Source organism: Salminus brasiliensis, chromosome 8 (assembly GCF_030463535.1).
Source record: "Salminus brasiliensis chromosome 8, fSalBra1.hap2, whole genome shotgun sequence".
NCBI classification, from domain to species: domain Eukaryota; kingdom Metazoa; phylum Chordata; class Actinopteri; order Characiformes; family Bryconidae; genus Salminus; species Salminus brasiliensis.
The window spans coordinates 34,514,069-34,586,157 of NC_132885.1; the positions used below are offsets into that span (position 1 = coordinate 34,514,069).

A 72,089-nucleotide genomic window follows, 5' to 3' on the forward strand; every position below is an offset into this window, starting at 1 on the left:
CTGGTGTATAATTCCCAGGATGCTTCATCTGTTCTCACAGCACAGTCTCAAAACGCTGCCTATACGTCTCCTTGTTAATTTCGTACTTTCTGAGCACTGCGTTTTTTAGAGTCACACGCATCCTCAGCGCCCATTGCAACATAAGCTGCTCTTGCTTTGCCTTCTAGTAAAAGAATCAAGTGAAGTGCCCAGCTCTCTACAGGCCCCTATGCAGCTTGTGCTAAGTGTTCAAAATGTAGTTAAAAAATGTTCAACGTCATCATCCTCTTTTAAAGTGCGCATTCTAGGAGTTTGCCATACCAATTGCGCTGTAGGTCGTTCCCTCTCCATTGTCTCTTCGGTGCCGTCGTTCCAGTTGCCTTGCTCACTACTGCCAGTGTGAATCGCTGCAGCCGCTTCTCTGTTGCAACTCCTAGACCTCTGAAGAACCGTTGAAAGTTGAGGCTGCTGCTGCTATGCAGCGATGAGCTTTGTGGGAACCAGACACCACTGTCACTTCAATACAACAATCATGGAACCAAACACCATTGTCGCCACATTGTGATGATGCTCGCGAAGACACAAAGTTTGACTGAATGAAACGAGTGGGATGTCATGACAGGTTGGAATGGGACGACGCTATACAATTCTTTTACTGACAACGTGTTTTATTTACACAGTGAAGACAAACAAAAACAAAAAGTACAGATAATTAGAAAAAGTCTTAGGCCGCAACACCATAGGACATAGGACTGATTCTGAGCTCCACTTTTTTCAGTCTAGAAGCACTCTTAAGTGAGTATATGCGGGCCCCCTCCTGAACCATCTCCTTACCTCTTATAGGGTTAGCCCACCCCTGCATCACCTGAGCCAAACCCTCTGCAGGGGTGTTGCTGTCCTATAAGTGTGGATTAAAACAAGCATATATAAAATCAGTCACATACATCAGGCCTTAGACAGATGAACAAAAGAGCGCACTGTATTTAATATCGATCACGGTAATATTATATCACGGTAATATTATAATATTATAATATTACCGTGATCGATATTAAATACAGTGTGCTCTTTTGTTCATCTGTCTCATTCTGTAACAGTGTCTAATAAAAACCTTCAGCATGGTTCTTATTAGCATGCTCATGAGTGAGCTCCATCTGCTCTACCTCCCTTTTACTAATTGTACATGAGGCAAATGCGTTTGCCATTGTCTGTTCATCACAAATTGTCAGCAAACTTGGCAATGGTGGCAGTGGCCTGTGGGATTCTTTTAATCTAAATCCCCTAATAACTCAATAAAAACTCTTTAAAAATGATGGAAAAATCACTCCAGCTCTGAAGTCCATTGAAGGCAGGTACAAAACTTTATTCAAACATAAAGTTTCCATAGACAGTTTAAACACTAAGGCACTAAAGCATAATGCGTTAGCCTGACACGGTCAGTGGTCCCCAAGGCAGTCTAAATATGTCTGTTTCTGCACATGGTTTATATAGCTTCCTTATTTAGATTTCTGTACAAAGATTTCTGTATTTTTGTTGTTTCTGCAGTGTGGTCGATTTAGTTTCGCTTGTATCCAATCAAAAAGGTACTTTCAGATGATATCATGATGCTCATTTAGCTCATTTAGCTTGGGGACATCCCTTCCCTACTGCTCTCAGTTCCTCGCTACTTCAGACATGCTTCACCTCACATTCACTCCAGATTAAACATCCCACTTGACTCTAAAATCTACACACTTGTCATACAGGTTCTTGTATACTGGCAGATCAACTTTCATTTTCAATACACAGTTATGACAGATATAAAATATAATAATAACAAGGACAGTCTGTCATAGATTGATGAGGAAAAGTGAAAAGTCACAAATTGAGAGTAATGTCAATATGGTTAGATTAATAGTTAGGCAAGCTACAAAGAGTGAAGCAACAAGGAGGTGGATGATCATTGATCATAAAGGTTCTAGTGTTGTAACTGATGCAATGCAAATTACAGTGGGGGGGGAGGAGTATTTAGTCAGTCACCAATTGTGCAAGTTCTCCCACTTAAAAAATGAGAGAGGCCTGTAATTGACATCATAGGTAGACCTCAACTATGAGAGACAAAATGAGAAAAAAAAATCTGAAAATCACATTGTCTGATTTTTAAAGAATTTATTTGCAAATACTGGTGGAAAATAAGTATTTGGTCACCTACAAACACACAAGATTTCTGGCTGTCACAGACCTGTAACAACTTCTTTAAGAGGCTTCTCTGTCCTCCACTCATTACCTGTATTAATGGCACCTGTTTGAACTCGTTAACAGTATAAAAGACACCTGCCCACAACCTCAAACAGTCACACTCCAAACTCTACTATGGTGAAGACCAAAGAGCTGTCGAAGGACACCAGAAACAAAATTGTAGACCTGCACCAGGCTGAGTTGACTGAATCTGCAATAGGCAAGCAGCTCGGTGTGAACAAATCTACTGTGGGAGCAATAATCAGAAAATGGAAGACCTATAAGACCACTGCTAATCTCCCTTGATCAGGGGCTCCATGCAAGATCTCAGCCCGTGGGGTCAAAATGATCACAAGAACGGTGAGCAAAAATCCCAGAACCACACGGGGGGACCTAGTGAATGACCTGCAGAAAGCTGGCACCAACGTTACAAAGGCTACCGTCAGTAACACACTACGCCGCCAGGGACTCAGATCTTGCAGTGCCAGATGTGTTCCCCTGCTTAAGCCAGTACATATCCGGGCGCGTCTGAAGTTTGCTAGGGAGCATTTGTATGTTCCGGAAGAGTATTGGGAGAATGTGTTATGGTCAGATGAAACCAAAGTGGAACTGTTTGGTACAAACACAACTTGTTGTGTTTGGAGGAGAGTGAATGCTGAGTTGCATCCAAAGAACACCATACCAGCTGTGAAGCATGGGGGTGGCAACATCATGCTTTGGGGCTGTTTCTCTGCAAAGGGACTAGGACGACTGGTCCGTGTACATGAAAGAATGAATGGGGCCATGTATTGTGAGATTGAGTGCAAACCTCCTTCCATCAGCAAGGGCATTGAAGATGAAACGTGGCTGTGTCTTTCAGCATGACAATGATCCCAAGCACGCTTCGTAAGAAGCATTTCAAGGTCCTGGAGTGGCCTAGCCAATCTCCAGATCTCAACCCCATAGACAACCTTTGGAGGGAGTTGAAAGTCCATGTTGCACGCCGACAGCCCCAAAACATCACTGCTCTAGAGGAGATCTGCATGGAGGAATGGGCCAACATACCAGCAATAGTGTGTGCCAACCTTATGAAGACTTACAGAAAATGTTTGACCTCTGTCATTGCCAAAAAAAGGATATATAACAAAGTATTGAGATGAACTTTTGTTATTGACCAAATACTTATTTTCCAACATTATTCTTTAAAATGATTCTCTAATATTATTCTTTAAAAAAAAAATTAATCATTTTGTCTCTCATAGTTGAGGTCTACCTATGATGTCAATTACAGGCCTCTCTTATCTTTTTAAGTGGGAGATTTTGCACAATTGGTGACTGACTAAATACTTTTTTGTCTCCACTGTATATAATCATAAACAGAGTTACACATAGGCTATGTAATGTTTTTTTCCTCAATGTTTTTTCTCTTGTTTTTCCTTAATTTTCTTTTTAATTAAGTTAATTAAGCAGTGTTTGAGATTTATGGTGTCACTTTTGTACAAAATTTTATTTTTATTTTTCAACTATGCCAAGGTAAATACATTCTAGGGCACTGTAAGGTCACTACCTTTTCATCTGCCCTTAAAATACTGGTGTCATGTTTTGTCCAATTATCTCTAACGGTTCATAATAAACTGGATAGAAGGTTTTTGAATGATGTTACTGAAGTTTACTGATTATACAAATTAAAATGTTCCTTTATTGTCATTTCACAGCAGTACAACAGTATATAGCTGATGTGTTTAACCTGTCCTAGGCAGTGAACACAGTGTGAAGATTTGAGCCAGTTGGTCACCTCAGGCCTTAAGACAGAACATCCACTTCACACACAGTATGTTAGAGTCTCAGTGTGTTGGGGATGATATAACTACAGAAGACAGTCATCCACTGCCAGGACAAAAAATACCTGGCTGAATGATTTCTATTGCATGTTTAAGTTGGACAAATTCACACTGCTCAATCACTTCCCGCTGTCAGAGATCCATCCCATGAATAAGGTGTTCATTTCAGACTTTGAATTAAACTTAATTGAACTGGTCTTCTGATAATGCTGTATTCTATGTGTTTTAAATTATTTACATTTATAGCTATAACTAATAGGAAAATAACAGACAAATGCCTTTCTGTTTAGATTGAGAGACTTAAAGGACAACTTGAAGAGAAAAAAAAGAAGCACGACACAGACAATGTCTCCAGGCTCGAGGGAGAGATGATGGAAAATGGCACTGATGCCAACGTCATGGATTTGCAGAGTATGACACACACACACTATAAAGAACTTTAGCAAAATTAGAAGATAAGACAAAATAAAGAGTTCTTTTGTTATCTACACAGTGAGAAAATCATTAATGTATTATTAATAATTATTTGTGCCATAAAAGTATTTGTATTATTTTGCAGGAGACGCAAACAGGCAAATCAGTGATCTCAAATTTAAACTTGTCAAATCTGAACAGGAAGTCACAGCTTTGGAACAGAATGTGAGAATTTTCCCTGTTTTTTTTAACTATGCGTATCATTTGTGATATGGATTTTGAATTGGCCTGAATAGTCAAATATCTTTGAAATTTTCAATGCCAGGCCACACGTCTGGAAGGCCAAGTGAATCGGTACAAATCAGCAGCAGAGAATGCAGAGAAAGTGGAGGATGAACTTAAAACTGAGAAACGCAAGCTGCAAAGAGAGGTATGAGTAAACAAGTTTTTTATGACATGCTTTGTAATTACCTTATAATAACGTGGCATAATTTTTGGCTGTCTGCTTTGCAACCATATTGGCCACTTTACGGTTCATATTATATCTTATAGAAGTTCTAGTCCTCCGCATCATTCTAGATCAAACATCAGGGTTCCTGTTCTTTCCAGTTCCATGACAAATGTTACAATATAGCAAAGTAGGTCACTTGATAGCAGCACATGCAGCCTAATGTTAATTACTTATTATACTTTCATTATACAAAAATATTACAAACGCATTACTCTGTTAAGTGTACTGAAGTATACTGGGGTAGGCTTTAAACATATTACTGTATGTGTATTTAAATCTATATTTTTTACAACTTAGTAAAATCATACTTACCACATTTAATAAGTATTACAACTGCATCTAATACAGTGAGTGTATTAGAAATGTACCAATGTATACATTAAACATATTTATTAAAACAGTAAATCCAGGTTGTAGTTGTCAGGAGTGGCTAGGTCAGACAGAGAGGGTGAACACTCACAGGGGATGGACCAAAGCAAGAATGCTTTAATAGCAACAGAACAGGGGTAAACAAGAAAATGCAGCAATAATGCAGGGAATATAATGAATAACCAAAACAAACACATGACAAATGAACTCGGACAAAACAAAGGTGCATACCTGAGGCTGGTGAGATACAAGGGCTAGGCTAGCGTGCCAGGATTGAGCCAGAACAATAACACTAGCTAACCAAAACCTACAGGCCGTGCCTGGGTAAAACAGAGAAATACACAAGACCGCGCTAGTCAGGCGCTTCTGAACTTACTTGACTTAAAAGCTGAGGGAACAGCTGCCGAACCCAAACGACAGAACCGATACAGTTACGGGGCTCGCTACCATGAGTACATCCAGCCCGTACTTGAGCTCAAGACCGTGACTATGCTTCGTGAGCGAAGCTAAGTGAGTTAGGCTCACTCTCGTGAATCATCCCCAAAAGGTTCCTACGGTTCAGTCCGTTCCTCGCGTTAAGTGAGTCAGCTAGGTTCAGCGGGTTCACAGGATTCACTAAGCTCATACGGTTTGCTTCTACTCTCTGAGGCCGTCGATGAGCCCAACGGATTCGAAATGCTCAACCGATCCACTTCAATTCAGGGAGTCCGTCGATGAGTCCGACCGAACCACTTCTATTAACGGAGTCCGTCGATTAGTCCAACATAGCGCTAGCGCTAGCCCTCCTTAAATAGCCTAGCTTCAGGTGGAACGTATTAAACAATGACCAAACACATGAAGCAAGACAACATGAACATAAGTGTCAACATAAAAGTCTGTGTCAAAATAAGACCGTGGCTGTGAGACTTGAAAGTCCTCATGAACGCCTGCGGGCCGCGGCACAAGACGCAGGCGTGACAGTAGTCCTGTATTTTGTTCTCGCTGGGAGGGAAAAGTTAATGTAATTGCAATTGATTGGCCATATAGTCTCACACCTACCAAGGATTATAAGATTCTGATTCGAAGACATCTGTGAGACTTTACCTAACTAATAATTACCGTCTTTAACATAGCTAATGGCATAATTCTGCATTTGTGCATGAGTGGTTGCTATGGCATCCAGCCACACTCGGCAGCACAGAAAGTTGTAACTTGCTCTGACAGCCTTCAAACTTAAAGCCAGGAAGCCACAATGCTACCTTGATTTACAAGTTAACATGTGTAGCCTGAGGGGAATGACCACACAATGATGGTTGAGTGTAGGGAGAAAGACATGCCCAGTAGGCAAATAGGTGGTGCCAGGAGCCGTGGGTTTTACTCAAATAGGTTGCATTCCATACACAAATCCACTGTAGATGATTGAACCAGCCAAGCTGATTACAGTACTTGTTGAGAAAAGTAATATGGAGGAAATTATTAAATCAACAGCAGTGCATTTTTTTTGTGTGTGCACCATTTTTAAGCTCACAGGCTTCATCACTGTCCATTTGCCAATGGCAACTGAATTAACTTAATTATTGTAATTATCATAGTTGAATTATCTCAAAGATATAAAAGGCCCACAAATGTTAACGTAACTCAAAACAGTTGAATGATGTGTGAAATATATCATGTTTTATGTACGGGACTAAATCATTTTTAAAAGTTTTAAAAGTTTAAAAAGTTGTTTTTACCAAACAATAATTTTGAATTATTGTAGTAGTTGTTTTTACACTTTGCAATAATGTACAAACCTGTTTTACAAGTATATAAGAAATGTATTGAAATTAAATTAATTTTAACAATATTTTTTGTGTGATCAAAGTGTACTTGCAAGCATTGATGAAAGCATAATAGTAAAGTATTTAACATTTCATGAAAAGCATTGTATTAAAGAGCTTCAATTATTCATCTTAAGTAAAGTGATTTGACTATAAACAAGATTTCATTAGCAGAATAGCTAAAGTGGTACAGTGCAATGTCTGACAGCTAAGCATGATTAGGATGTAATAATAAAGGACATGGGCTAAACATTGTTGTACTGTTTTTGTAAATGACAGCTTCGGTCTGCTCTGGACAAGCTTGAGGAGTTGGAGGCAAGTAACAGCCACTTGACCAAACGACTGGAGAAGATGAAAGCAAACCGAGGCACTGCAGCATCTCCATAGTCTCTAATTGCATTTCATTATTCAGCAAACTCTGTTAAACAGAAATATTTACATGAAGCACAGACACTGAAAAATAGAATTGTACTCATCTTTATATTGTTTGTACTAATCTCTACATTGAAATGGAGTTGTTTAATGTCCCTAACTGCCTCTATAGCATTTGTTTATTAAAAAAAAATAACTTGAACATACACTATAGGTCCAAATGTTTGTGGTACCCCTTTTAAAGATTGCATTCAGTTACTTTAAGTTGCATCAATTGCTGACACAGATGTTCAAATGCATACACTTATCTAGTCACTATAAAGAAAGTGTTGCCAATAGAATACGACTCTCTGGAGCAGATAAACATCCACCATGTCTAATGCCAAGTGCAGGCTATAAAGCCCCCAAGCATTGAGCTGTGTAGCAGTGGGACTGTGTTCTTCGAAATGCTGCTCCATCCAGTACTATTGAGATGGGTTGGGGATGAGATGACGTGGTGATCATCCAACATCCTGACCTCACTAATGCCCTTGCTGCTGAATGCAATCAAATCCTCACAGCAGTGCTCCAAAATCTAGTAGAAAGCTAAGATAGTAGGGAAAAATGTGGCTGAGGACAGGTGTTAGGCTGTCTTACTTGGTGGAACCTCTGTTGAATATTTGCTTAACCTTAACTTTGTGAGTTCAGCTAAAATCAAAATTTTGTATCTTAAATGAAATGGTCTTACTGCCTTTAAGTGTAAATGTATATTTAAATTTTACTTAATTTTTTCAAGCTTCTCACTTTAATGTAAGTGAAACACTGTCTAATAAATGGTGTCCTTTAAAACCTATAGCTCTTGAACTTACCCAAATTATTTTGAACCTTATAATTACAATGTGTGTGTGTGTGCGTGTGTTTACTGCAGTAACAGTATTTACAGTCCCCCCCAGAAGCCAGAATTTTTGCCCATTTTATAGCAATGTTTTGGTAAATGCACCCTAAATAAATTCTTAGTGGGAGGTGGAAGGATTTACAACCCTTCTAAATTCAATTGCGATTCGCTTAACCTTAACCTAACAAGTTCAGCTTGTTTCTTAAAGGCAGTAAGACCATTTCATTATATTGTAAATGTTAATTTTCCTTTATCTTTTTTTTCAAAACAAGCCTCTCACTTCAATGTAAGTAAAACACTGTCTACTGGGTAATAAATGATGTCCTTTAAAACCTATAGCTCTTGAGCTCACCCAAAATTTTTTTAACCGTGTGTGTGTGTGTGTGCATGCATTTTCTGCAGTAACAGTATCTACAGTCCTCCAAGCCAGGATTTTTGCATTGGTTTTGGATTGTTTCATAGCAATGTTTTGGTGAATGCACCATGAATGGTATATTCTCAGTGGAAGCTGGGAGGTTTCACAAGTCTTCTAAATTCAATTGTGCTTTAGGCGAATACTATAAGCTATATACAGTGCCCTCCATAATTATTGGCACCCCTGGTTAAGATGTGTTCTTTAGCTTCTAATAAATTGAGTTTTTTTCTAAATAATATAGGACCACGATGGAAAAAATAGGAAAATCCAACCTTTAACTCAAGTGAATTGTAAGGGGGAAAAAAATCCCTGACTAAGAAATAATTATTCTTCATAAAATCACCTGTTCCACAATTATTGGCACCGCTAACATTTCTTAGAAAATAAATGTAATTAAAGTATTTCTGTCAATTCTACAGTAGTTTACGAAGTTGATCAGAGTATGTAGGAACATTTAATTAGTAATTCACAACGTCCTGTTTCCCTGGGGTATAAATATGATGTGACACAGAGGCCATTTCTCTTCAACATGGGAAAGACAAAGGAACATACCATTCAAGTAAGGCAGATGTGTGTTGACCTCCACAAGTCAGGCAATGGCTACAAGAAAATAGCCACTCACCTACACCTGTCCATATCTACTGTCAGATGAATTATTAAGAAGTTTAAAACAACTGGAACAGTGGTAAACAAGCCTGGACGAGGACGCAAGTTTACTTTGCCACCACGCACAGTGAGGAGGATGATAAGAGAAATAAAAAGGTCTCCAAAGCTCACTGTTACAGAATTGCAACAAATGGTAGCTTCTTGGGGTCAGGTGCTATTTGGATGCCAACAAGCTGTTTGGGAGGCATGCACAGAAAAAACCTTTTCTCACTCACAATCATTAACCAAATGTTTGGAGTTTGCTAAGCAGTACTGGAACTTCAACTGGGACCGTGTGCTTTGGTCAGATGAAACTAAGATAGAGCTTTTTGGCAACAAATGCTCTAAGTGGGTCTGGCGTAACATAAGAGCTGAGTATGCAGAAAAGCACCTCATGCCCACTGTGAAATATGGGGGAGGATCAGTGATGCTGTGGGCCTGTTTCTCTTCCAAAGGCCCTGGGAACCTTGTTAGGGTGCATGGCATCATGAATGCTTTGAAATACCAGGATATTTTAAAACAAAATCTGGTGGCTTCTGCCCAAAAGCTGAAGATGGGTCGTCACTGGGTCTTTCAGCAAGATAATGACCCAAAACATATGGCCAAATCTACACACAAATGGTTCACCACACACACAATCAAGCTCCTCCCATGGCCATCTCAGTCCCCAGACCTCAACCCCATTGAAAACCTGTGGGGTGAGCTGAAGAGGAGAGTGTAGAGGAGAGGACCCAGGTCGCTGGATGATTTAGAGAGATTGTGCAAAGAGGAATGGTCAAAGATCCCTCTATCTGTATTCTCCCATCTTGTGAAACATTATAACAGAAGATTAGGTGCTGTTTTGTTGGCAAAAGGGGGTTGTACAAAGTATTAACATCAGGGGTGCCAATAATTGTGGCACACATGATTTGATGTTAAACAATTATTTCTTAAAGATTTTTTTCCTACTGAATAAATTCACTTGAGTTAAAGGTTGGATTTTACTCTTTTTTCCATCGTGGTCCTATATTATTTAGAAAAAAACTCAATTTATTAGAAGCTAAAGAACACATCTTAACCAGGGGTGCCAATAATTATGGAGGGCACTGTATGAACAGAAAAACATTTTTGGGGGTACATTACAAACAGTCCTAAACTTACATTTTAGTGTATGCTTAATATTGTTACAACAATTGCTTTTAAAGGGTAGACTTTAACATGATTTTGAAAAACTTTATTTGCTCTTTCTATTATACCATAACACTTATTTTTTTCTTTACGGACCACAGAGTTGTAACTCCCTAATACTGGGACTTACAGTCAGGTCCTTCTTTTTGGACAGTGGCAGTTATTGTAATGCTGGTCAAAGATGCTCTGAAAGAGGTAGGCTTATCATTGTCAAAATACAGTATTATGTACATAAAGTGCAAAATAGAAGGTGGTGGTGTATAAAAATAAAATATAAATTACTATAAATGTATACAGTAAGGGAGAGAAATGCAAAGATTGCACAGAGCAGCGTATGTTGGAAAAATTGTAACTGTAAATGCAATAACTACAGATACGAATAGTGCAATATGAACAGAATTGCAAATATAAATAGAACTGTACAGGTATGAAATTACAAAAAATAAATGTTCAATATAAATAGTGCATTAATACTATAAAGTACAGTGCAGTGAAGTGAGTTCAATATTGAGGCTAATGTGACGGTGTGGAGTTCAGCAGGGTCACAGCCTCTGGGAAAAAGCTCTTCCTGAGTCTGTTGGTGCAGGGCTCCTGTAACACCTGCCTGATGGCAAGAGGGTAAAAAAAAGGGTGCAGTTAGGGTAAGAAGGATCCTTGATGATACTTCTCACCTTGCTCAGGCAGTGCTTTTGATAAATGGTCTCAATGGTGGGTAACTTGCATGCCTGTGATATGTTGGGCGTTTTCACAACCTACTGGAGCACTTTACAGTCAGATAAGGAGAAGCTGCTGTACCACACTGAGATGCAGTTTGTGAGTATGCTCTTAATGGTACAGTGGTAGAAGTCCACCAGTATTCTGGGACATATATCAGCATTCTTTACAAAGTAATGTAAATTAAATAAAAATCTATAATTTAAAATAAGTGATTACTATTTTAGCCAAATTAATAACATTAATCTGATGTAAGGATTTTTTCTATAATTTTATTTGTGCAAACACTAATATATATTATACACACATACACACACATACTATACAATCTATATTCAGAATATATAGTATATACGCACACACAGAAACATATACATTCACACATATTCACAAGGTCTTTTGCTTTTGTTCTTGAGTTGATCTGCACATTTCAGACCAAAGCACATTTATCTCTGGGACACAGTCTCCTTCCTGAACGGTATGATGGCTGGACATTACCATCTTGTTTGTACTTGCGTATAATTGTTTGCACAGATAAACAAGGCACGTCAAGTCAAGTCAAATTTATTTGTATAGCGTTTTTTACAACTGTTATCGTCACAAAGCAGATTTACATAATTAGTAAAAAACAGAGACAAAAAAAGAAATAACTTAAGACATGAAGGATCAAAGATGGGATGGTATGGGTGGTGGTGGGTAGGTGGCACTGGTCTGACGCAGGTACAGACATCAACAGGCAATCTTCCAGCATGTTGGCCTGGGTGGCCATTTACTTGGAGAAGGTAAAAATAGAGAGTTAGTTCTGAGAGGATTTTACAGACACGGGAGCACCCTAAAATGCTAGCGTCCATCTGCTCCACCGTCCACAAACCTGAGTGATCACGTGTAAGCAGCGAGATGACATCTCCAGCACTCCATCTTCACTAGGGCTGTCTCTGTGCTATGATTGTCTGTGATGTAATTTTTACTCAGATATAAGCAGAGTTGTTGGGCCACAGCTTTTTCCAATATCTTTGATATGAATGTTAAGTTGGAGATGGGTCTGTAATTAGATAATACACTAGGATCAAGATTTGGTTTCTTGATTAAGGGTTTTGGGTACATGCCCAGGCTAAGGGATGAATTTACAATTGTTAAAAGTATTATATTTGGGAGTATTTCTTTTAGCAATTTAGAGGGAATTGGTAATCGAGTGTACAGGTTGTACAATTTGCTGAGGCAATAATTTTTCTAGTTCTGGCTGTGGAAGTGGGTAGAAGGTTATGTTATGTTATGTTATGTTCTAAAGCAGCTCCACCAGGTGACGGCCATGTTTGATCTAATAAGCAGGGTTGGATTTCTTGTCTAATATTTTTTATGTTATTATTAAAATAGTCCATAAAAACATTACTGGTTAAAGATGTTGGAATCTGGACTTGAGAATCTGCTTGGCTTTTAGTAATTTTAGAGATCTCACTAAAAAGTATTCTGGGATTGTTTTTGTTTTTCCTCAATCAGCCAGGCCAAATATGCTGAGCGAGCTTTAATGAGGGCCTTTCTATATTGACTAAGGCTGTCCTTTTGCCTTGTCATTTTACTTTTAAACGGTGCTACTTTGTCTGAGGTTGTTTCTAGACGGTATTTTCTAGATCGTTTGTTAATTTAACTAGCTCCGTTTGGTCTGACAGAGTGTAAGCTAAGGTCGCTTAGTTCGCGGGTTATTGCGCTTTAGACAGTGTTGGGGGGACAAATTAACATTTTGCCCAAGATGTAGCTCAAAGGAGATTAGATAATGGTCTGATATTACTGAGCTTTGAGGTACAATATTTAGATGATCAATGCTAACACCCAGGGTCAAGACTAAATCTAGGGTATGATTACAGTAATGTGTTCCTAAATTCAGCCATGTCACTCCACTACTGTGTTCTCTTCACTGGCTTCCTGTAGCTGCCCGCATCAGATTCAAAACCCTGACGCTGGCCTACAAAGCCAAGAACGGACCAGCCCCTCCATACTTGATGGCAATGGTCAAAAGCCGATCCGCACCTAGAGCCCTTCGAGCTTCAAGCACGGCTCGGCTCGGCTCGACCCACCATCCCTCAAAACCCACGGAAGACAAGTGTCCAGGCTTTTTTCTGTCCTGGCACCAAAGTGGTGGAACGAGCTGCCCCTGGGTGTCCGAACGGCCGAGTCACTCGCTGTCTTCAAACGCAGACTGAAGACCCTCCTCTTCCGAGAATACTTGGACGAATAGAGCATTATAGTCACCTTATTGTCTTGTGTTTAGTAATGTCTAAGCTTAGAGGTATCCTTTGAATTATTAGTCTATTCTAACTAGTTAAGGTTTTTCTTGGGTAAATAGTAAGTTGCTCTGGATAAGAGCGTCTGGTAAATGCCATAAATGTAATGTAATGTAACGTGTGGGTCTAGTTACATTTTGTGTGATGCCGACAGAATCTAGGATTGATACAAACGCCTTTGTTAATGAACCGTCTGCTTTTTCAAAATGAATATTGAAGTCTCCTACTATTATAACTTTGTCACTGCACACTGCCAAGTCTGCAGGCAAAATCACTAAATTCTTTTTAAATTTCTATGATTGGCTTTAATTTGGGGCACAGACACAGTCTCAATACGGTAAAACCCGGGTGACGCCTCAAAGCAGCTCGCAGACGGTCGGTTTAGCCTGTCTGTCTACAGCCTGGTCACAGCTCTGGATTGTCAGCAGCCTTTTATACTACTCTGCCGACTAACTAGCAGACGAAATGCTGCACGAAAGTAGGGCAGCACCCTCCCACGTGGGTCTTGCCCTCAATCTTTAACCAATTATCTATGAAGCCCACATGATTTTCCAAACACCACTTGGACATCCAGCGATTTAGCGTGAGACAGCTGTAAGACTCAGCGGTGCGCCTCATTGGGATGGGACCAGAGCAAATTACAGCATCAGACATCGAAGCAGAAGGATCTGAGACACTTTGAAAAATTGTAATGACTAGGTATGGGTCAGCACATCTCCAAAACATTAGGCAGTTCGTATAAAGATTTTCTAGTAAGTAGTGGACAGTTTCTAGTGGTCCAATAAAAGCTAGAATTGGTCAAAACGTATAACTAGATTTCAACATTTAAATAATTTTAAAGTCTTACAAATCTGGGGGATATTCAACTTACAGTTCTGGTCAGGAGTTTACAACACTTATCATAAACAAAAATGCCATGGGAATATTGGACTTTCAATAACTGTTCTTCCAGTATTACGGTATAGTAGTATACAACAAACATTATTAAACAAAACTTATATAATATATAAATAATAACTAATATATTATATAAATCAATTCCGGGTCATAAACATACATACACTGATTTAGACCACAAATTCATTGGTGCTGAACAATCAAAAATGTATTTTCTTAACTTCTAGACAGATCTCACCTCATTCGTGTTCTTTGTAGCTGATCAAGTAGACGTGACAGAAATCCTTCTGTTACCAAAATTGAAAGGAAGTGAATATGATGAACACAGAAAGCAAAAAAAAAAAAAGTTAATTTAATATTCTGTGGACAAAAAAATATTCCTGGTTATTGTTTAGGGTTAAGCCCAGCATTTGTTTTTTAATTCCACAGTCCCATACACAGACAATCATGCATTTAATGCTGGTATAGTGTTTGTCTGGGGCTGGTGCCTTTTTATTATGCTGTTTTTGCTGGTGACCAGCTATGTGTGTCTATGCTATTTTATCAAGCAGGGCAATCACTTTTTTAAAGTGTTTTACAAACTTTTTTCTTTTGTTTTATGTAATAAAGATGGACACATAATACAAGTTTAAAATATGGTCTTCAGCACTGTTCTCATAGAGGGCATCGAACTTGCATCAAATTCCACTGTACGCACAAAAAAAAAAAAAAATTTCAGAGTTAGCATGGCCTGGGGTGGTGTTTTTTTTCCTCTAGAGAAATGGGTTCTAAAGTGGTCTATCTGATATTTAAATGCAATTAAGTCTGTGGGGTTTTTTTTTATTGCAATAATAATAAACAACAACATTTGGCATTTTTTAAGAAAGAGTACAAAAAAAAAATAGTACTATAGCACTATTGAAAAACAATTAAGGCATAAGAAAAGGTTTTCATATAAAAGAATATGTAAAAGATATAAAAATACATTGACCTCTGTCATCAAGCAATCTCTTGCTCAAACAGCTCAGTGGAGAGCAACTGCAGTGATTAGCTATTGTTAGAAATCCAGTGTACAGGAGGCAGATTCAGGAGACTGGATCTTCAGTGTTGAGGAGTTTATTGATACACACAGATGTACAACTCTATCGGTCACGGTCAACCCAGTCTGGTTAGGGGTATTTTGAGAGGGCCTTATATACATTGGAAATTGTGGGAGGGGAAAGGTTGATGAAGAGGAGTTTAAGGAGGGGTAGGAGGGGAATGAAGGACAGGTCACTTGGAGTATCAACAGTAGGGGGGACAGTTATATCTTTAAAGAGAGATAGGAGGTGGGTGAAGTTGAGGGCACTTGGAGTGTCAGCAGTAGGGGGTGATAGTTATCACTTTAAAGAGGGGTAGGAGGTGGGTGAAGTTGAAGGGGGTTGATGGTCATCACACATCAAAGGTCATCGATATGCTTGATCTTAGAATGGGGCATATTTTCTCTCACTCTGAAACCTGCAATTACCTGATACTTGCAAGACAATAACAGCATGTCTTTATGGCGCGCCAATTGGCTAAGTTGAACAAAAAAGATCCAACCTGCATGCACCATTCCGAGCTAGGCATTGATTGGTCTGCACAGCACCAGGTTAAGTCAATCAAGTATTTTTCTTTCTTTTTTTTGTATGTGTAAGTTAGTTTTTATTTTTGTTAATAGCTGCATTTCATTCCATAAGGTTCCATAAGCAATGCCCTTGTATTTTCTACACACATGATATTGGGTAAAGGAACTTCAGCTGGTTAAAGCCCTGCATTCGAAATGCTTTGCAACGTCATCACATAAAATCAAATCCTATATTTTAACCTCCAAGATGCGATGGCTAAACTTTACTGTCTTTCCTGTGTAATGATAATTCATTACTCTTTGCCGTTTGAAGTTCCTTTCGAACAGATTGTTTCCACTCCCATGGTCTGAAATCTCTTAAAATGACCAAATCCCTTGTGTAGTCCACTTCACAGGGAACTACTAGGGTAGGGTAACCTCATAAGAATTTTTGATATAAAATATTGCAACAGAAGTCACATAGATTTAATTGCATAGAGAGATTTTGCACTAGTGTGTTTCTAACATTTATGCAATTGAAGAATACTCTACCAACCCAAAGGTAAATTAAGTGTGATTGTTTATAACCTCAGACTAAAACTTGGGAGAAAAACACGGAACACTAGAATTCTTACGAATGAGAATTATACTAGATTTAGATGCCTAAAAGGAGAAACATGCCACCCAAAGAGAAACAGAAAGATGGGGAACTTTTGACAGTCTGAGAAGCCACAGAAGTGAAAGCTTCAAAAAATAAGAACTGCTCAAAAGAGAAGAATAAACAGATATCTAAAGCAGAGAAACACTAAATAAGGAATACGTCTTTGTTCATCCCTCACCAAAAACAGTAATTTTAGTGACTGATGGCAATGCGATTCTGATTAAATTATGGAAAACAAAGCACAATGCTCTTCTTGTTTCCAGACAAATTCAGAGACTGACAGCTTTTATTTTAAATCAGGTCAGGTCTAATACATCTTTGCATTACAATTATCTTTTTTTCAAAAGTCAATTTTATTTTAATACTATTTTTTACTCAGTATGCATGTTTGTTTACATGTAATATTCAAATAAAGTAATGAGTGCTTGCAGAAGCATCATTTGGCAAAAAGTATTCAAGTATCCCAAATAGATTTCCTAAATATGTTCCCACAAAAAGCTATACAAAGAACCAATACATGTGCCATTGTTTCAATGTACTCACCCTACATTAATTCCTAAAGGTGAATGAAATGGGCTAGCTGATTAAGCTCAAGACTGCATAAAAAATCTTCAAATCAGGACATACGGCTTTGATTGAGGTATCCGAAAATGAGAATCAAGTTCAACTATGCTGGCATTCCACAAGAGCAGTAAAGATGGAGAAAACCATCACAAATCTTTGTGCAAAGGGCATTATTGTCATATAGGATTCAATTATCTTTAACTTTAAAGTGAAAAAGAAAAATAAACAAAACCACCACCCATGAAACAGCAGCTAGCGGTCTAGAAATCTTTTTTGGATGGCTTCAAGAACAACATCTTTGAGGAGGGCAATTACAGAGCGAGGATCATCACTGCTCACTACAGCACTGCCCGATACAATCATGTTTGCCCCTGCCTGAGAGACACAAATCAGGTAAGTCCATTACATTGGGTTTACACACAGTCATATACTGTTATAGTTAAGAGTTTTCTTATCTTTAAAATAATGGAATTGTAATAAACGTATAAAAATGTTTACAAATATGCACATGCTATGATGACAATATAAAATCAGTTATACCTCAGCACATTTGTGAATAGTGTCTGGTCCAACTCCTCCATCTACCTCAATGTCTAGGGAAGGAAACTGACTCCTTAACCAGCTGACCTGTGTGGGATTGAAAAGTTTTAAGCACATTTACTAAACAAAAAACAAAAAAACAAACAAACAAAAACACATTAACATATGTTTCAGTCAGGGACATATTTAATCCCTTTAACTTATATAACCCTTTTTTGGAGTTGCTACAGGACTGTACAAATTCCAAGAATAAAAATTGTATTCTAGACCAGTCACTGCATTACATTTGAAATTGCTGAAGCTTATCTGATATGAAAGTGTATCAGTTCCAACATTAAAATGTATGCAAAATTACAGCGTAATCCTAAATTTTAAATGTTTCTCTCCTACATGCACATTTGAGCTTCAGATCCAAATGCAATAATTCCATTTGCCATTTGGTAGACTTCTATTGATATTGATAGCCAAATTCTCACACACTGACACAAGTGGTGTTGTCGCCAATATAAGCCATGGCAGCATAACACTGTGCCTCTACCCAGGTAATACTGCAGTCAAGCTATCGGCACCTAAATTACAGAATATTAATACAAGTGTTTCAGTTCCGACATAGATATTTTTTATTTGTCTAAAAGTGCTTTCACAGACTTTTAAAAGTTCTTAGAAAAGATTTAATACACCTCAATATTTACTGAATTATTTACACTATTATGAACACATGCTATTAGGGCTGTACGTGGGAGGTTAAACATTCCAACTTGATTATTCTAGGATATGTTATGAAGCAGATTTACTCTGGTGTAATGTTCATAATAATCCTCATTTCAATATCAAAGTAAACATTACATGCACACAATTTTATTAGTAAATTGTTTAAGAACATCCATCAGCTCTTTTTCAACATAGCAATCATCAGTATTGGGGTACTTGTTAACTGCATTGCCTAGGCCTACTATGCGATTCTTAATATAAGACCTGTTCTTAATATAATAACTGGAATGAAACCAGATCATTAAGAAAATATGGGCTTTGGAAATAACTATAAATAATAAATTTACTTCTAAAATATTTGCAACTTAATTTCTGTACAGAAAATATATTACAAATATTTAGAAAGTCAACTTAAATAATGCAGCAGTCACAATCTTAAATATTCTCCAATTTCAACAATTAACCGTTTACTACAAATGCTTAATAAAAATCCAAACAGAAAACAATCACCACACACACTCACACTCTCACTCAAATACCTTCGGCAACATATCCTCCATAAACTTCTGACCACCAAAACCAGGCTCAACCGTCATAACAAGAACCATATCAGTCTGTCCGGCCCACGGGGCCAGTTCTTCAACTGTGGTTTCAGGTTTAACAGCCAAGCCAACCTGCAAAAACAGTATTAAAATCAAAAACAAAAACACAAAACTGTAAATAAACCCTTAACTTCAGTTATGTAACTGTGGAACAGTGAACTCCTAAGCATCATAACTTTAATCCCTACAGTGTTTTAACGCAAGACGCATTGCAATCGTTTTTCATGTATTACATGTGTTTTTGTGGTCTAAATATGCTTCGTTTGTACCTTTTGTGTACCATGGACCACCATTTCGGTGCTAGCTTTGTTATTTGATTAGCCACGTTTATACCCTTTTCGGCTCCCTTAGGCTTTTATGTTCAGCAGTGGAGAGGCCATACCAGGCTGTAATTCACAAAGAAAGTACATCATCCAGTTAACACAGTGAGTGACTAATTCCAAAAGGGCCGAGTTTGGGGAGGATGACTGTTTTGAAGGCAGAGCTTAAGTGAATAAACAGCATTCTGACAGTGTACTGCTGCGCAGTTCAGTTAAATCCACTATTAAGAAACAGAAGTTTCTTAAATATACCTAGAGCAGACCGTCCTCACAAACTGATTGACCGCACAAGGAGACATAACTGACCGCTACAATAGGCGCTTGTCCTTGTCCAGGTGGTTAAGTGCAGGGTGTATGGAATAGGAAACCACATCTTCTGTATATCTGTTTGCTCAGTAAGCATTCTGTGCGAGCTGCTGTAGAATGAGGTTTAGATTAAAACAATAGTTTCTGGTTCGTCAATCTGTCAGGAGCTGGAGTCTTACATCATCCAGCTAGTCGAATCAAGAAGCAGTAGGCTAGTACATTGAATTTTAATGAATGAACTGGATGAATCTACTCACGATGAATTACCAAATCCGCTTCCGTGACATTTGTTTTTAACTCAAAAAGTCAAGGTTGGAACAAGACTGTACAATAAATCAAGGAACACTAAGCCAAAAAAATTTAAGAAGCCCAAAAAGCTATTACAGCAAGCTGAGTAGTATTATGTCACCCAATGACCCATCAGTGTGTGAAAAACACTTTTCACAGCACTTAAGACGAATAAGCAGTCACAGTGTCACGTCAGTCACAATGGGCAGCTCACTCACACACCAATTGAGAGAATGAGTGTGTCACCCCTTCTCTCCATTGCTCTCCAGTACTGTCTGTGCATGGAGGAGCTTTAGGACCAACCATTTTTGGACCAAAAGTTTGTTTGTGAACACAGGTCAATTAGCCAAACATATTGTAAAATGTTTTGGAAACTTACTTTCTGGCCAAAGGTTTGTAAACATTAGCCAACATGTTGGATGAGCATTTTGGCAAAGGTTTTGGCACCTACCACGCACCTATACAACAGCAACACATCAACAAGCAACTATATGGTTATCCAAACTATATTCTGTTCCCCGACTGCTGTAGTGTGAACAGTTTGGGGGCGCACTGGTGAATAGTCGGAGGACATGAACAATTAAGTATTCACAAGAAGTTTCCATATTATATTCATTATATCCACAGGGGGTTTATTTTTTGGTGTGTCTTATAGTGTATGCAAACTTCTGCTTCCAACTGTATAGGTAGCTCCTTCCCCTAGAACATACCAATATCAGCACAGGTAGAAACAAAGATACAAAGTCTACCAATAGGCAACATAACCGTACATAACATATGAAGTAATCATCAATGATGCGTACTGAATCATGACGTCAACAGTTAACATGTGTACATTGCCTTCCCCTTTACAGAGGCCTTACATCGTTTTCCCACTGCTATTCAGAGTTTCTAAATGTTTGCACAGTATTTTAAAAGGTAACAGAAGCATAGAACCAATACAATATTTACCAAAGACACAGGGTGTGTGGACTGTGGATAGACGTGGAGCGTGATGTAGAGTAGACTTCTTACGATACTGTACATTTTACACGATACATACATAGAACTACAAAGCATGAAAACTTGAATCTGAAACACCAAATGCTGCTGTAAAGTGACAAGCAAACAAAATTGTACTACGTGTTACCAAATCCAGACTTCAAGTTCTGTTAAATATTACAAGAAAAACATTTGTAAACAAATTACTCCATTTAAGTTCTGTCAAATACTGCACAATGATATAAAAAAAAAAATCTATAGCACTTTTAAACAACTTATTAGCTTCAGGCTCTGACTTGTCAGAAACTTGTCAAATTTGGGGGAAGAAAAAAAAAAAAGTAAAAACTACAATTACTATTGGTAAAATAGTAACTAAACTAAAGCAGTAATTATGATGGACACAGGAAACCACCTTTTAGAAGCTTGAATTTTCTCATGAACTAGGGATCTTTGGATTTACCTCAAATTGTGTCTACAGCATCTGGCTTCAGAGCTGCTTCCCTTGTATCATCACCTGCTCCAGCTTCTGCTGCCATTGTCTTAACTGAACTAGTTTATTTTAAAAACCTTATTCAAAAGCAGTATTAAAATAGCTTTACTACATGCTACCGCCATCAGTTTACATTAGTTTAACCATTATTTGCAGAACTAAGCCCTTTTTAGGGCGGTCTTAGAGGTCCCAAAACCATCACTACCTTAAATTCACTGCTGATCACAAGGTAGTAGTGAATTCAAGGTAACACTGGATTTAAGGTACTACAACTTTACCTGTACAGCAGTCAATCTATTTATTAACTTTATCTTTATAACATTATCGGCAGGCTTTTTCAAGCCAAAAACGTTTCTTTTTTTGGTTGCACCAAGTTATCTTAAAGCGTTCTCCGTGTGCTGCTGCTCCTGCTGGAGAAATTAAAGCCATGGCAATCTGTTAACACCTGTCAAATAAACTCATTTATTTAACTTCAACAACTTTACAAGTCAACAGCAAACCTGAAGAGCAGGGGATTTAAAAATAAATAAATAAATAAATAAATAAAAACACCTTTTTACAATCTTATTACATTTATATTGAAACTGAAGAATGTTATTTCATTTTCCTTTAAAGTTGCAATTTAGTAGGCCACAGAAGAACCACTTACCGTTCCTTAAAGACCCATTCTTGTGAAGAAGTTGTGACCATGAGGAACCTTTAAATTGGTTTAAGAACCCAGACATTGACATCTTGTGCACTTTTTATTCTTCAGTTAAAAATAAATCCGTTACTATGTGATCCTGGACGTTGTCAGCAGTTTTTGTTAATTTTAAAATGTAAAACACAATTTAGAACACACCTGGTAGACAAGACCATCATACATTGTTATTTGCAAACATCTGCAGGTTGTTTTTTGGAAAGGTGTGTGCAGAAAAATCATGGCCAATTGATACATAAAAGGCAAACAAAACTGAATCTTAAATTCCATTTTTATGCAGATGACACACAGCTCGATAAATTTAGATTACAGAAAATGGAGGACTGTGTAAAGGATATAAAACTCTGGATGTCACATAACTTCCTTCTCCTCAACAGTGACAAAACCGAGGTTCTCCTTTTAGGTCCAAAAGACACTAGAAATAAACTATCCGACTTAATGTTAGACTTGGCTGATGCTTCCATTATGTTGGCGTCATATTCAACTCAGATTTATCCTTTGATCAGCATATAGCCAATATAAGTAGGACAGCCTTTATGCAGCTTAGAAACATTGCCAAACTAAGAAACTCCTCATCCCTACAGGACACGGAAAAGCTAGTACACGCTTTTATTACCTCAAGGCTAGATTACTGTAATGCACTACTGTCAGGTTGTTCCAGTAGGAACCTCAATAAACTTCAGCTGGTTCAAAATGCTGCAGCCAGGGTCCTTACTAAAACTAGAAAATTTGACCATATCAGTCCAGTTCTATCAGCACTTCATTGGCTCCCAGTTAAATCCCGTATTGATTACAAAATTCTTCTATTAACATATAAAGCCCTACATGGCCTCGCTCCTGAGTACCTGCGGGATCTTATTACATATTACGAACCATCAAGACCACTTAGATCTCAGAGTGCTGGACTCTTACTCGTTCCCAAAATTCAGAAAACCTCATCAGGGGGAAGAGCCTTTTCTTATAAAGCCCCCCAACTCTGGAATAACCTTCCAGATAATGTTTGGGACTCAGACAAAGTTTCAATCTTTAAATTCAAGCTGAAAACTCATCTGTTTAGTTTAGCTTTTGGTAATTAATGTTTTTTAGATAAAGGTTGCAGGTCCAGGGGTTTGTGGACCCAGGGAATAGAAGTACACTGAGATGCTGGAGCTGTCGTCTCGCTGCTTACACGCGATCACTCAGGTTTGTTGACGGTGGAGCAGATAGATGCAGGCGTTTTCAGGGAGCTCCCATGTCCGTGTTACCTTCTGGCTCTCTCCTTTTAATTAGGCTGTTATAGTCAGACCTGCCGGAGTAGTCAGACACAATCTGATGCTGCCCAACATTCTCTACTCTCCATAAAATTCCTCTCAGAACTAACCCTCTCTTTTTACCTTCTCCGAGTAAATGGCCACCCGGCCCGACCTGTTGGAAGATTGCCCGCTAAGGTCCCCTCTACCTTCGTCAAACCAGCTACCACCTACCGGTCCAACCAGCAGGCCCCCGACCCACCACCACCCATAGCAGACCAGCGGCTCACACGCCTACCACTGCTTAGTGACCATGTTAAAACCATTTTTAACTATCTGTTGTATCTGGTTTGGTCATTTTTATCATTAATATTTAAATAGTTCTGACCAGAGGAGGATGGGTCCCCCTTGTGAGTCTTGGTTCCTCCCAAGGTTTCTTCCTCCAGCTCTGATGGAGTTTTTCTTTGCCACTGTCGCCGTTGGCTTGCTCACTGGGGGTCTTTGATTCATCATGTCTTACGTTATTTCTTCTTTCTTCTTTGTCTCTGTCTTTTATTAATCACTATTTATGTAAAGCTGCTTTGTGACAACAGTTGTAAAAAGCGCTATACAAATAAATCTGACTTGACTCGACTTGACTTGAATCTGAAGTTCGATTTCAAATGTGGTTTACTACAAACTATTTCTCATTTCAAATGCACAGACCTTCATTCCATTCTCTCGAATTTCCTTGATTAGGTTTCCAGGATTGGTGGTGGCCTCCAGATGGAATGTATACTGGTTGGCTCCTGCTGCTGCCATGGGTTTTACCCACTGCTCCGGTCTAGACACCATCATGTGCATGTCTATAACAAAACATTTGACAGCAATTACCATTAAGAGAAGTTAAATGTGGATATACTTTTATAAATGGAATCAGTTAATACAATTAGGCTTTTCTGACTAGAACTGACTAGAAATCTTCTACTCTGTAGGAATCAGTTTCACTTTGAAATTAAATGTCAATTAAATATAAAAGTAAGCTCAAATACGGCCACTACAGCACTACAACATTCACCCTCTTGTCTTTAAACCATTTCTTTGTAGCATTCATTATATGCTTCAGGTCACTGTCTTGCTGAAAAAAACCCACAGCACTGCCACTGCAATCACTATGCTTCACGGAATGAGGTGTTTGTGGTGATGTGCAGTGTTTAGTGTCCACCAAATGTAGCATCTAGTCTGATGGTCAAAAAGCTCCATATCAGACTCATTAGACCAAAGAAGTTTTTTTTGGCCAAACTATAGTCAAGTTTTGACTGGTGTAGAACCCAGGCAACAGTCCTATGCACACAACAAAGAACTCCTTCAGAGTAGTCATAGGTGTCTTGATGGCCTCTCACCAGTGTCTTTCTTGCACAGTCATTCAGTTTGTAAGGACGACCGGCTCAAAGAAGACTTGCCTGTTCTTTTATTTTTTAGTGATGACACTCACCAAGAACTCTATTAGGAAAACCTGTACACATACCCATGCAATTATGTGTTTAGCCAATTGTGTGGCAGCAGTGCAATGCATAAAAGCATGCTTCAGGTAATGTTCACATAAAACATCAGAATGGGGAACCCAAAAAATAAACAAAAACAAACAAACAAACTAACAAACATCAAATGAGAAGCAGTTTTGAGATTTGAGCGCTCAATGTTATCAATGTTTTTTTTTTCAGTTAACATGACACCTTCTATTTTGCAACTTGTAACTACGGCCAGTGTGAGTGTCCTTGTTTAAAGGTGCCCTAGAATGGAAAAGTGTATTTACCTTAGCTGAATAATGAAATTTGCTTAATTGAAGTGAATACTAAAATTGCCAACAATTACTACTTTAAGTAAATATTACTAGGTTTGATCAAGTTGATACCTAACCTGAATAATGAAATTTGATAAAGGAAACTGACAAACCGTGAACCTCAAAACTGTTCTCTTAATTAAAAAAAAAAATTCAGCATTACCAAACATGGTTGCAAAACCAGTCTGTTGTCTAACAGTCTTCACTCATTTATTTTTATTCAGCAAAAAAATACACATCCAGCCATGCTGAAAAGCTGTGCCAAGGGTGTGCATCAGTAACAGTTACACTGGAATGGGGCCATCAATAACTTCTAACTTCCTAACTTCTCTTACAGATGCCAGCAAAAGGGCAATTCCAGGATTATTATGTAAATGTCTTTTGCCACCATTATTAGCAGATGACTATACAACTACTAGCTTTCTAGTAATGCAATGTACACTCCCAAGCAACAATTTTTAAGGTAAGCATTTCTAAGATGAAATTATGATGACTTTACAGCAGCATTCGTAACACAAGCCAGTAAACAGGTGGTTTATGTTGGCCCACTGTATAAATGTACAAGGTTGGACTTACAATTTGTTACCCAATTTGTTACCGGAAGCTGAGAAAGGCCCGTCTCCCTCCACCCATCCTCACCCTCTTCTATAGAGGGACCAGAGAGAGCATCCTAAGCAGCTGCATCACTGCCTGGTTTGGGATCTGCACAGCCTCTGACCGCAAGACCCTCCAACGCATTGTGAGGACAGCTGAGAGGATCATCGGAGTCTCTCTCCCCTCCATCATGGACATTTACACTACCCGCTGCATCCGCAAAGTAACCAGCATTGTGGATGACTCCACCCACCCTTCACACAGACTGTTCTCCCTTCTGAACTGATGTCTCGATGTCTCGATGTCTCTCTCTCTCTCTCCCTCCCTCCCTCCCTCTCCCTCTCCCAGATAAAATGAAAAGCATTTTTGCACAAAGCATTTGCACTAATAACATTACTACCTCACTGGACTCAATATTTATTACACACTGCATAATTTGCACACTACCGCCAATTATTTATTATTCTCTGTCTGTCCTGTTTTGTGTTGTCTATCCACACTTGTATTGTGTTGCACTTGTGTTTTGTATACACTGTCTATGTTGCACCATGCTCCTGGAGGAATGTTGTTTCGTTTCACTGTGTACTCTGTATGTAGTTGGAATTACAATAAAACCCACTTGACTTGACTAATAATAAAAAAGTAACAACTTAACGTGTGGTAAATAGAAATATATGATAAAAAGATGAACTATAAATACAACCAGCAAACAAAAACCAACAGGGTTCAAGTATAGAATGCTTGAACAATAAATGTAAACACAGGTTCTCTTGACAAAGGGAAGTCTGTGATGGCTGAAACTTGCTTGCTCTGGCTAATTTTGATTCAAAACTTTCTCCAGCAGAATGCAAAATTACATACACAAGTATACCTAAATAGTGCAAATAATAATAATAATAATAATAATAATAATAATAATAATAACAACTTACCAAAGAAAGGAACTGGGCCCACAGCATTCCGTAGACATTCCACCATGGGATGGCCAAATGTAATGTTTGGAACAAAATGCCTTCAGATAAACATGACAAATCACACAATTGGTTAATTGCTTACTGTAATTGAAGACAGCACATTACACTGGATCTGTTCAACCCTTTTTTCTGTTAAACACTACATAGCACTAGTGACTAGGGATGCAAAATATATCAGCAGCAGATGCCTTTTTGGCCGACTGGTTCAATTTTGAATTTACAGCAGAATTACAGCATGCCTACATAATTCAACTAACCTAGATATGCTGTGGTGAAAAGTTCTTAGGTCATCACGTACTTATTTTCTATTACACTAGAATACACTTCCTATTGCAGCAAGAAGATTCTAGTGCCTTTAAAACACTGATGCTGCCCTAATAAAACAAACAGTAATATTGCAGGATTTTACACAAATATGACTTGGGAAGTTTTTACATTTTGATATTCAGATGTTAGATTTTTTTTTTCTTCCTTAGTTTCACCTCAGCTTAGCTCATCACACTTCAGTTCAGGTTAATAGCAACATAAGAAAGCATTTCAAATTGAGTGCAGACAAGGGGAAAAGGGTGCAAGTATGCGTCCTTTTTCAAACATGTGTTTAGTGATTCTATGTCAATAGCTGAACGTGTGCTTTTATTGTGTGATTTATGTGTGATTTATTAAACTATTATTCAAGGAATAAAATTTTTTATCTATCTATTTTAGCAGCAATACTCCTATTAGCTTGTTAAATAATTACATTTTGTATTAATGTATTTAAAAGTTATTTTTATTTGAACTGTTCAAGAAGTTTGTGTTGTGTTTAAGGTAAATATTTTTTGGTGTGCTCCTCTGCTATGACAGGTGCTACTACTGTTCCATTGTGAAATTTCTTACAGTTGGCATTTCTCTCATTTGTTTGTTCATTTTCTTGTCCTTTAATTTTATTAATATGTTTGTTAAAAATTACAGTATAGTACAGTACAATAAATACAGAATGAGAATATTCGCTACCAATCAGTGCCCGAAATCCAGATCTCAAAAAAAAAAAAAAAAAAGTTTTCGGGCCAACCCTACATTATGGTCAGTAGTGCAGTGGGGTGTCAAAACAATGCCTTGTTTTGTATTGTTATTCATTTTAAATAAACCTTGCATAAAATATCACCACTTATGTAACAGCATGTTCAGTTTAAATGTTACTGCTTAATACACAACAGGCGGTGGAATACACAATGCTAGGTGGAATAAACTAATTGTACTACTGTCTGTTAAAAAAAAGTAAAGAATCCATGCCCTATACATTTGCGAGTATTTGTTGGTTTTATTCTCCCATTGTACTGAACTGGACCATGACCTACAGTATGTACAAAAACTCTGATGACTGAAAACTGTTTGTGCTACTGTTGTTCAACAGGGCACTAAACTCTGGTCTTTAACAAATCCTTTGATGGCATCACTGTCTCCTTGTTTAGTTTGCTTTTCTGCTTTCTAGCACTTTCTACCCCTTTTTTATATACCTGTTTAGTCATCTACTGCATCATGCGCTTACTAACTGCTTTTTTTTTTTACAGTCTATTCCCACAGGTATATCAAAAAACTAAAAAACCGGAGTAGCAGTTGACCCCTACAACAATGTTTATTTCAGTGCCCAAACCAACTGCAAGCAGTAAGTCCCTGCTTTATTATGGCTGTTGCTGGGCTTTTTAAATGTACAAAGTGTGGCATGTTTAGCCTAGACCCTGTTTCCTCTAGTGTTTTTAGTTTTCCGCTAGTGATGATAGTGTTTGTACTAAATGTGAGCAAGTTAGCTGATGCCATAATTTGTTCTGGCCCCATCCCAATGAAGTCCTACAGCCGTCTCGCATCGCTAAACCGACCGCCTGCGAGCTGCTTTGAGACGCCACCCAGGTTTTACCGTATTGAGACAGTGTCTGTGCTCCAAATTAAACCCAAACATAGAACAACTAAATCAATTTAATAAAAAAATGAATAACTTAGTGTTAAATTCTCCCATTCAAACGATAAAAGCATCAGACCTAAAGCTCGGCCTACTTAATATTAGATCACTAACCTTAAAATCAGTCATTGCAAATGAAATTATATGTGATCAGAAACTAGATGTTTTCTGCCTCACTGAAACCTGGATTAGACAGGATCAATATTTAGCACTAAATGAAGATACCCCAGCAGGTTATAAATATGTACATAGCCCTAGATTATCAGGCAGAGTAGGTGGAGTATGCATAATCTACCAAAATACACTTGACATTATTCAAAAACACTATCACCTTCACTTCTTTTGAGATGCTCTACAATAATATCAAATCCAGCCACAAATAAAAATGCTTTCACACTAATTAATATGCATAGGCCTAAATCACTAAAATAATTTAGTGATTTTGCCACAGACTTGGCAGTGTGCAGCGACAAAGTTATAATATGAGGAGACTTTAATATTCATTTTTAGAAAAGCAGACAAAATTTAACTGGACCCACACATTACTGTAATCATACCCTAGATTTAGTCCTGACCCTGGGTGTTAGCACTGATAATCTAAATATTCTTCCTCAAAGCTCAGTAATATCAGACCATTATCTAACCTCCTATGAGCTACATCTTAGGCAAAAGGTTCATTTGTCCAACCGTCACTGTCTAAAGCGTGCAATAACCCCAATGACCGCTGTACAGTTTACATAAAACCTCCCAGACCTTAGCTTACACTCGTCAGACCAAACGGAGCTAGTTCAATTAACAAACGGTCTAGAACAAACCCTCCGATCAACCTTAGACAAATTGGCACTGCTTAACGACAAGGCAAAAGGCTCGGACCATGGTACAGTGACTAAACTCATACCTTAAAACAAACAGCGCCTTTAAAAAAAACTAGAGCTTAAATGGTGGACAACCAAACTACTGTATTAAAACTATTAATAAGACGGACAACCCTCCTTATTAAATCAAACATGGCCGTCAACTGGTGTAGCTGCTTCAGAACATAACTTAGCTGTAGAACAAAGGCCACCCACTTCCACAGCCAGAACTAGAAAAAAAAGTTTACCTCAGCAAATTGTACAACCTGTACACTTGACCCAATTCCCTCAAAAATACTAAAAGAAACTAATTACAGACCCATCTCAAACTTAACATTTGTATCCAAGATATTAGCCTTTGATACTAAAGATCATACTATTCTACTAGAAAGATTAGAGAAAATGGCTGGAATTACAGGAACAGCCCTATTGTGGTTCAAATATAACCAAATGCTATCAGTTTGTAAAGATAAAAGATTCATATTCAAATTACACAAAAGTAAGATATGAAGTTCTGCAAGGCTCTATTCTAGGACCGCTATTATTTACATTATCCATGTTACCACTGGGTTCAGTTATACGCAGACATGAAGTTAATTTCCATTGTTATGCAGATGACAGCCCAATTTATCAACCAAACCTGCCGATAAATTTAGATTAAAGAAAATAGAGGACTGTGTAAAAGATATAAAACTCTGGATGTCATAACTTCCTTCTTAATAGTAATAAAACCGAGGTTCTGCTTTTAGGTCCAAAAGACACTAGAAATAAACTATCAGACTTGGGTGATGCTTCCATTATTCCTAGTCTAGCAGCTAAAATCCTGGCATCATATTCGATTCAGATCTATAATTTGAGCAACATATAGCTAATATTAGTAGGACACCCTTTATGCAACATTGCCAAACTAAGAAACTCCTTATTGCTACAGGATGCAGAAAAGCTAGTATTTTTTTTTTATTGGTTCAAGACTAGATTACTGTAACAACTGTCAGGTTGTTCCAGCAGGAACCTCAAAAACTTACTAAAACTAGAAAATTTTACCATATTAGTCCAGTTCTATAAGCATTTCATTGGCTCCCAGTTAAATTCCGCATTGACTACAAAATTCTTCTTTTAACATACAAAGCCTTACATGGCCTTGCTCCTGAGTACCTGCAAGATCTTATTACATATTATAAACAATCAAGATTATTAAATCTCAGGGTGCTGGCTTCTTAGTAGTTCCTAAAATTCAGAAAACCTCAGCAGGGGGAAAAACCTTTTCTTATAAAAGAATAAGAAAACCCCAACTCTGGAATAGCCTTTCAGATAATGCTCAGGACTCAGACACCGTCTCAATCTTTAAATCTAGGCTGAAAACTCATCTGTTTAGTTCAGCTTTTGGTAATTAATGTTTCCTCTTAGATAAAGGTTGTAGGTCCAGGGATTCGCGGACACAGGGAATTGTAGTATACTGATATGCTGGAGCTGTTGTCTCGCTGCCTGCATGTGATCACTCTTACTATCTGTCTCTCTCCTTTTAACTAGGCTGTTATAGTCAGACCTGCCAGATTTGTCAGACACACTCTGATACTGCTTAACAGCTTCTGCTCTCCATAAGTCCTTTCAGAACTAACTCACTCTCTTTACCTTCTCTGAGTAAATGATCACCCAGCTCGACCTGCTGGAAGATTGACCGATGAGGCCCCCTCTACCTGTGTCAGACCAGCTGCATTATGATTATGATCAGAGCAGTTCAACAGTATAAAAAAAAAATATATAAATAGTTCTGACCAGAGGAGGATGGGTCCCTCTTGTGAGTGCTGGTTCCTTCCTCCAGCTCTGAGGGAGTTTTTCCTTGCCACTGTCGCCATTGGCTTGCTCACTAGGGGTCTTGGATTTTCATGTCTTGTTATTTCTTTTTTTTCTGTCTTTTACTAATTATGTAAATTTTTACATAATTACACCAATGTGAGCCAAAACTGGAACTGGCCACACATGACATCTAGGACCGACTAACCCTTATTTTCTCTGATGAAGCCCCCAGATCTCGATCCCATTGAGAACATGTGGTAAGTTCTCAAAAAGAGGACACAGAAACTCCAAGCACTGATTAGGCAAGAATGGGTTGCCACCAGTCAAGAGTTTGCCAAGAAGCTGCTATCCAGCATGCAATTTACATTGGCATGCTACATAGCAGCTTCTGGGCAACATTGGATATAAACATAGTCAGTGGTTAAACTGGATGTATTTCAACCTTCAACTTAGTTATTCAAGCACTTGTTAAAATGCAAAAAGCTTTTTCTAAAAGGATAAAGGATAAAGGATAAAGGATGCACGTATTCGTCACTGTACAGTGTGGACTGTACAGCGAAATGTGTCCTCCGCATTTAACCCATCTGGTAGTGAACACACACTCACACACACACACGTGTTAGGGGCAGTGAGTACACACACACACCCAGAGCGGTGGGCAGCCAACTCCAGCGCCCGGGGAGCAGAGAGGGTAAAGGGCCTTGCTCAAGGGCCCAACAGTGGCAGCTTGCCGAGCCCGGGAATCGAACCCACAACCCTGTTATCGATATCCCGGCGCTCTAACCGCTGAGCCACCACTGCCCCTGACATGAGTGCAAAACCGCAGGAGCGAGTACACACCCCAATTTTAATTCAACAGAACCAAATTCAACCAAAGACAGCTAAGGTTTTGTCCTGATGCTCAGGACATTCAACACCTACACTGTGGAGAACATTCTGATAGGCTATAATCACCGCCTGGTACGTGAACTGCACTGCTTAGATGGGAGGGAGAAACAGGATGCACATAAGCATGAAGACTAGAACCAGTCAGTTCAGAGACAGCTTCTAACTGCTGAACAGCCAGTAATACAACGCATTAGTCCAGTCCATCAAAGCTCTCTCACCATCAAAGCTCTTGTCACACAAGATCACAATGATGTTTGGAGCCAAATATGCTATAAACTAAGAAGAACTGTTCGGCCAGAGTTTTTCAAGTTCAGTTATTAAGAAAGACATAAAGGTTTCGGTGTTGCCCATGCTAGCCATCTAACTTAGCCCTCTTTGTCGCTTTAATTCGCAGGCCTTTTTCTTTGGTGCAACAAATCAAGTTCCAAAGAATTGTCAGACAACAGAACACTGCAATAAGTGTGTGCAAGAAGTCGCAACATGTTTATGACATGGCTGCCCATTCTTCGTTCGCAGCTGTTTTGTGAAATTTTAGATCAAAGGGAGGATCGGCAAATAACTCAGGTTCCACACCAGATAAATCAGTAAAAAAAAGGTCCCTTTATTTCACAATCAACACTAACAAACCGAAAACATACTTGGCAGAATGCTTTCATAGACTTTCTGTTACCCACCGCTCATGCTGGATCGGGAAAGCTCATCAATCCTGGTAAGAGACAGCTGTCTCAGTAAACCACCGAGCTGGACCTTCAGTTCCACTCAGCCGATTCTCACCAGAAAAGGGGGAAACCCGTCCCTTATATCTTTAACAAAATGAAGAACTATGTGTGGGCGAGGGCGGGGGCCAACCGCTCCCACCAGGCACAGCCTTCCACTGTCACTCGTTTATTCCAGTAGTTTTGCAACAAAAGTTACATAATTAATTACATAAACGTGAGTTTGCAGTATAACATAACCTGTGACTTAAAACAGTTATAATAAAGCTGATTCTGCATATTGCCGATACATTATGACCAGCAAGCATACCTTTAATATATAAACATGGACGCATTATATCCTTATATTCGGATATGTAGATTTGTAGATACATAGGAGTGCGTAGAGTAGGCTGCTTTGCTCATTCGCTGCAGCTCGTAATTAATGAGGGACTGTTGTCACAACGGAGTGTGAGAGATGCCACTGCAAGCAGCAGGATATTAACGGCTACATGATCCAGCTCCAGATGCAAAAATAGCCTAACGCCTGCAACAAGACATCAAGACAATGAAAAAGACCCTGCAACAAGTGGCGCTGTGGAAGATGAACCCGTCTTTGCTTTTGCCAGATATAAAGACAGGTAAGATTCTAAACTTATTACATTATAGAATCTTTCTCTCTTTCTACAACACCATTAACAGTACCTTGCAAATAAAAGCAATATGATGCAATGATGTGCATTAAAAGTACTGTTATAAATTATAAATTCTTTTTTTATTTTTCTGTACCTCCTGCACTACCGTAGAAAGTGAGAGACTGTTCAGCACAGTTTCCAACATTGTGGATGAGGAAAAAAAGCAGACTTACAGCAGAGAGCACAAAAATGCTTAAGTGACACAGACTGCGACAGGTGCGAGACTGCACTAAATGTTTACATGATGATTACTGTTTAACAAAGTGAAGCTACTACTTACTTTGGTTGATGCATTTTATTTTTAAAATATTTTAATTTGTTTTTTTGTTTTACAAAGTTAGTAAAGTAATATTTCAGTCAATCCTGATTCCTTAAGTCTCTCCCGCATGGTAAGGTATACGGTTTATTAATTCAACAATGGTATTGGATCAGTATTATTTATTTGTTTAATTCAATTTTATTTAATTTACCTTGAGATGTTTTAAGTTGAAATAGCAGCTCAGTTAAGCACTTTAAGCACCAACACATTTTAGTAGGTTACCTTTCTTGTAGAATTGTGATTCAAAATAAAAAACTTTATGTTGGCCAGTTAATTAAGTCAATATTGCATATATGGTCAAAGATTTATAATTTAAAAATAAATAAATAAAAAATTTAGATTTAGATTTTAACAAGGTCATTAGATTAGGTAGCAGTGGGAGTAGAGGGAACCCCAGCGGTAATCATAGCAATTATGGTAAAAGTAATGGTAGTTAATGGTGGTAATATTAGTATATTACCACCATTAACTACCATTACTTTTACCATCATTGCTATGATTATACTTAGTTATACTACACCATTATTATAGACATTAAGATTATGTTGCACACCTAAGCAGTAGAACCAGAAGTATCAATAATTCATAAATGGGTTGACCAAAGGAGGATGGGACCCTTGAGTCTTGTTTCCTCTCAATATTTCTTCCTCTAGCTCTGAGGGAGTTTTTCCATTGCCACTGTCTCCTTTGGCTTGCTTAACAGGGGTGTTAGGTTTCCATGTTCATGTTTTCTAATGTTTTTGATTTCTTGCCTTTTAAACTGATTACTGATTTTTTAAAGCTGCGTGGTTATAAAAAGTTATACAAACAAATGGGACACGCACACACCACATTGGCAAAATTATTCGCTCGCCTGCTTTTGTACGCATTTGAACTTGAGGGACATCCCATTCTTAATCCATAAGGTTTAATATGATGTTAAACGAGAAGGCCTGGCTCGCAGTCTCCACTCCAATTCATTCCAAAGTGTTCTATCAGGTTGAGGTCACGACACGACACGTTCTTCTACACCAAACAAGCTCATGTCTTTATGGAGCTTGCTTTGTGAACTAGTGCACAGTCATGTTGGAACAGGAAGGGGCCATCCATAAACTGTTCCCGCAAAGTTGGGAGCACAAAATTGACTAATTTCTTGGTTCTTAAGTCAGACAGGTACCATTCTCCTAGCAACCACCAAACCCAGATTCGTGCATCAGATTGCCAGACAGAGAAGCGTGATTCGTCACTTCAGAGAACACGTATCTACTGCTCTTGAGGCCAGTGGCGGTGTGCTATACTCCACCGCATCCGAAGCTTTGCATTGCGCTCGGTGATGTAAGGCTTGGCTGCAGTTGTTCGGCCATGGAAACCCATTCCATGAAGCTCTCGACGAACTGTTCTTAAAATGTGGTCTGTAGCGATTAACTCTGCACACAATGCACCTCAGCATCCACTGACCCCGCTTTGTCATTTCACGTGGCCTAGCACTTTGTGGTTGAGTTACTGTTGTTCCCAAACACTTCCACTTTATTTTAATACCACTGACAGTTGACTATGGTATATTTAGTAGCGAGGAAATTTCACAACTCGACTTGTTGCACAGGTGGCATCCCATCACTGTACCACGCTGGAATTCACTCTTGAGAGAGCTCCTAAGAGCAATCCATTCTTTCACAAGTGTTTGTACAAGCAGTCTGCATGCTTGGTTTTATACACCTGTTGCCATGAAATTGATTGGAACATCATAATTCAATGATTTGGATGGGTGAGTGAATATGTTTGGCAATAGTGATTTTTTTGAATATACAACTACCACAGGGGTCTGTGTTGTATAATATAGTATAGTATGTTTTATCAAACAGTGTTCTAGTTAGAGACACCCATTATTGGAATAGTGCTCCTACTAGTTGAGAGAAAGCACTAATTACCAAGGTTTTAAATATAAATTTAAACAAACCTGCAATCATACTAGTTTTGGCACTACCTATATGTTTGTATGTATGCATTTTTGAAAATGTAGTGTTGTGCTGTAGTGCTTACTGCGCTGATAATATTAGGCCTTTAGTCTGTAATAACTAGCCCAGAGACTACAGATGAAAATTAGTTCTCATTAGTTAATTCTGGCACATTGACGCGTCAACTAAAATGGTAAATAAATTAAAAAAAAAAAAAAAGAAATCAGAAAAAAACTCCACTTCAAGACCTACCTTTTGTAGGTACCATTTCTGTTTAAAAGTAGAGAAGCATTTAATAAATCTAAAAATCTTTTAATAAGGTGTTTCCCCCTTGTCATATCAGTGATGCATACATGTTTGAAGCACAGTGGAAAGCAATACAGTTGTGCCTTAAGTTTCATTTCACAGTCTGTATTCAAATCACTAATTACGCATTTTGGTTTTTTTTTCAGGCAAAATGCACATGCATTGTTTTAACAGTTTAAACTATTTAACAGCAGATTGTAAGCATCTATAAATCCTAACTAATATATTTTAGTCACAGACATATGTATGTAATGACTAGACTGAATTTATTATTTTTTTTGTGTGTGTATATATGTGTGTGTGTGTGTTTTCAAATGTGTGTGTGTATGTGTGTGTATATATATATATATATATATATATATATATATATATATATATATATATATACACATACATACACACACACACACACACACACATACACATAAAAATATTAATGTTTCTGATTCACCAGCCTTGCAGTTCGCATTAGAATAATATTGCAGTAATTAGATCACACCTCGAAAAGTTTAACGTTACATTAGCTAGGTAATACAGCTAACTCACCTAGCACAAACACTGAAGAAAAAAAGTTTTGCCACTCACCCATCCATAACGTCAAGGTGCAGATAATCAGCACCACATTCCATCATTCGTTTACATTCTGTTCCTAGTTGTGAAAGGTCACTACTCAAAATAGAAGGACCAATTTTTGCAGTGTAAGCCATACCCACGCTGTACAATAAGAGCCAAATTGAGGAGGAGGAGGAGGAGGAGGAGGAGTCGTCTTCTTCTTCTTCTTCTTTCGGGGGTACTCGACCTTACCGCCACCTACTGAGCTGGAGTATGGCTTCAGGGTGGAGATCTGCATTGAAAACCGTGAGGAGGCCCTCCTCAGAGGATAAAAACCTAAAATAAAATTATACACACTTCAAAAACAGAAGAACGTGCTTATGCACTATACCCGTATGCACTAGACCTATAAGTCAGTCTTCCCTTCAAAAACAAATCCTTCTAATCATGTGAAGGAATCAAATAAAAATTGCCTTTGCGCTGAATGTTTCACACAAATGCTCCTGACCTTAGAATCAAAGGGGTAGTGTTGCACCGTTTGGCAAAACAAATAACGTGAGACTTTGAGACACAATTTAAAAACCTGGTAGTTAGCCCAAACCCCCAACCATAGTTAAGGCCTCCTGCATATTTCTTTAAACAAAATGGTTAATATGGTAACTTAATTAAGTAGTGCAGTAAGATTTTATAGTGTACGATTGTCCATGTCCACCTGGAATCCAAAGTGACTCTTCTTCGTCTCTGGTTTTATAATGATTGGCAACCATCGATTCTGTGTATTATCACCACCATCATTTCTCTGTACCTTTACTTTTCTATCACTTTGGTAAATCGTTGTATTTATTTGGAAATTCCAATCATTTATTTAGATTCTTACCACTGTTTTTTTTTCCAATTAAGAAGAACAGTTTTCTTCGCAATGCCAAAAGTGGTTGCTTGGACTTGGATTTGGAAATTCCAATTAGAATTTAGATTCTTGCATATAAATTATATCATAAATGCATACACATTGTGTTTAGCTTTGTTTTGTTTTAAATTACTGAGGCATTACAAGGGCAGTTTTAGTGATGTTGAGAGAAGTGAAAATATGCATGTAACAGCGGAAGAGGCATGTAAATTACCTCTCATATGATAACCACTCTGTTGTTTGCCCTAAAATTCACTCTTCTAGTCTCTCTACCATTATAATCTAGTTAATCCTACCCCGTTCACGGTTAGATACCTTGTTAGCCATGGTCCTTTTTATTTGTTAATCATTACCCCAAAAAGTAACCACATTTGGCTCACAGAAGACACACACATGCCCACACACACAAACAGAGACCACCAGACATATCTCAGTGTAATCGTGTACATCTCAAAAGTGGTTAGTTTAATTAATTCCTTTATATCCTCGCTTTGTGTTACTTCTGATGTGACTTGTTTTGTGTGTATATGAAGACCTTCATAATGTGTATTCACCAGTGACCATGACTATTCCGTTGTCTAAAATTGGCAGGAAAAGAATCTCTTCCCACCCTCCCCTCTTTTGGTCTGAGTCCGGGTAAACATGATGTTAATATAAAAAACATAATTTATGTTGTTTTTGGGTTGTTGTTTTTTTTGCCATGAATTCAGTCAACATGAAATACTGATTTATTCCATACACATTTCACTAAAATGCTATAGAAAGCTATAGAAAGTCATGAAATATGATTTTCATAAAATTAACAATCTAATGTAATTATTTAACATCTAAACAAGATTTGGCCATTAAACAAAGTGGCTCACTGTTAAATTAGTTAATCAGGTTACACCATCTATGCAATCCGTAAAATCTATAAAATCTGTAAATCTAAAAAATCAGACAATATAATTACAACACATACTCACATACACTATTTAACAGTGACATCCTGTCACATGCTTTTATAAAGTTTATACTTATTTTGTTGTGTAACTCGTGTTACTTGGTGTGTTTACTTGTGTAAAAATCATACCAAAAAATGTAATAATTAAACCCCAGGGTAAAAGTTGTATTAAACATTTTATTGATCAATAAAGTTCACAAAAATAATGGGATGCTCTTTATTAAACATACAAAAGCTGAAACTAAATTGGCTCCAGACAGCAGATAGCTTAATCCATTTTCTTCATGCAAACTGATGCATCGAAACTGCTCAACATAGCAGCCATGAAAATGTACTCATCCTGCATTACACTATACACCACATAAATTACAAAACAATAACCTCAGTGACTCTAATCACTTAAGAAATTCCTGAAATTACCATGAAATTACTATAACATTCACCTGAACTTGTTTGCTAAACAAAACCATTGACCTCATTCAGTAAACCTAACTATTGCAGACAGACACTTACATTGGTTCTCAGAACCTTTATTTTTTTAGCCAGTAATTTTTGGTATAATTTCAACAACAATTTTAAGAAAAACAAGTTGCACTATATAGTCACTGTCCAAAGAAAACCATGTATCTTCTTTTGTGTTGATTTATTGTCATTTGAACACTTAAGATGCCCTTTCTGTGCTGTGTAAGTGTTATGATGAATGGAGAAATATGCTCCAAAATCACTTGAAACAAAGCCTCTTTACATTACCTTACATTAAAATTAAGGTTTTTGGCTTCTCCTGTAAATTTACTTGTTTTTCTTTGGACTGTGATGATATTGAACCTATAACATATACACTATACCTTGACATATTGTCAAAAAAAGTAAGTCTAGGTCCACTCATGGTCTGCAAGGTCTGCAATCAGAGTAAAGACAAAGAAAGTGTTGATTGAAAATTTCTCAACCCCTTATTAATTTACATTACACAATTTCTGCACAGATGACCTAGAACATAATCAGATTTTCCCAAAAGAAGATAAGTCTTATTTTAAACAGAATTCAATTTAAGAAAAAAATTTTAGTTTTTGAAGAAAATGTTAAAATTACATCTCTGTGAGTGGCAAAAGTATGTGAAAGTCTAGGATTAGCAGCATTTAAGATGGAACAGAAATTTCAAAGAGGAAGCCAACCTCAGCTTATAGTATGCAACTACTACAGCATTTAAAGTGGAATATATTAGTAATGCTGGTTACCCAAACCTTTTCTTCTAACAATGGTAATAAATAATTCCTTAAAATGTTATAGAAATGGGTCATCTTTATTTTGCCTTTTGTAAATCAATTTTACTTACTCAACTATAAATTGAAACAGAACAGTCACAGAAAAAAAATATTTCACCTGGGGTGCCCAAACCTTTTATAACAAAGAAATAATACCTTTGAAGGAGCTCTAATATTGATCGTAGTTCCACTTGGTAGTGTATGTTGAAACAGTAGTAACTGCCAAACAGTAAACAGAAGGCAGGTACGAAAGAAGTGGTGTAGTTGTTGACAACCTCTTGGTCAATGCACAACATAAATGTCCCAGCAGTAAAGCAGGAGGACCCTGAAAATATCAACAATTAAAAAAAAAACAAATACTCTGACCTGAACTTTATTCCTTGAACATCTGGCACATCTTCAGTCTCTAACTGATCAACTGCAGACCTGTAACTTTCAAAGGTACGTTGTGGTCCAAATGATGTTGGGTCATTACCTTGAAATTCAGTTCAAGAAATTAGACAGTATCTGCAAAAATATTCTGGAGAACTGAAATTTTCAGTAAATCCACCCACACAATGTGAGCCCAGGTTGTCTCCAGCAATGCAGATATCTACATTTTACAGAATATTTCTGTTATAAACACAATTTAACAGAATTTAACATTGAAATAATGTTTTTCAGAGAAGAGATGTAAAAATGAGTGTTTTGGCTGATACATGTTATAGAAACAGTGTTTTTCAACACCAACACTTTTTCAACACTTTCAGTTTACAGTCTTTTACTGTCATGGTTTGACAGTTTTTCACTTTTGCACACAGACATTTTTTACAGTGAACGGTGGACTGAGGTAGGTCTTAATCAAGATTAAACCAGCCTCAGTTGATAGAAGCCAAATTTAGTGAAAGTCCTGGATTTGTGCCCCTCTTAATTTAAATAATAGGTAATCCGACAGTTATCGAATCCTTGATTAAGTTAAGTATTCAATTTTTAGCAATTAACTAGCAACTCTTGGCATACCGCTCCTATTTGTGCTACAACATAATGACTCCTCATTCTCGTTAAAAGCGGTGCAAAGGACAAAAGATGTGTAAAAGAATAAAAGGATAAAAGGATAAAAGAAAGGGTGAAAACAAGTGTAAGAAATGTAGGCATAAGGACTGGAGACATCAAGGAGGTTGTGGAACAGCAGGGATAATTGGACGAAGGCCAAAACCCCCAAGCACATTCAGGCCCTCTGGTCAATTGATGACAACCACATGTACCATTAGAAATACATTGGAAATTACAGAAAGTAATTTTAGTGGACACGGGGATGGAGACCACCCTTATACATGGAAATCCTCTCAAATTTAAGGGCCAACGAATAACGGTAACAGGATTGGGCAGACACCCTATCATTGCAACACAGACTCAAGTAAAGTTTAAAATTAGACACCTGTGATAGAGTTGGATAGAGTTGGTTACCTGTGAAAGAATATTTTGTTTCAGTCACGCCAATTAAAGAATGGATTATTTGTATGGACATTCTGAGGGGCATGACGTTATATTTAAATGATGGTAAATTTCAATTTGGAGACATCGCAAGTACAACCTGTGTTAGTAGGGAAGGGGCATATGCCACCATTCCCCATCCCTTTAGCAAGTTGTAGGTATAAAACAATACTGTATACCTGGGGGGTAGGAAGAAATATCACCAACTATTAAAGAGTATGTGGAAGCAGGAGTCCTAAAGACCTGTACAACAAAATGGAATAACCCAATGTGGCCAGTTAAAAAGCCAGATGGTGCTTGGCGCATGACAGTTGACTATTGTGAGTTAAATAAGCACACTCCACCATTCAGAGATTCTTGGCAACATTATATAGAAGGTGCAGCATCATCCAGAAATATGGTAAAAATATGGAGTCTTGTGATTTTCACTATTCCTATCCCAGGGGTATGTACATAGCCCTATGATATGCCATCGTTTAGTGTCTGTACACCATGATCAAATATCCCTACATTCATCTGTAGGACTGTCTCACTATGTTGATGACATCATGATTCAAGGTGACAATGAGGCACTAGTAGACACTGCATTAACTACACTAGTGGACCATATGAGGCAGTGTGGCTGGGAGGTCAACCCAGCCAACATGCAGGGTGCATCTACTATAGTTAAGTTCTTGGGGATTCAATGGAACAAGGGGGAGTGAGAGATACTCCTGAGGGCTAAACAAAAGATACTGATACTGCTTCAATAAACCCAGAACCAAAAAGGATGTACAGTGATTTATCAGGTTATTTGGGTACTGGCAATACCATATTCCCCATTTGTCACAAATTCTGCAGCCGTTTTACAAAGTTACTCGGAAGAAATATGATTTTGTATGGGGAACCAAGCAAGAAAATGCTTTTCAATTGGCCCAGGAGGCCATTCAGCAAGCTAACACCCTAGCTAAGGTTCTGTCTGGACCTTCAGAGTTTCAGGCTACTGCCTCTAATATGTACGCTAACTGGTCTTTATGGCAGAAACATAAGGGGAAACATAGACCGCTGGGCTTCTGGTCTCATAAGTTACCAGATGCCTGTCCGCGATATACCCCTTTTTAAAGAAACAACTGTTAGTGTGTTACTGGGCAATGCTGGATACCGAGCAGTTAACGTTGGGAAATTAAGTACTGATGAAACTAAAAATATCAATCATGACATATGTAAACAGTAACCCTACTACCCATAGAATTTGGTGTCAGAAAGTGAAAAATTTTATGTATCTGGTCTGAAGGGAGTGTCAGCATTACATGAGCAAGTAGCGGATGCTACTTGAAAAGGCAGTAGATGTACCAATAGCGTCAGAGTCCCCCGTCAAATGGGAAACACCATATGACAAACTCAGAACAGGCTCATGCAAGTTCACACTCCATATCAGTGTGAACCAACACTGATGCGTGGGCAACACGTATAGGTGGGCAACACAAGTGGAAGGCAGCTGCCTATTATCCTACAACAAACAAAGTATGGAATGAACAGGAACAGAACAGAGTAGCCAGTGAGCTGTGCTGCAGGCAGTAGAGATGGTGCTGTCTCAGGAAGGGTTGCAAACATATCTATACTGATTGCTGGTCAGTGGCTTGGCTTGTGTGTGTGGATGACTACTTGGCAGCAACAGGGTTGGAAGATTCTGGAGTAAACAATTGTGGCAACATATTTGGGAAAAGGCAAATGCAGTTACAGTCACAGTTACACATGTTGATGCACACACCACTAATAGGACAGCAGAAGCACTATATATTGCACACGTAGAAGAGATGGCTCCAGCCATGACTGTCAAGCTTATTCCAATCAATCAAACCGACTTGGCAGTGTGGGCCCAGGGCATTGGGGTGTACAAGCTACCCGGGAGTGGGCTTGTCAGAGAGGCATTCTCCTGCCTATAGATGACACAAGGGTTAGACCTGAAGGGTTACTCTAACCCCCCATCATGTTGTCAAAATAGATACAGGTCTAGGGTTGCAATGTCCGTCTGGTTATTATGGACATATTTTACCAAGATCAGGCTTGTAACTGAAGGGAGTGATGACAATAGCAGGCATCATCAGTGCTATCGAAGATATCAGGCCTGCAACGGGGGGTTATTGTTATTTTTCATATTTTATTCATGTGCCAGGTTTTGTATTGTTATTGTTATTGTCATTTGTTATTTTGGATGATTTCCTTATGAGAACTATAAGGAATCTAAATTCTAGGTCAGCTTTGTTTTAAGATAATCTGTATTTACTTGCCCTAAGCTCCTTTTATGGGAGTAAGGAATATTGTAAAAAGTAGTTCCCATTTGCCTTGAGTGTGTCCTCTTGAGCTAAATTCCTGTCATCGGGTTGTTTTTTACACAGAGGGCAATAAATTCCCTTCATTTTGTCTTTCAGCCTCTTTTTCACTGAGAATCTACTCCACAGCCACATATTAGTAGCCCAGGCATTGCCCTGTTTATTAGATTTATAACTCATTTCACTATAGCTACAGAAAAGATATTACCCAAAGAACTTGGGGCCCTGTCCTTTTGACTTGGGACGGAGAAGGGGTTACATGTTTATTGCAGAATAAACCATGACGCAGGTGAGACTGGACATGACCACCTTGGCCCTGGCAGATGCAATCCTACAGGCAGCTGCCTGGACACTGTCGCAAGAACTGCAACGGGAGGTAACATCACCATAGGTTGGATCAACAGCTCTAAACCAAGAGCACAGGACAACTTCACCTACATGGTGGCCACGATAGATGGTATGCCACTATGGAAGTGAAAACATTACTATAAACAGAGGCTTGCAGTCCCAATAGTAAAGCAAGGTGACTGTATAAATGTTACATCTAAAGTTCCTCTGAAGTTCAACTTTCACAACAGATCCTGCATTCAGTACCACCACAACTCTCACCCTGTGCTTGAACCAAACTGTGTGGTTGATGAACATACACATCACACCCTTGAAATATGAAAAACTGAATCATGAGTAAAATACAGCACACATTATATTCAACAGCACCAATACATTAAAATCACAGTCAATATAAGTATGATACACTATATGGACAGAAGTATTGTGACACCTGTTCATTAACTGTTTCTTTTGAAATCAAAGGTATTACAAAATATTTGGAGTAACTGTATCTACTGTCCAGGGAATGCATTCTGTTAGATTTTGGAGCATTGCTGTCAGGATTTAATTGCATTTAGACAAGAGCGTTAGTAAGGTTTAAGATGTTGAATGATCACCATCCCACCACATTCACACCATTAGCACTGCCATACTGACACAAATGGCCTCCTTGGGCCAATAAGTGCTTGGACCCCAGAAATCGCCACTTGCGGTTATATTTAAATATATATAGAATATATAGAAGTTGGTTTGCAAAGTAGTATTAAAGAAATCCGGAGCATCTATGCCACCATGAACTTTATTATTTTCTAATGTCATTAGTTTAGTTTTTTTGTTCCTCCAGTAGAACCGAGCTATTAATGTGTTATTGTGTGAGTATTAGTGTGTCAAACAACTTTTTGGTTGGTTTAATTGGAATCATCGAGAATAAGTAGTTGATCTTTGGTAAAACAAGTCAAGTCAAGTCAAATTTATTTGTATAGCACTTTTTACAACTGTTGTCATCTGTTGCTGTCATCACAAAGCAGCTTTATATAATTAGTAATTAGTAAATTAGTAAATTGTTGCAATGCACCCTAAAATTGAGTTCATTCATCAATTTAAGTCATCTTCTAGTGACTTTAACAGTGGTGTGAAATTGAACTGATTAAACCAGATATCCTGGAGGAAATGGTTATTCCAAAGTATGTAATGTGATTTGTAGTAAATGGAAGGGATAGGTTTTGGAGACATGGAACATTCCATTTTGGTTTGCATATTGGTAAAATAATTGATTTATGCCAGTTTATATAATAATTGGATAATAAAGCTTAACAAACTGAAACTCATGCTCACAACACATTGCCAAACTGGGAACTGTGTCTTCATCTTCACAAAATCATGGCTTCATAGCTGCATCCCAGACTCGGCCGTCATGCTACAGGGGCTAACGGCGCAAACTGACTTTACAATATCTTTAGCAGATTTTGCCGTCGACTGGCCTATGTAGTCTAGTAGCTCATTTTGCTAGCGAGTTAACTCTGTGTTTGGCTAAAATAGCTGGGTAGTCAAGTCTGCTTTCTTGACACACATGACACACTTTAATTCTGTAGTACACGTAACACCGGCAGAAGGCCTCAGAACTGCGTCTCACAAAAATCTTGCCATACATTGTCATGGTTACATTTTTATACACCACGAATACATGAGGAACATGACATACATTGATCAGACTGGTTTCAATCGTCTTTGCCACAAAGTGGTAAAAAACATGCTTACCATGCTTATTGAAGAACCTCTACTGTCACCTTGTGGTTAACTACAAAAAGTAACGCATGCTATATTACAAACAAAAGAAGAGTTCTCTACAGGTGCATGACGGATACATTTGTACAAGTATCACCCACAGACAAATAAGCCAAGCCAGGTCATTTCTTTCACATGCCTAGTGTGTAATTCATGCTCTTTCAACTCAGAAAGACAAAATGTTGAGCACCTTGGTGGGCACCTAAAAAGTTTGAAACTGTGCCTTGTCTCTGTGCTGCTTTAGAGGTGGATGGGCCTTTGAGCACACAATACAGGAGAAAGCATCTCTCACTGACTGAGCCAGGTGAGTACAAGACCTTAAAGGACAGCAACACCCCTGCAGAGTTGAATGATTTAGCTCCCCCTTGGTTGAGGCTACCACTATAAGAGGTAGGAAATGGTTTGGATGGGGGGGCTCGCAGATACTTTTTCTTTACTATGGAGGAGAAATGTAAAGACTTTGTCTTTACACTAGCACTCTGTAGTTCTATAATTCCACTGTAGTTTTGCATACTTAGTTCTGCATACTTAGTTCACCTGCTTTTAATCCTGTTCTAGGACTAGAGGATGACCAACACCAACTGTATAGCAACAGATGTGCTTCCTTTTCTGACTTTACATCTACAAGGTGGACCAACTAGGTAGGAGTTTATTAGACACAGTGGACAGAACTACAGAGTGCACCTATATGGCAAGTGGAGCTGATAAAATGAACACTGAGTGTAGAAACAATGATCAATAAAGTGGCTGATCTGTGTATAAAATGCAAATGTACACATGGAGTTGATCAGTATGCATATAATTCTGATGCATCTGCATATTTTATGCTCTTTTATAAGAAGTTTTATTATGACAATCTCAAGTACCCCAGACTCAGGTGTTTATTTTGTTCATCTTTTTTTCTTAATATATAAATATATATCTGACGTTCCCTAAATAAGTAATGGTTTACTCATTTACTTTGGTCATATTGTTGACGCTTACCAACACCGAAACAAATTTACAAAATGTGAAACACTTTTACCAGCACCAAAACAAATCACTGAAACATTTTTAAGGAATAGGTAGGCACAATGCACACAAAGTGATTCTTGCCTTGTTGTCTTTGTGTCAATCAAACTGTTTCATGAGAGTAAAGTAAGCAAAGTTTTTTAGAAATAATTTTATCCAGTTAGCATGCTTTTGTTTGTCATGTGAGAAGTCTTTCGATTTTCTAAAGGAGCAAACGGAAGAAAGAGATGCACAGGCGATGTCTAAAACACCAGGAAAGGTTAACGAGAGAGGGGTTTATTGTTTTTAAGGTGTAGTGCACTTAATTTCCTGTCAGCCCTGTGGCGCCGCGCCCCCCCCCAAGGGCGGCTTCGGGCCGCGGTCCACAGGCTCCTTGGGACTTTTCAGTCAATGTTGGGTTGATTTCAATGTTCACATACTTTCTGTTCCCCCCGTTGGTTTTCTCACATAGGACTTTTTTGTTGACAGCGGTCGCAGTAAGGCGCCATGTTTTCTGTTTATGTCTGATTTGTTTCACCTGAGTGCTGGGGTAAAAAGGGAGCAAACGCAGATGCCTCGGCGCCGAGAATTACTCTTGCGATGCCAAGCTGTAAGGTTGGCTTCATGTTCTGGAGACTTCTAGGGAGGTCTACCAGTTCAAGTAGTATATGCTCTATCGGAGCGGTTTCACGTTCAGGAGTCTGTCTGGTTCACCGGTTGGTCGCCAGGGCGATTTGGCGTCCGGTTCCCTTGCACCTGAGTCAAGTAAGTTCATCGGCGCCTGACGAGCGCGGTTTTGGGGTGAGGTTTTTGTTTGTTAGTTTTGTTGATTCTGTTGCGTTCTAGCCTTCGTCCCCCCGTTTGATTTGTCCCCTCTTGCTTTGCTCCCGAACTGCTTTCCAGCCTCAGGTGGTTTTCCAGGTTTATCCCCGTTTCAGTTGTCACCTGTTTGTGTTCTGTTTCTGTTTATTGGACCCTGTACTTTGCTGCCTCATTTTGTTTGTGTTGGTTCGTTTTGGTTTGGTCATTAAAGACTGTTTCTCTGCATTGCTCTGTCCCTGCGAGTGTTCCCTTGTCTCACCTAGCCAGCATGACAGAATTCTCGGCCGACACCCTCCGAACAGCGGGGATGGACGCCTTGGATCACGCTGTTCGCGCCCAAGGTCAATTCTTGGGGCAGCAGCAACACACTCTGGTGAGCGTGTCAGAGACTGTGGGCCACCTGGAGCAGCAACAGGTGGGCCAGCAGCACCAAGTCACCCAACTAGTGGGTGATGTTCAGGGGCTCATGAATCTAGTAAAGACTTCGTTGGAGCCTGCTAGCTCTCCCAGTCCCATCTACACACCCCATAGCGCGTATCCGGTTGGCAAACCGGATACGTACAGTGGCAGTCCGGAACTTTGCGAGGAGTTCTTGCTTCAGTGTGAGGTCTTCTTTAAGAGCTCCCCGACCGGCACTGACCAGGCGAAGATCGCCTTTATTGTATCCCGGCTCGCAGGGAAGGCTCTGGATTGGGCCACTGCCACCTGGACGGAGCTTAGCGAAGGATCCCTCTCGGAATACCTTAAACATTTTAAGGCGGTGTTTCTACACCCCCGAGAGGGACTCACCAAGGGCGACCTGCTGCTGCGCATGGAGCAGGGCTCCCGGTCGGCGGCTCAATACTCCCTGGAGTTCCGTACTCTGGCTGCAGGGAGCGGATGGAATCAGCCAGCCCTCTTGGCCCTGTTTCGTAATGGGTTGAACCCCCGTCTGCAGTGGAAGCTGGCCTGTCGGGGCGAGACGTTGGAGCTGGACGACTTCATCGCGCTCGCAATCCGGCTGGACCAGCTCCTAGGTCGCCCTACTCACCTCAGACCCCATGGAGCTGGGGGATCGGTCGCCTGCCCCAAGAAGCAGGCCAGCCAAGGTGCGCCAGCGAGTATAGGACTCTCCAGTTCAGCGGGTACGGCAGCCCCCGCCTCACCAAGTACACCGGAGAGTGAGCCCATGGAGGTGGGTATCGGCCGCTTGGCACCGGAGGAACGCAGTCGTAGGACCAGAGAGGGGCTGTGCTTCTACTGCGGGGATGCGGGGCATCGTCGCAGAGACTGCCGGAGGAGGATCCTGATGGCTTCTCGCCCAAACACCGATGGGCACGGGGAGGGGACTCCTCGCGCTAATGCGGTGAGTCTGCCCGTTCCGGGGCTAGTGTCTAGGTCGATCACGTTGCCAGTATTAGTGACCTACTGGTCCCAGTGTGTGTGTGTTGCAGCGTTGATCGACTGCGGCGCGGAGGGGAGCTTCCTGAGGGCCGACATCGTGGAGCGTCTGAGAATCCCGGTGGAGGAACTCCAGAGACCTCTCTGCATCACCACCCTGGACGGGCAGCCCATGGGTCCTCGCCCCATTACCCACGTGACCACTGGTGTCCACCTAGCCCCGAGTTTCCTACACCAGGAGGAGGCCTCACTGCTGGTACTCCCGGCCTCTGAGCATGCTCTGATACTAGGTCTGCCATGGATTAGTAAACACAACCCTCACATCTCCTGGCCAGACAGGGAGATAGTATCTTGGTCCTCATATTGCCGCACACACTGCCTCAATCTCGCCCCCCTTAGTGTCAGGTCCACCTCGGTGGAGAGCCCTGAACCCGAAACCCTTGTCGTCTTGCCGTCCGAGTATGAGGACCTTGTAGATGTCTTCTCTAAGTCCGGTGCTGCTAAGCTTCCCCCCCACCGCCCGTACGACTGCGCCATCGACCTAGTAGAGGGAGCGGTCTTACCTAAAGCACGAGTTTACCCCCTCACTAGGGAGGAGGAACGGGCGATGGAGGATTATATAGACGAAGCCTTAGCACAGGGGTACATCACGCCGTCTAAGTCTCCCGTAGCGTCAGGGTTTTTCTTCATTCAGAAGTGCACAGTGCGTACAATCTCGTGCGGATCAGGGAGGGGGACGAGTGGAAGACGGCGTTTATGACCACCAGGGGGCATTACCAGTATCGGGTCATGCCGTATGGCCTAGCCAACGCCCCCTCCGTCTTCCAGTCGTTCATTAATGATGTCCTGAAGGACTACCTCGGACGATTCGTGGTGGTCTTTCTGGACGACATACTGGTGTACTCCCCCGACCTGGTCACCCATGTGCGCCACGTCCGCTTGGTCCTGGCGAGACTCAGGTCCCACCTGCTGTTTGTTAAACAAGAAAAGAGTGTGGTCCACGTGCCGGAGATACCTTTTCTGGGTTACATTATCAGCGAGCGGGGGGTTCTTATGGATCAGGCAAAGGTTCAGGCGGTCCGGGATTGGCCGACACCAGGCTCGGTCAAGGAAGTACAGAGTTTTCTAGGGTTTGCAAACTTCTACAGGAGGTTCATTAGAGACTTCAGTAGTTTGGCAGCGCCCATCACGTCATTGCTTAAGGGAGCCCCGCGGCGCATCATTTGGACGCCGGCCGCGGAGGACTCGTTCCAAGCACTCAAGCGTGCTTTCACGTCGGCCCCAGTACAGGGGTGGGGGCCGTCCTGTCACAGAGACAGGAGGTAAGCGACCGCTTACACCCCGTTGCGTTCTATTCTAAGAAGCTCACAGGAGCAGAGAGGAACTATGGGGTAGGGGATCGGGAGCTCCTGGCGGTTAAGATGGCACTGTCTGAGTGGCGTCATTGGTTGGAGGGAGCTGCCCACCCATTCCTAGTCCTTACTGACCATAAGAACCTCGAGTATCTCCGGCAAGCTAAGTGTCTGAACCCCAGGCAAGCCAGGTGGTCCCTATTTTTGGCCAGGTTCCGGTTTCACATCACGTACAGGCCGGGCTCCCGTAACACTAAGGCGGGTGCCCTCTCCCGCATCCACCAAACGGCGGAGGGGGGGAGGTTGACCCGGTACCCTTGTTACCACCTTCGGTCTCAGTCGCGGCGATTCAATGGGACCTAGATACGGAGATAGCCGAGGCGCTTTCCCGCACCGTCGTTCCCACGGTGTGCCCCCCAGACAAGGTCTACGTACCAAGCACGTTCCGGGAGAGGCTCATTGGCTGGGCCCACGCCTCTCCAACGGCCGGCCACCCAGGTGAGACCCGTACTTTCCACCTACTGGCAGCCAAGTACTGGTGGGAAGGGATGCGGGCAGACATTCACCGTATAATTGCTTCATGTAGCACCTGCGCCCTGTGCAAAACCCCCAAGACGCTCCCTTCGGGGAAGCTCATGCCTCTGCCCGTCCCCGACCGCCCGTGGTCTCACCTGGCGGTAGACTTTGTCACGGATCTGCCCAAATCTGGGGGTTATACGGTGGTGATGACGGTGGTGGATCGTTTTCGTCAAGTCAAGTCAAGTCAAATTTATTTGTATAGCGCTTTTTACAACTGTTGTCATCACAAAGCAGCTTTACATAATTAGTACTTAATAAAGAACAGAGACAGAGAAGAAAGAAGGAATAACATGAACCGTCAAAGACCCCCGTGAGCAAGCCAACGGCGACAGTGGCAAGGAAAAACTCCCTCAGAGCTGGAGGAAGAAACCTTGTGAGGAACCAAGGCTCACAAGGGGGACCCATCCTCCTCTGGCCAGACTGTTTTAAACATTAATGATAAAAATTACCAAAGCAGATACAACAGAAAGTTAATAGTGGTGATATTAATAGTGTCAGACAGGCACGAGTCCATCTAGGTTCAGCACGGCCACCAAACAGGCAGCAGCAGCTGGCGGGTGAGCCATGGGTGGTGGCGGGTTGGGGGGGGACCCGCTGGCCGGACTGGTAGGTGGCAGCTGGTTAGATGCAGGTAGAGGGGACCTCAGCGGGCAATCTTCCTGCAGATCGGGCTGGGTGGCCATTTACTCGGGGAAGGTTAAGAGAGAGAAGTTAGTTCTAAGAGGAATTTTATGGAGTGCAGAGAATGTTGAGAATCAGCATCTGGGTATGTCTGACGACTCCGGCAGGTCTGATTATCACAGCATAATTAAAAGGAGAGAGCCAGAAGGTAACACGGACACGGGCGTACCCTGAGAACACCAGCATCTATCTGCTCCACCGTCAACAAACCTGAGTGATCGCGTGTAAGCAGCGAGACGACAGCTCCAGCATCTCAGTGTACTACAATTCCCTGGGTCCGCGAACCCCTGGACCTGCAGCCCTTATCTAAGAAACATTAATTACCAAAAGCTAAACTAAACATATAAGTTTTCAGCTTAGATTTAAAGATTAAGATGTTAGGCTACCAACCCCCGTTGGCCCCTTGGACTGCTGCGGAGACCCAGGTACCAGCAGTCGATGCCTGGATGCGCCGCAGCGAAGCTGTCTGGGCCAAGACCCATCAGCACATCCAGACCTTCCTGCGGCGCTACAAGACACAGGCCGATCGGAAGCGCGGGGAGACCCCGTCATACGCACCCGGAGATCGCGTATGGGTCTCCACACGGGACATTCGGACTGGTCTTCCGTCTCAGAAACTGGCAGCTAAGTACATGGGTCCATTCGAGGTTGTTAAGCACGTCAACGAGGTTTCGGTTAAGGTTCGTTTACCCCCACACTCACGTATACATCCTGTGTTTCATGTCTCGCAGCTCAAGCCTGTGGTGTCTGGGCCCCTGGACGAGGCCTCCCTGAGTCGAGTAAGTTCATCGGCGCCTGACGAGCGCGGTTTTGGGGTGAGGTTTTTGTTTGTTAGTTTCGTTGGTTCTGTTGCGTTCTAGCCTTCCTCCCCCGTTTGATTTGTCCCCTCTCGCTTTGCTCCCGGACTGCTTTCCAGCCTCAGGTGGTTTTCCAGGTTTATCCCCGTTTCAGTTGTCACCTGTTTGTGTTCTGTTTCTGTTTATTGGACCCTGTACTTTGCTGCCTCGTTTTGTTTGTGTTGGTTCATTTTGGTTTGGTCATTTTTCTCTGCATTGCTCTGTCCCTGCGAGTGTTCCCTTGTCTCGCCTAGCCAGTATGACATTTCCCAGATAGCCAACTACTCTGATCAGATAACAATCACATCTGTTCAGCATGATCACATCATAAATCCGCATTATAGTCGCACTCATTTCGGGACTCATATGTGAGTTAAGTGTCATTAGCTAAAAGAACTAAACACAGTATTAACGCGGTACGCATGCTGTTTAATGGGTTGATGCTCCTGAATCATGACTGAGCACATTCATTTGACCTGGAACATCAGAAAAGTCAAGTCAGATTTATTTGTATAGCGCTTTTTACAACTGTTGTCGTCACAAAGCAGCTTTACATAATTAGTAATAAATAAAAGACAGAGACAAAAAGAAGAAATAACGTAAGACATGAAGGATCAAAGACCCCCAGAGAGCAAGCCAACGGTGACGTTGAACTCTTTCAGAGCTGGAGGAAGAAACCTTGGGAGGAACCAAGACTCATAAGGGGGACCCATCCTCCTCTGGTCAGAACTATTTAAACATTATTGATAGAAATGACCAAACCAGATACAACAGATATTAATAGATCACAGACATAGGAGCTACTTGCTTAACCACTTGCTTAGCCACTTGATCAAGTCAATACATATTACCTGACTTGGATTAAGTGATGATCCTACACAGTCAATGATAAGATGCTTAAATGGTGATCCCAACAGAGGAACTCGATGGAGTGGAGCTGATGGAATGATCTGATTGGGTTTGCCTGTAATTTGGCATACATGACAGGATCTGCAATACTTAACCACAACACGTTTCAGGGCTGGCCAAAAGTTACATTATGTTGCCGATAACGAGCAGGAACAACAAACTAGATATGAGACACCCCAATCCATTTTCTCTAAATGTAAGGGAGTCCATTTTCTCATAAGCACCCCCCTTTGGTACAAGTAAGTGACAGTGTGGTTTGGCTTTTGTTTTCTCTTCAGTTACAGCATTTTCTTTAAAACTAACAAGAGAAGGATCTTTACCCTGTTCCTCAATTAAAGCATCTCTTCCACATTTTAATTCAGGCAAAAAACTGCCAACTGTTTCTTTTCATTCATCCTCCACTGAAACCTTAAAAGGCAAAATTTCACTGTCAGCCGGTACCTTAAATTTAGAATTACCAGAACCAATGAATGTACTGGAAAGATCTATTTGCTCTGAAAATGTCTGTGCCTGTGCACAGGTAATGGCACATGAAGGAAACACCTTATCTGCTACAGTAGGAAAAACAGACTCCTCTAAAACTTCAGGCAAAGGGTTCACTTTTCCATCTGCCAGGTCATGCCAGGTCATATAAAGTGAACTCCCTTCATAGGAAACTGAGGACGAATTCCTACTCTTACATTGCCAGTCACAAATATGGACTGAAGATATACTGTGTGCAACAGGACTCTACACACCCCAACCCAATCCCTTGAACAAAAACATCAGAACCTCGGGACCACACCCCTCCCAGACCATGAAGCGCTGCGCCCGGCCCCCACGCCCATGGGAACCCAGCCACCACCTGACCACGTGGACGGGGGTCCCTCGCCTCCGCAGGCTCCGGTGGCGAGTCCGCCGGGGTGGCCTCGTCCCGGGGCCCAGGATCCACAGGCTGATCTAGAAACCAAGAAAAAAAAACAAGACATAACCGAGGTGCTAACAATGAACAAGAACGTGATCACCATGGCAGATGCCACTCCCGAACCGTGAACAGACATGGCTTGGCTGGCAGGCTGGGCCGCCGACGTGACTTGGCTGGCTGGCTGGGCCGCCGACGTGACTTGGCTGGCGGGCTGGGCCGCCGACGAGGGGCGCCGCCGACGTGACGACTCCGGAGGGCGCGAACCAGGGCGTGAGGTGGCACACGCCCACCTCCATAGGTTCGCTGACCGAGGTGGCGGTAGGCAGGACGACATGGCTAGGGACCGTGACATGGCTAGGGACTACGAAATGGGTTAGCCCTACTTCACCAACACCTGGCCCCCCAGCACCCTGGGGCCTGATGGAGGAGGGACAGCCAGAGAGCTGGTCGAGCCTGATGGCGAGTGCTATGAGCTCATCCAGCTCAAGCGCCTCACCTCAGCACGCCAACTCTTGCTGCATACGGGGAGCAAGCCCGTTGCGGAACACGGCGACAAGCGCGGTGTGACCACCCACTACGCGTGGCAAGGGAGCGGAACTCCAGCGCATAGTGGGCTACCGACTTGTCACCCTGCTCCAGCCACAGCAGCAGGTCGTCCGGCATGATCCCCCCTCGGGGACGCTGAAACACTGTCTTAAAGTGCCTTAGGTACTCCGAGAAGGGCTTCACGCTCAGCTCCTCCCAGGTGGCGCTGGCCCAATCCAGAGCTTCTCCAGCGAGACGGGATACGAAGAAGGCGACCTTCGCCTGGTCAGTGCTGGTTCCTTGACAACTTAAATAAACCGAGCACTGAAATACGAACCCCTCACAAAGCTCCAAATTGCCAGAATATGTATCTGGAATGTCCATTGGATACGGACTAGGGATGTGGCGTGGAGAAATAACCGGCTCCATGAGCCCTTGGATGTCCCCCTAGTTGGGTGACTGGCTGCCGTTGGTCCGCCTGTTGCTGCATCAGGCGACCAGCGGTCTCAGACACACTCAGCGGAGTGTGGTGCTGCTGCCCCAAGACTCGTCCTTGGGCACGAGCAGCCAGATTCAGGGCACCCATCCCCGCTGTTCGGGGGTTTAAGGCCGAGAATTCTGTCATGCTGGCTAAGCTAGACATGGACGGGTGAACACTCGCAGGGACGGTGCGATGCATGATAACGTTTTATTCAAATGAACAAGGGAAAACACAGGAGTGCAGCAATAACAGAGAGGGATAAACAAGACAAACGTGACAAACTAATGCGGGCAAAACCTGAAGGCCACCTGAGGCTGGTAGGCAGCCAGGAAGCAAAGCGAGGCTGGGCCAACCTAACGGAGGGGGGAAGCCAGATACAGGAACCCAAACCGCACTCGTCAGGCGCTGATAAACTTACGTGACTAGAGTGCAAAGGAACCGGATGCCAAATCTCACTGGCGGCCAACCAGTGAACCAGACAGCGAACTCCTTCTGAACGTGAAACAGCTCCGATAGAGCGGATACTACCGAAACCCGTAGACTCTCCTAGAAGTCTCATGAACGTGAGGCCAACATAACGATTGGCGTCGCAAGAGTAATTCTCGGCCCAGACCTTAGCGTTTGCTCCCCTTTTGTACCCCAGCTCTCAGGTGACCCAAATAAGAACTAATAATGGGAACTAACATGGCGCAGGCACAGGTGTCAACATAAAAGTCCTTGAACATGAAGCCTGTGGTCCGCGGCTCGGGACCGCCCTCGGGGTGGGCGCGGCGACGCGGACCTGACAACACTCTCCAGTGAAAACAATTGAAATATTTTATATAAAACCGACGACTTTAGGTGCTTTCAGGGAGGATCTTGGATGAGATTGGGGTGACTTTCCTTCCAACAATGTACAGGCAGTAATTAATTTATCTGTTTCCCGACAATAAAAACAAACACGAGGGCTAATTGTTATTTTGTTACTAAAACAGTTAAATAACAACTAGTAAAAGTGTAACTTAAGTGGAGCTTTGCCAAGTTTGGACCAAACTCTGTCTCCCTTCCCGTCCTGTTCAACTCCTCGTCTGTTCATTTGCACATGCGCAGGAGCAAGCAGGATTTGAGAAAAAAATACTTATTCCTTGTTTTCCGAGGAGCTACAAAATGCTAGTAGAATGAACAGGATATATTAAGTAAAACATACACTTTAAATTTTAATTAACAATTTACTAGCCTAAATATTACACTTATAAAACCTAGTAATTCCTATTACTTAGTATTTTAACTAAAAAAAAAACTTTTTTAATGTAATAATATTTAATGAGCTGCTAAATCATTTTTTTGAGTGTACAGCATAGCTATGTTAAATTTTCAAAATATTTTGTTATCCACTTTGAAATATACAAATGAAGCAGGGAAATTATCAACAGCATTCTTACAAGAAACTCATCTTGATAGACCAGGTATACTACTCTTCACATCAATTAGGGAGAAAAAGGAAAGTGTGTATTTTGATACATAGACAAGATTAATACCGACACCCAGGGACAATACATTTTGAAAAATTTATTGATGGCACTGAAGTATTATTCATAAATGTCTATACAACAAACAAAGGTGATTATGGATTTATAAAAAGGATAATCAACAATATAATACAGTATAGTTCTGGGCTTTTGTTATTGGGGGGATCTGAACTTTGTCTTGTCTAAAATTTCGAAGACATACTATTCATGTAGACATGCATCCAATTCGAGGATTGACTATTTATATTCCCTGTTAATTAGAATTGTACATATTAATAGACATGAAAACTATTTACTACAATATCTGACCATTCACCCATTGCACTTATGTAGGATATAGGTTACAGTCCAGCCACTAAACAATGGAGACTTAATGCTTCCCTCCTTAATTATAAAGAATTTATCACCTTTGTTATTACTCAGCTTAATAATTGTGTAATTACCAATTGCTCATAAGAAACATCACTGCTTTTGTTGTGGGACTGCACTAAAGCGTATCTTAGAGGTTTGCCTTAGAAAATAAATATTTGTGCCAAACAATGGGAGCTAGGAAATAAAATAAGGGAGTTCGAAAAACAACATAAACGAACCTCGTCATCTAGTCTTTTCAAAGCTCTTAATGCTGTTAATGATATTGTGAGGAACATGATAGTTTGCTATCTGAGAAAATATAGATAATATATAAAGATAATTTAACTCTAAACCAGATGAAATAGCAGAATCATTTGCAGAATTCTACAAATCTCTATACAAGAACCCAGATACATGGACTGGGGATGCATTACATTAAAACATTAAAAGACTTAAAATAGACAGAATTAACAGATCCAGTGGTCAATGAATTAGATAAGTTATCTCCCCTATTAATAAAAGCATACCACCATGCAAAAGCCGTAGCACCATCCCGGAGAGAAGCAACCATAGTGGTAATACATAAAAAGGGGAAAGACCTTACCAACAGGAACAACAATACCCCACCTAAAGAAACTTCTCAGTATGAATATTATTTAGGAAACAAACACAAAATGTGGAGAGAATGGATATCAGTGACAAAGTACCACAAAGTTTAAAACTTTGACTTTAAATGGCCAAAATATTAAGTATACCAGCATCACAATGCTCCTGTCGCTGTTTTGTGTCAAGTATATGTTGATACTGAAATCTATCAGTAATTAGAAAGCAATCCTGCCACTTAGTGCAAATTAATATCAGCTAACTTCTGGCCTATAAAAAGGTGTCTCATTACCAAGGTGCCACACAAGAAACATCTTTTGATGGGTAAAACCAGTGATCTCTCTCACCTTCTTTGACCTTCTCAACCTTATTGTTGCAAAAATTAAGTTATGTAATAACTGAAAGTTCTGGAGAAGGACCACGCCCAAACTCCTCCTCTCCATTACTACGCACTGTAAAACCATTCCTCTCCCTTCTCGTTCTTGTGACAAAGACTTGCACCCCACCACCACCCCTGCTCCTCCTGATGATCCAATTATACTCAACCTCTACTTGGCAAGGGGGGGTCTGGCTTCGGGTTCCATCCGCTCAAAGCCACCCAGAACTCCAGCCCATATTTCTCAAGTTCTCCCTCCTTGCCTCAGCTAGCATGGTCCGCACTCCAAACATACTGATGGCATTGCTTACAGATGAATATCTACTGAACTACTGAAGGTTCCAGTGAGCACTTTTTAGGCCATAATCTGAAAGGGAAAAGAACATAATTTCGCCACAAACCAGCCATGACCAGGAGATTTCAGACAGAGTGAAAAGAATTATCAGAAGAGATTACTAAGAACCAAGGACCACCTGTGAAGAGCTACAAAAAATTAGAAAAAAAACCCAGCAGGTACAATTGTTTTAAAGAAAACTATAACTAAAGCACTTAACCTCCATGACATGTATGCACGCTTACCACGCAAGACTCCATTGCTGAAGGCATGGCATGCTGAAAAGCATGTTGACGCTCATTTAAAGTTTGCTCAACAACAAATCTGTGAAATACGGAGAATATAGTCTAGTTAGATAAGAGCAAAATTGAACTTTTTGAATGCCATAATACACACCATGTTTGGAGTTCAAAAGGCACTGCATATAACAACAAAACACAATCCCAATAGTAAAGTTTGAAGGTGGGAACATCATAGTGTGGGGCTGTTTTTCACCATGGTGCACTGGCATGATTATATAATTAAAGGTAAGATGAATGGACAAATGTAACGAGACATTCTTGATAGAAATCTGATTAAGATGAAACAAGGGTGGACATTTCAGCAAAACAATGATCCAAAGACACAGCCAAGGAAACTCTCAATTGGTTTCAGAGAAAGAAAATAAAGCTGCTAGAATGGCCAGAAGAGTGTTTGTATGGAATAATGGGCCAAAATCACACCTGAGTAATGCATGTGACTAGTTTCTCCATACAGGAGGCACCTTTAACTGTCATCACCAACAAAGGCTTTTGTACAAAGTATTAAATAAATTTCAGTAATACTTTTCCCTGTGTCATTTCACAATTATCTGTCAATAATCTAAATAATATTGTTATTGCTTTTTTTACTTCTATTATTTATATTGTGTATATAGTGGTCATTTATCTATGGTTTTTGCATCTGAGTGTCTTGCTATCCCTTTGCTGCTGTGACACTGAGAGTTTCTCCACTGTGGGACTAATAAAGGATTATCTTATCTTATCTTATCTTATTATCCTTAAAATTTAACTTAATTTATGGACATCTATGGTTTGATTTCTTTGCATGTGTGGATTGGATGGGTCGTATATATTTTAAGAAAATAATTCAGCCACCCAGTGCAGACTTTTACAGATACCTGCAATTAAAACCACACATAAAGAATGGGAAAAACCTACCCCAATAGAAAAAGTGAGAAATGTCTCAAATAAAAAGTAGAGAGGAAAGAATAATAGGTAATATTCTTGTCTATAAACCTAGATAGCTCCCTAAATATATAAAATAATACAAAATCAGAAGTAAACACAGGTATGGAAATATGTAAACAGGCAAACTTAGTGACAAGTTCAAACACATGGAGGGAATTCAAATTGAAAGTAGTAGATACATGGATACATATCACTAGATACAGTTTTCACTAGGTTTTTTTAGCATGTTTTTTAAAACCTATGCTATAGTTGAAGCCTACATGTCACAAGACTAAAGTGTTTTTTAGACAATGTTGTCCTGGTTCCTGGGGGTGATCCCGAGACGCCGTTCACAGGCTTAAATAAGGGCTCCCGTTTCGTTAACGTTCATGTGTGTTTGATTCCATGTATCGGTTCATGTTCTTTTACCTTCATGTGTGTTTGATTCAGTGTATCGGTTCATGTTCATTTAAAATCTTGTATGTTTGGTTCATTTCATTTGTGCTCACATGTGGTTGGTTCTGTTGTTATCATTCATTGTTTGGTTTATATGTTTTACCTGGGACTGGGGGTACTTAAGGAGCCTCAACACCATGGTTCAATTATATTGTTTGGAACCTTGAGGTCGCCCGAGAGGTTCCCCATACGACTAAGATGTGTTAAGGTCAGATCATTTTGACCCCACGGGCTGAGATCTTGCGTGGAGCCCCTGATCGAGGGAGATTAGCAGTGGTCTTGTAGCTTCCATTTTCTGATTATTGCTCCCACAGTAGATTTCTTCACACCAAGCTGCTTGCCTATTGCAGATTCAGTCTTTCCAGCCTGGTGCAGGTCTACAATTTTGTTTCTGGTGTCCTTCGACAGCTCTTTGGTCTTCACCATAATGGAGTTTGGAGTGTGATTGTTTGAGGTTGTGGGCAGGTGTCTTTTATACTGTTAACAAGTTCAAACATGTGCCATTAATACAGGTAATGAGTGGAGGACAGAGAAACCTCTTAAAGAAGAAGTTACAGGTCTGTGACAGCCAGAAATCTTGCTTGTTTGAAGGTGACCAAATACTTATTTTCCACCATTATTTGCAAAACAATTCTTTAAAAATTAGACAATGTGATTTTCAGATATTTTTTTCTCATTTTGTCTCTCATAGTTGAGGTCTACCTATGATGTCAATTACAGCTCTCTCTCATTTTTTTTAAGTGGGAGAACTTGCACAATTGGTGACAATTGGTAAATACTTTTTTTCCCCACTGTATGTGGTAGTAATAGAATCTGTGTTCTGACTGGGGCAGCTCTGAAAATAAGAAGACACGAGACAGTTCATTAAAACTTTGTTTCAGCATTGTTTTCACTCAGCAACCAATAACTGAAGCATACATGATTAGATTGTAAACAAGTGTGTGTCCTTAGTACTGAGTGAGGAAGATCTTGGAAGCTATCTCTGATTGGTGGGCAGGTATCTCTGAATGGTGGGTACATTTATTTATTTTGCTATGTTTTTGCTAGGCTATATTACTTGTGTAATAGGACCGTGAACTTAAACCTTGACGCCCTTGGCTAGTTCGGCTTCGCCTATGCAGACAGCAACATCAACACCTTAACTACTTTGACTGTGTTTAGTAGGTTCAGCTCACTACCATGAATACCTTCAGTACGTTCACAACGCTACCTGAGCTCAATACCCTGAATCTGTTCAGTGAGTTAAGCTTAATTCCCAGCAATGGGCAGCTAGCGCTAGCCCCTTTAATACCTCAGCCTCAGGTGAAACGTATTAACAGAACAATGAACATAGATTACACACACGTGACAATAACCAAACCGTGAAACATGACATGAATGTGAACATCAACATAAGAGTCCTCATGAGAGCCTGCAGGCCGCGGCTCGGGACCGCCCCCAGGGCGGGCACGGTGACACAGACATGGCAAGTGTCTTGGAAAAGCCCCATAAATAAACCCTATGCTAATATAATTGATGCTGTTGCTAGTTTAATTAACGCCTTTGATTTAGTGGTTTAATATTTCTTTTTGTCTGTTGCATGGCTGACTTTCTTTTAATTATCTAAAAATGACCATTTAAACCTCAGAACTGGTCTTTGGATCCAGGGGGCCAATCAGTGGAGTCTCTAGGAGGTCTCAAGCTATGGGCGTGTAGTCCTTCACCCTGGATCTTACAGCATGATTCTGTTGATTATGTTGCTTATTGATTATGGTTTAGAATATTTAAGATTAAATGTGTTTACAATGTGTAGTGTTTCAGGATTTAGGCTCTCTCTCACTTTCTGTGTATGTGTGACAAAGGAACCATCTGATGTAAATTTACCTTGAGTATGGTAAAGAGAAGGCATGGGAAGCCTGTTGATAATGCACAGGCAGAGGGAGATAGACAATAGCCTAGTGAACCAGGTGTGGAAAAATAACTCTTTCTTAAATATATATATTTTAATTAAGACACTTTTTGGTTTGTAAACAATAGATAGATACTTCATCTGTGATCATTTCAAACATGATTCACTGAGTTGTCCTTGGTTTGAGATTGAGTGTATGAATTGAAAACAATGATGTATTAAGAAGGTGTCATGACTGGCTAGATCAATGACGGGCGAACACTCACAGGGACGGTGCGATGCAAGATTAAAAAAAAAAACAAAATAGGGGAAAACACAAGAGTGCAGCAATAACGCATGGGATACTGACTAAACAGAACAAACGTGACAAAGCAATATGGGCAAACATGAAAGCCACCTGAGGCTGGTTGGTAGCCAGGGAGCCAGGCGAGATAGGGAAGATAATGCTAGACCCAAACATCACCGGCAGGGCCAGTGAAACTAAACAACACGATACCGCGCTCGCAGACACAAATAAACTTACTTGACTTGAACAGTTGGGAATCGGACGCCAAATCCTCCAGGCGACCAACCCGTCAACCAAGAAGCAAACTCCTCCTGAACATGAATCAACTCTCAAAGAGCGAACTCTAGAGAACACCATAAACAGACCTAGAATCACAGGAACAGCGAAGCCAACCATACAGCTTGGCGCGGCAAGTACAATTCTCGGCACCGGGATGGTAGCGTTTGCTCCCTTTATACCCCAGCTCTCAGGTGACCCAAATCAAAACATGATACAGACGTAAATGAATCACACATGGATAAACATGGCGTAGTACATAAATGGCTGTCAACATAAAAGTCCTTGAACTTAAAGCCTGTAGACCGCGGCTCAGGACCGCACCCCGGTTGCCAGCCAGTAACCTGCGGAGCATGAACCACCAAGAAGGAACCCCGCCAGCCAGGCGTGCCAGGACGTGACCGCCAAAGACGCGAGGGCACAGCACCAGTGGAGAGGCGACCATCCCGGGGGCGACCGCGAGGCCACCGTGGCCTACCCGGGGGCCGATGGTGATCAGTAACCCCAGGCAGGCGCCATCCAAGGGGCTGCAGACTCAGGAAGTGAGACATGACAGCCACCTGAGGCTGGTTGGTAGCCAGGGAGCCAGGCAAGATAGGGAAGATAATGCTAGACCCAAACATCACCGGCAGGGCCAGTGAAACTAAACAATGTGATACTGCGCTCGTCAGGCACAACTAAACTTACTTAACTTGAACAGTAGGGAATCGGACGCAGAATCCTTGCATAGTACATAAATGGCTGTCAACATAAAAGTCCTTGAACTTGAAGCCTGTGGACCGCGGCTCGGGAACGCCCACGGTGTGGGCACGGCAACGCGGACCTGACAGAAGGATGACATTATGATTTTTGTACATGATGTGAAAGCATGCAAGAAATGTGGAGGTGGAGTCAAGGAGAAATCATGTAATGCAAAAAAGAAGACTTTTGTGGCATTGATAGAGATTCATTTGACTACCATGTTAGAGAAAGTTAGAGAATGGCACCTGCATTTCTTTTTTACAAGTTCTGATTTTTAATACGTTGACACCAGCAATTGGGAGAACTTGGTGGCGAAAGCAGTAATAAATCAAAGCTTGTCAGTATTGCTACAAATTCCAATAGAATCAAGACCAGTCATGAGAACATATATATGCAAGATCTTAGATCTCTGGTTAAAATTACAGTCCTGATACCATTATCTCTGTCAATGTGTGTCCCAGTTCCTCTTCCTCTTTACATCAGCATCATATCATATTTCACCTAGTGCTAGAATTCCTTGACTGCATGCCAAGACTCAAGACTTAGCACTCTTTGATCTATCAGTCAAACCTCATATGATTTTTAAAACTAAAGTGCCAAAGTCCAGGCATAAACAGGAAGAGACCATGTCCCTGTCACAGTTCCAACTTGAATTCCTTTGCTTTGTGTCTTGAAATGTAGGCTGTAAGGCACAGGAGTAGGAAATAGGTAATTTGCAAATACCCCAACACCTGCCCCTGAACCTAAAGTCTAAGGCTCAATTCTTTTAGCCTCAGGCTACTAGACTCCTAATAGAAACCCTACCATCTAGTTTTGGGTATTTGGTTTGGAGACCCTGGAATTCAAGTCCTTGGAGTTTTCACCTCTAATGTCAACCAGTGAGACTTAACACATAGTTTTGGTGATTCACTATCCATTATTACTCAGTGATGAGGTAAAGGCCCCTCTAAGTAAAATGTTTGTGAGGACTGTTAAACATTAACACAAAGACTCAGCGTATGACTATTATATTAATTAAACAATAATAACAAATGGATCACTTAAAACATGCTAGTGCCATTTGCTTGTTTGAAAAGTAGAAAAGTAATTGTGAGAATGTGAATTTACACAATATATCTCTATGCAGTTTAACAATACATTATACAGAAACATCTTTTTATAGTGACCATAGTACCAAAACAACACTTCCACTCATGACTATTCATCATAAATGCAGGTGTTTTATGAAGTACAAATCATAGAATCATTTCTGAGAGTAGGTATCGTTTTCACATCACAATACTACTCAATGCAGTTGAACTCTAAAATAAAGGAAAATTTACCCAACTCACCCATACCCATACTGCTCTATAATATTAAACGCTAATGCAAGAGTTGATCTGGTTTGCCCTGTGCAGAAACGCCTTCTCAGAGTGCTAGAGAAAAAAAATTAAAAAGTAACTTCTGTGATTAGTATGGTTTTTTTACCATCACAAATCTCAGAAAAGTGATTTTACTGTGACAAAAGCAAAAAGACAATACTTTCACTTTTGGAAAACATAAAATTAGGAAGGTCATATCTGAGAGTAGGTGAGGCTTTCACCAGACAATACTGCTCTAGTAAGTTAAATGCTAATTGGATCCAGTTAGCCCTATGCAGAAATGCCTTTTTAGCAGGCCATTCTGCAGTGACAGATGCATAAAGACAATACTTCAACTAATAAAACAAAATAAATGCTTGCAGTTTAAAAGTAGACAAGCCATTTCAAAGAATAAGTAAAGTTCTCAATACTGCTCTAAGCAGTTTAATACTAAAAAAAATAGTTTAAGCACTTTGCTGTCTGCAGAAATGCCATTTTATAGTGACAGAAGTGACTTCCACTAATACTTAAAAATAAACTAATTTCAAAAAACACATTTGAAAATTCTTAAAAGTAAAGTTAAAGTAAAATTAACCCCCTTGATCAGGCTTTCAATAAAAGATGATATTAGTGAGATATTTCTTGTTGTAAAAGTAGAAAAATATTTTTTAATAGTAAGTGAGGTTTTTCACCCAACAGTGAAAGTGTAGAAGAGAAGACAGGGAAGACAAATAAGAATTGGCAGCACAGAAAACAGACACTCACATCTTACAGGTGTCCCACAGCCATTACTTGGACTTATCCTACACACATGCACATGGTAGAGATGGAATTTATGGCACATTAGATTAGAGAGGAGGGGCTAATAAGCATGTTCCTCCTCCAAAAGGTCAGTCATTTCACAGCATCACTTGTCAGTTGGGTTTCGTGTTTGATATTCTGCATTAATTAAAAAAGTTTGCTTATTTAAAAAAAAAAACATTTTTATAGCGTTTTCCATTGACGAGATGTTGGCATGGAAACTGTGGAAATATACTGCAGTCACTGCCCTAAATCTCTTACCATTTTCCTTTAGTTAAGTGAATTTTTTAGGTTTTAGGGAACAGACTTTAATATTTTTACTTAGCAGATGTTTTCAGCAGTTGGATTTGGAACTCAAAGGCTTAGGCTTTGGATTTGAGGGCCTGTGACTTGAAGCTAGACCTGTGTTATTTTGGCCTCAGGCTTTGTTGTGCTGAGCAGAAATGCCCATGTCAGAGATATGGTGCAAGTATTTGGTGAAGTCCATGACCCTACATATAAGACAATGCTTGAGCCAAGAATCTACAAACCTGGAGTCACGCCCAGGGGTGATTGTAGGCTTAGAGGTTTAGGGGTGCTGAGCACCCAAATGAGAACAGCTCATAAAAAAAGTTAAATTTTAAAGTAATTTCGGACTTGAATTCAAATTGGGAAAATACTGTGCACTAACAAAAACTAAAATACACTAACAAATCTAGAAAACCATAGTTCATAAAGCTTAGTTTACAAATGTATTAAGACTTTTTATTAAAAGCAAAACATAATAAAGGATAAGGTGGTGATAGGCAATGGATCATTCTCAGCACTGCAGTGACTCTGGTGTGGTGGTGGTGTGTTAGTGTGTGTTGTGCTGGTCCAAGTAGATCAGACACAGAAGAGTTAATTTAGTTTTAAACACTATATTACCTCACTGTCAATCTGTAAGATGCATCTACTTTGTTGATCCACTTGATGTAGATGTAAAATCAGAAGCTCATTTATAGGTGCACAGTTTGTGCACCTATAAACAAACGCTGCTTTGGCATTTTAACTATGTGTTCTTGAATAACATTAACTGTCAACTTACTCACGTTTTTTTTCTGCATATCAGATGCTTGCACTAGCATTTAACTCTATAGATCAGAATTTCGGGGTGAAAACGTCCCTCATATGTCTTTTCCACTTTCCAAACTCGATTTTAACCATCTGCACAATGAGAACACTTCCTCTAATAGTAAAAATGAAACCATTTGCAGTTATCTAATGGGTTCATTTTTACTATTAGAGGAAATGATCTCATTGTGCTTCTCGCATTGTAAAACGACATTTCAGCAGACAGCAAAGCGCTTAAACTGTTTTCTTTTCTAATAAACTGCTTAGAGCAGTAATGTGAGCATGAAAATCTGACTTAATCTTATAAATTACTTGTTTCGTTTTTTCAATGGAAAACTGCATATGGTTTTATTTCTTGTGTTATTGGAAGGATTGTCTTTTTGCTTTTGTACTGTGAGTGATAAACTGCATAGAGCAGATGTACATTTACATTTAGGCATTTAGCAGACGCTCTTATCCAGAGTGCTTTGCTATTTACCCAAGGATAACCTAAGCTAGTTTGCTATAAATTCAAATATACCTCTAAGTTTAGACACTACTAAACACAAGTCAATAAGGTGACCACTCTACTATTCGCCCAAGTACTCTCGGAAGAGGAGGGTCTTCAGTCTGCATTTGAAGACAGCGAGCGACTCTGCCGTTTGGATACCCAGGGAAGGTTCATTCCACCACTTCGGTGCCAGGACAGAAAAAAGCCTGGACGCTTGTCTACTGTGGATTTTGAGGGATGGCGGGTCAAGCCGAGTCATACTTAAAGCTTGAAGGGCTGTTGGTGTGGATCAGCATTTGACCATTCCAATCAAGTATGGAAGGGCTGGTCCGTTCTTGACTTTGTAGGCCAGCGTCAAGGTTTTGAAGCCAGTGAAAGAGCAGCAGTGGAGTGACATGGCTGAATTTAGAAACGTTGAAAACGACCCGTGCCTCTGCATTCTGGATAAGTTGCAGGGGCCTGATGTTGCGCAGAGGGAGGCCAGCCAGAAGAGAGTTGCAGTAGTCAAGTCTCAAAGTGACGAGAGATGGAACGAGCACCTGGGTGGCCTCTCTAGAGAGTAGGGGTCGAATTCTCTGTATGTTCTCTGTATGACCGAGTTACGTTTGCAACATGGCTTGAGAACAATAACTGATCATCCCTGACTACACCAAGGCTTCAAGCTTCTGTAGATGGAGTGACCAGTGAGTTCTCAAAGGAGATGAGAAACTGCTACAAACACTCTCCTCTCATCTATGTCCACCTCTGTCGACCTTCTCTGACCTTTCTCACCTAGGTCAGCAAATTCTTCTTCACCTTCCCCATGGCTGTCAGATGTTCTCTGCAAGAACCGTAGAGAGCTAAGAATGGCTGAAAGGAAGTGGAGGAAGTCACGACACGACCCCGACCTCCACTCCTATCAGTCTCTTCTCTCCAGGTTCAGAATGGAAGTTGCTGCTGCTAAAGCATCTTTCCACAGGGGGAAACTGGATCTGACCCACGCAAACCTTTCACCATCTTTTCCTCTCTCCTCAACCCTCCTACTCCCCCACCACCCACTACCCTGTCTGCAGAACATTTTGCCTCCTTCTTTGAAGAAAAGGGTGACAAGATCCGCCAATCCTTCCTGCCTGCCTTTATCCCCCTTTAGACACGGCCCTCCTCCTTCCTCTTCTCTGTCCTGCTTCTCCCCTCTTTCCACAGATGATCTACATCTTCTCACCTCTAATAATCCTACCACCTGTCAGCTAGACCATATTCCATCCACAAGACGTAGCTGCTGTACATCCCGGGAACTGCTGGACCTAAAATGATCTTTGCTATCTCCTTTGTGAACTCACTGGTCACTCCTTCTACAGAAGCTCAGAGCCTTGGTGTAGTCATGGATGATCAGTTATTGTTCTCAAGTCATGTCGCAAACGTTACTCGGTCATGCAGATTTCTCCTGTACAACATTCAGAGAATTCAACCCTTCCTCTCTAGAGAGGCCGCCCAGGTGCTGGTTCAGTCTCTCGTCACTTGACTACTGTAACTCTCTTCTGGCTGGTCTCCCTTTGCGCACCATCAGACACCTGCAACTTATCCAGAATGCAGCGGCACGGGTCGTCTTCAACGTTTCTAAGTTCAGTCATGTCACTCCACTGCTGCATTCTCTTCACTGGCTTCCTGTAGCTGCCCACATCAGATTTAAAACCTTAACGCTGGCCTATAAAGCCAAGAACAGACCAGCCCCTCCATACTTGATGGCAGTGGTCAAAAGCCGATCTGCACCAAGAGTCCTTCGAGCTTCAAGTACAGCTTCAATTATTAGTCTATTCAAACTAGCTGAGGGTTTTCTTAGGTAAATAGCAAAGCACTTTTGTAAGTCGCTCTGGATAAGAGCGTCTGCTAAATGCTTTAAATGTAAATGTAAATGTAAATGATTTCTTGGAAGTATTGTCTTTATGCCTTTTTCAGTGTGAAACAGTGTTTCTGCAGTCTAGTGAAAACCTCACTAACTCTCAGAAATTATTTTTATGGTTTCAAAATGCATTTTCAACAACATAACTGTACTAAAATGTTTTTTTCAAGAAATCCTGACCAAGAGAGTTTATTTGAACAGTCATGCATCAAAATGCTTTCTCAGGTTCTTCCTGTACTGTACATGTCCTGGGTCTAGACATTAGGGCCGAAGGCTGAGGGACTATGGCTTTGGAGTTTTTTTTGGATTTTGAATGGAACCTACAGACATCTTTCATTAGCGCCAAAACAGGTGGTGATGTCTAGCCTGGGATGATTGGCTGGGACCAGAGAAAGTTCTTGGTTCTGGGATTTGAGTTTGGGACTGAGGGCCTAGCGAGTGGGACCTTGGAGTCTTTTCCATTTGGAATGGAAGCTACAGAAATCTTGAATCTTCAGTTCCTGGGTATACAAACATAGTTTAAAATGGCGTTTCTGCAGACATCAGAGTGCTCAAATGCTTCACATCACTGGTAAACTGCTTAAATTGGGCTCATCAGTGTTTTAGATTATAGAGCTGTATTTTGTAGTAAAAATCTCACTTATTTATACTCAACTTAAAAATACTCAAATACTATAAATACTCAACTTATTTATATAGTTTTCAAACACGATTTTAAGTAGGAAACTGCACTAATATGATCTTTAAATGAAAACCTGACCATTAGGGCTCAATTGAAATGTCACATGTGAGAGTCTGTGTCGGGGTCTTGCAGTGTTGTGAAAAGGCGTTTCCGCATATCAGATGCTGCTGCATTCTAAATGAAAGTGCACAGATTCTGCCTGCTCGTTTCATGAATGAAGCCCATTGCGTCTCTACTCTTTCATTCTGAGATGACTTCAATTTTCTGACACACTTTTAGGGATGCTTTTGTTCTCTTGCTTAAATCATTTTAAAGTGGAAGATATATACATATAAATATATATAACTATATGTATAAAGCTAAGTACTGCAATAGATGAAGTGTCTTGATAGTCATACAGTCCAAGCCCCTTGGTCTTTAATACTTTGATCTTGGTCCAAAAAGTCATGTCCTGTAACTGTATTTCTAAATGACAGAAATGGGGCCTGGTCATTGCTCCTTGTGTTCCAGTCACTGTTGCTCTATTTAACAGAAAATATGTCTTTACTCTGCAAGATAAAAAAGCTTAGCATTTTGTTGGAGTACTCAGCATGGATTGGAAAGCTAGTTTTAATGTAGAAGCTGAATATGGGGCTTTGTCCTGGTACTTGTTCTTAATTCATACATCCAAAGGCCCTAGTCCATGGCCTGAAATGCCTGAGTGGGGCCAAGGCTCATGGAACTCTCCATTATAAGCAAAATATAGCCTGTGCCTGAGACAAGCTGCAGACCTTTCAGGCAGGTTTTGGAGTCCTGGGTTCTGAGATTAGGGCCCAAGGCTCAGGGACTAAGGCTTTGGAGTTTTTTGGAATGTGAATGGAAGCTACAGACATCTTGCATTTCTGGGTATACATATGAGCATACCCAAAAACTAAATTTTTCAGAAATCCCAAGAGACATAATCAGTTATAACACCTGAAACCAGTTATAACGCCTGTTTAAGGCGTTTGAGCCTCTCTCTGGAGTGCAGAAATGTATTTTCTCCCTAAAAGAAACAACAATCCATAAAGTTTAACACTGAACTTAACAAATGAACCTTGTTCACAATTTCTGCTTTGAAAACTGTCTAAAAAGTCTAAAAAACTGTCCTTTGTGAATGTGGGCTTTTTCCTTTACCAAACTGTTCAAATAATTCTTATGTTAAAGTGAAGCATTTCGGAGACTTTTGAATCGCTGTAGTGACTTTCTCTTTTGCAGAAACACGTTTTCACAGTGAGAGAAGCAGCATCATGGATCATATCCAAAATGAAATAACTTAATGAACCCAGTGGTTCTATCTGTAATAAAAAAAGCATTGTTAAATTTGTTGTTAAAAAGGGGCCGCAGACTCTTGAACTGACGCGGTGGGCATCATAATTGTGGGCAAAGACGCGAAGGGCGCCGTAGCCAACGTAGGAGCTGGCAAGGAGGGCGCCGTCCACTTAGCAGGGGTCGAAGCAGAGGGCGTCGTCCACTTCGCAGGGGGTGGCGCTGGGGCCGCCGTGGCCATCGCCTTCAGGGCAGCAAGCACCACTATGGTCTGAACTCGGGCAGCTGGCACTGCTTGCCTGATAGGACTCTCGCCTGGTCAGTGCTGGTTCCATGACAACTTAAATACACTGAGCACTGAAACACGAACCCCTCGCAAAGCTCCGGATTGCCAGAATACGTATCCGGTACGTCCATCGAATACGGACTAGGGATGTGGCGGGGAGAAAAAAACTGCTTCATGAGCCCTTGGCAATAAATCTTGCATCGCACCGTCCCTGCGAGTGTTCGCCCGTCATTGTCTAGCATAGCCAGCATGACAGAATTCTCGGCCATAAACCCCCGAACAGCGGGGATGGGTGCCCTGAATCTGGCTGCTCGCGCCCAAGGACGAGTCTTGGGGCAGCACTGAAACACGAACCCCTCGCAAAGCTCTGGATCGCCAGAATACGTATCCGGTACATCCATCGAATACGGACTAGGGATGTGGCGGGGAGAAAAAAACTGCTTCGTGAGCCCTTGGCAGTAAATCTTGCATCGCACCGTCCCTGCGAGTGTTCGCCCGTCATTGTCTAGCCTAGCCAGCATGACAGAATTCTCGGCCATAAACCCCCGAACAGCGGGGATGGGTGCCCTGAATCTGGCTGCTCGCGCCCAAGGACGAGTCTTGGGGCAGCAGCACCACACTCCGCCCATCCCCGCTGTTCGGGGGTTTATGGCCGAGAATTCTGTCATGCTGGCTAGGCTAGACAATGACGGGCGAACTCGCAGGGACGGTGCGATGCAAGATTTATTAAAACAAAACAGGGGAAAACACAAGAACGCAGCAAGAACAAGGGATAATGAATAAACAAAAAAAATGTGACAAACTAGCATGGGCAAAACATGAAAGCCACCTGAGGCTGGGAGGTAGCCAGGGAGCTAGGCGAGGCAGGGCAGAACAAACAAACGTAACACCGCACTCGTCAGGCGCAACTAAACTTACGTGACTTACAACAACGGGATTG

The 72,089-nt window shown here is 40.6% G+C and overlaps 2 protein-coding genes across 2 annotated transcripts in view; one reads left to right on the forward strand and one right to left on the reverse strand.

Annotated features, from left to right (window-relative positions):
* The window catches only part of lrrfip1a (leucine rich repeat (in FLII) interacting protein 1a), a 49,669-nt gene extending 40,995 nt beyond the window's left edge, over positions 1-8,674 (forward strand). The window contains exons 17-20 of the mRNA XM_072686436.1: positions 4,307-4,427; positions 4,576-4,655; positions 4,756-4,860; positions 7,389-8,674. Coding sequence (XP_072542537.1) covers positions 4,307-4,427; positions 4,576-4,655; positions 4,756-4,860; positions 7,389-7,496 — 414 coding nt within the window. The 3' untranslated portion in view covers positions 7,497-8,674. The remainder of the gene's footprint in view (positions 1-4,306; positions 4,428-4,575; positions 4,656-4,755; positions 4,861-7,388) is intronic.
* An 8,273-nt stretch (positions 8,675-16,947) lies between these two features.
* Positions 16,948-37,012, reverse strand: rpe (ribulose-5-phosphate-3-epimerase). The gene is made up of 6 exons (XM_072686437.1): positions 36,828-37,012; positions 26,777-26,856; positions 24,134-24,273; positions 19,052-19,186; positions 17,802-17,888; positions 16,948-17,636 (listed from the first exon to the last, which is right to left on the reverse strand). Exons 1-6 carry the CDS (start codon positions 36,947-36,949, stop codon positions 17,514-17,516), a joined length of 687 nt encoding a protein of 228 aa, XP_072542538.1. The 5' UTR covers positions 36,950-37,012; the 3' UTR covers positions 16,948-17,513.
* Positions 37,013-72,089: the final 35,077 nt, after the last annotated feature.

Coding starts and splice junctions, on each gene's coding strand:
- rpe (XM_072686437.1), bottom strand. CDS start 36,949: ATGGCTTACACTGCAAAAATTGGTCCTTCTATTTTGAGTAGTGACCTT. Junction 19,187..24,133: donor TTCGAGAGAATGGAATGAAG/GTCTGTGCATTT, acceptor CTGTTTTTGCAG/GTTGGCTTGGCTGTTAAACC. Junction 17,637..17,801: donor CTATTCACAAATGTGCTGAG/GTATAACTGATT, acceptor TGTGTCTCTCAG/GCAGGGGCAAACATGATTGT.